The sequence below is a fragment of the Polypterus senegalus genome, chromosome 9 (assembly GCF_016835505.1).
Source record: "Polypterus senegalus isolate Bchr_013 chromosome 9, ASM1683550v1, whole genome shotgun sequence".
NCBI lineage: Eukaryota > Metazoa > Chordata > Cladistia > Polypteriformes > Polypteridae > Polypterus > Polypterus senegalus.
The window spans coordinates 59347035-59419123 of record NC_053162.1 but is presented as its reverse complement, the minus strand read 5'-3'; positions in this window follow the sequence as shown (position 1 = coordinate 59419123).

Below are 72089 nucleotides of genomic sequence, written 5' to 3'. Positions count from 1 at the left end.
GCTATGAGGCGCCTCTTTACTCAAAGACTTGTGGCTATCTGCAACAAACCAACATTATGTAGTTGAAGCAGAAACCTTGACCAGTCTTTAAGAAGTATCAAAATGTTTGTCAATAAGCTCAAATAACCACATCAATGGTCTTAGAAACATTGGTGGACTCTCCTTTACCATTTTTATGTTAAAACAGATGGTTGAAGATGATTTGCCATATAGCCTTTCTTGTATTCTAGTCTATTTGAATGTGTATTAACCAATTCGGTTTTTAAAAGGGTGATCAAAAGCTTTCTGACTTTACGTACAGTTTTTTTTTTTTATCTGTCCCACAACTTAGTCATGATAGGCACATGTCACTCTTCTCTTCCAATCACTACATTGACTCCCAGTAGCAGCATATATTAACTTGACATCCTTGATACTTGCTTACAGAGTAGGTCTGCTGATGAACGGTGTCTGGTTATGCCACCTCTGCATGGTATTAAATCTCAATCCACATTGATTTCGTGTGGAGCTCTAAGCTGGTGAAACAAGTTGCCAACCTCCACTCAGAATTCTGACTCTTTCAATGTGTTTAAGAAGCATTCAAAGACTCTTGTTAGGTGAATTTCTATCTAACTGATATTAACTGTTATGTTTTATTTTTTAGAAATCACATTTTTTTTAGCCTTCCCATTAGGAATGATCACACTTGTTCCAAAACAATCCTACAGACTGGTGTTACTTGATAATAATAACTTCTTTGGTACATCACTTTAGAGAAATGCACCTACTAAGCTATCAAATGTAAAAATTGTATCCACATTTCATATACAATACCCACCACACTGCTAGCCCAAAGCTTGTCTTCTTGAATTCATTCTCTTACTCAATACTGCAACTTTCTTCTGTTTACCTGCATCAGTCTTTGTACACCTTCCAGGTAGACTTTCATGCTTTTGTTTTGTACTGGGTTAGCACTAAATGTTTAGAAGGAATGTTAAAAGGTGCTGTTGGCAACTTTTTTTTTCCTGTTTGGAACAATGTCAATGTAACTGCATGTCTTTTGGGACACTGAAAGAAAATACATTTAAAACAATGCTGTTTGAAGAAAAAAAACGATCATTGTTTTAATGTGTTGCTGTATGAATTAGCAGAAAAGCCTGCAGAAAATTGAAATGGCAAGATTAAAGTAGGGCCTGGAGGCAGACCAGCTCACTGTGCTGTGTCCACATGTTGCCTGGAATGCAGTTAAATATATATTATTTACAGTCAATGCAGTTGCTCGAATGAAAAGTGTTGCATATAAGCACTTTTTCTGCTTCCCATCCCTAATGACACCTTGATTAACACAGTAATCATTGGTAGAGGAGTCAAGCAGGCTCAGCGAGCAGCATGCAGTGACTCAGTGACTTATGGCTTTATATTTTTAAATTGGCCTCTCCTGCACATCTGATAAATCAACACACAGGTCATTAAATGGCTCATTATCCTCATAATATGATTCATTCTTGCCACCAGGAAACACAAGAGATGATGGGCGAGCCAAAAATATTCTGCTTCAGACCACAACTGTCGATCAATGTAATGTATTAACTTCAAGAGGCAGTGCGATTGTATGTAGAGGTCAATGAGATTCTTCAGTTTGTGGTAATTCTTCTTTAAAGGGTCTTGACCTCTTGTTAAGGAGCATTTCACTGGCACATTCTGGCTGTCTGAACCACTTATCTGTTTGGTGCCTAATCTTTGTTAATATTTACACGTGTCCTGACCAGGTTCTTTTATTATTTCTTACCAATCAACATTCTTAAGTTATGATGGTTTTCATTTCATTTTCCACTTCATTCCACTTCACTATTATATTTTTTGTATCATTAGCTAATGGCATTATCTTTTATTTTGTTATTCAAAGAATATGACTAAAACTGAAGAGTTTATTGCCACACAATGGTTATTACAGTAGGATTGAGGACAATTCTGAGATTTAAGCGTTTCTTCAAACATATTTTTGTTAATGAGGGACTTAAATCCTGTGTTAAGCACAAGTAAATATGGCTGATTATGAACACTCAGAGAGAACAGGCTATCTGTTTTGCCAATGTCTGCAGTGACATCTCTGCTTTAAGAGCAAACTGGACACTGTCTCCCCATCTCCAAGTAAATGTAGATGTGACATGGCTTTTGTCTGCTGATTGTGTATATGTTTATGATGCAGTTCATCTAATTAAGATCTGGATATCCTAACTGGTATCATTCTACATAGGTAATTTTTTAGTTATATTTCATAAGAGTAGAATGTGATTTCAGAGTTCAACTGCCACTAGGACACTAATTAGATCTTCTGACTACCGTAAGATATGTCACACACTTAGACAATTGTTACTTAATGGGAAATGAAGAAATATATAGCTGTTTAAAAAATTATATGAAGCTTCTAACCTCTTTAATCAGAAAATGTATTTCTTCCCGAAAATAATATTGCTTCAGGTTGTTTACATTTTGAGTGCAAAAAGGGGTGGCAGAGTGGCACGATAATTAATGCTGTGCCTTAATCACATTCAGCTTTTGGCTTGTTGATAATCTGTTTTAGTCTGTAAATCCTGCTGGTGCCTGCATGAGTTTTTTTCAACATTCTTCCACATACCACTGACATACATGTTAGGTTAATTGGAAACTCAAACATGGCCCTGTAGAAGCAAGTTTGGTTGTGTGTGTGTATGTAATGCTAGGGGGCTGGAGTCCTATGCCAGACCAGTGATATTTGTTGTGTCTTCATCTATACTTTCCAAACATTGAATATTATAGATTTTTCAGTTTCAATTGTTATATTGTGCACAAAATAATAAGGTAATGAATAAAAAAAAAGAAAATCATAAACTCTTTTCTTTTACATGCATAATAGAATACCTAACATTTTTTTAGGCCAACTCTATGCAGCATATTCATTGATTAAAATGTCTTGCAATCACAGACATCTTTCCTGTCTCTGAGAAATTGTTCTCTTTACATTGGCTGCAGGTGTTGGGCAAATCTTGTGAACTGCAGATGGTGTTACATGACCACTGGTCAAATGTCACCTAAAGCTGCTGGTGCATCACTGCAGTGCTGTCAAATGCAGTGGAGATGAACAGTTCTCCAGGGATCACCGCTTTCTACAGAAGTCCATTTGTTTCTGTAGGACATGAGAAATAATACAAGTGCAGCACTCTTAACAGACTTATTAATGCATAGGGGTTTTAAAATAACCATGATTAGTCACGTGCTGCACTTACAATTTAGGTCAAGCCTTAAATGATCCCCCTCCTCTCCTCAGGTCAGAATGAGACCCTGTGAATTATTATAATAATCAAAGATTTGTTACTATTTACAAGATATCTCTATCTTCTTGTTGGAAGAAAAAAGAGCAAAGTATCTGCACACAGAGATTTAAAATAGAAAGATGTTTCAGCTGGACCCAGAGCTGCAACTTCAAAAAATGGATTAAGCCAGTTTCATGCCACTGCTTCTGGTATGGCCAATTTGTGCACCAATATTGGAACTCTGTGAGTGCAATGGTATATGTTTTTTATCCCTTTATTGCTAGTTTGTGGCCATTTGTTGTATTTTATTTGTGGTCTTTGTTCTGTCTGCATATTCTGCTGTTTGTGGCATGATGGCACAGTGGTTAGTACCGCTGCCTCACAGCTCAGATAATATTTTTGGCCACAATAAGTGGTCCACCATCGCTGGCAGCTGTTTCTCTGCCGCACTGAGACACTCAAAAGACCACTACACCATTATAAACCACTCAAAACTAATTTAGTCTCTCCTTCTCCTTTGACTTCAATGCACTTCGCAGGGTTTAGTGAAATTCCAAACATCCCCATGATTTCATCAAATTCACGGCAACGTGAACTCTGCGGGGTTCACTCACTACTAGACAGAAACCATGAGGCCCAAGTCTAATTTTTTAGATATTTTAATGCAACAAGGACAACACATATGGCTCTGTTTTTGCAGTCACTTTTTGTCTGCTGCTTACAGTTAACTGTGTCTTAAGATTAATGTTTTCTTATTTTCAATAGATAGAAAAAATAATGATTTGCAAACATTACATGTGCAGCAACATTTAAGCTGTTTTTTTGCATTGTAAGTTAAAAATGAAATATTTTGAAACAAATGTCATATTTCATTACTTCAGTTCTGTTTGCTGTCCATTTTTGCTCTGAATTTATATATTTGCTAATTACTTTCCCTTCTTTATAACTGCTTATTGCTGCCTGACAGCCAGAATCAGTCTGAATGCTGTCCAGTTCTCTATTTGCATACAGTTAGTTCTGTTGCCATGTGTTTTGAGTGGACTTTCTCTGGGTGCTCTGGTAGCCCAGCCAGTCCCCAGGGATAATTATGTTCTGGTTTAGGTGAAAACTGGCAGGCAACAAGGGCAGTTTAAGAATAAGACCAGGAGATGAAGAACACAACACTTACCAGAACAGTAGTTGAGGTCAAAAATATAAATAGCTTTTAAAGAATCAATACCTTTTAAGTAATGCAATGTTTGTTGTAGAATAAACAAAAGCAAGCATCTCACTCCCGAAGATCAATGTCAGCCATGCAAGCATTTGATGTGTCCTGCAGATGTTTGTCTATCAAGAAATATTGGGAAGGATTTTGAAGCAACACTACCATTAACACAGTTTCCTTTTGTTTTAGAATGGAGGAGAACACACCGGAAGACTGCTGATATCATTTCCTAATAGAACAGCATCAACTCTTCTGCTTCCTCCACTCTATAAACTCTTGCCACAGGATTTCCATACTCTTATTTGACCAGGCTTCAGACAAAAATGGACCTCTCCTGGAAAAAGTCATTTACAACTGCAACAAGCCCTAAAATCATCATTAGTGATGGATACTTTTTCTTTTGGATGACAAATTGGACTGGACTGCCAATACTGATGCTCTGTGTTAGAAAGGTCAGAGCAGACTATTTTTTCTGAGAAGGTTGGCATCCTTCAACATCTGCAGTAAGATGCTGCAGATGTTTTACTAGACGGTTGTGGCGAGTGCCCTCTTCTACGCAGTGGTGTGCTGGGGTGGCAGCATAAAGATGAAAGACACCTCACGCCTGGACAAACTTGTTAAGAAGGCAGGCTCTATTGTAGGATTAAAGTTGGACAGTTTAACATCTGTGGCAGAGCGACGGGCATTAAGCAAACTCCTGTCAATCATGAAGAGTCCACTGCATCCACTTAACAGTGTCATTTCCAGGCAGAGGAGTAGCTTCAGTGACAGACTTTTGTCACTGTCCTGCTCCACTGACAGACTGAGGAGATCGGTCCTCCCCCACACTATGCGACTCTTCAATTCCACCCGGGGGAGTAAATTCTAACATTAATTTTATTTTAATTGTTTTCATTTTTATTACTATTTAATTTAATATTGTTTCTTTGTATCAGTATACTGCTGCTGGATTATGTGAATTTCCCCTTGGGATTAATAAAGTATCTATCTATCTATCTATCTATCTTGTAGTTTTGAGCATTTCATCACTGACATTAAAAAGGTAACCTTTAGTTTCCCCAAACATTTTTTTTTGTTTATCTCCCTTTTTTGACATCAAACTAGCTGTTTGGCAAGAGAAACGTTTAGAGAGGTTCTCCACAAATATAAGCCATAGCAGCCAAAGCTCAAAATTGCAGCACCTACAAAAAAAAAAATAGTGCTCTGGTTTTTCCAAAACATAACAATATGCATTAAATAAAACAACTATCAACATTAAATTGGAAAATCGGTGAAAATGAATTCTGCACTTTTCAAAATTTAAGGAAAGAATAAAATGATAATACTCACAAAAATTCACAAAGATACAAATTTAAGGGTATACGTGTGTTAATGTGAATGTGGCCTCCAGTGGACTGGCACATCATCAACAACTGCTGAAAATAAAAGGAAGTTTATAATTAAATTACTGTATTGTGTAGGATAAAGTGGGCATTATCCATTCTGCTAGGCTTTAGTAGCATACCAGGCCTGTTAAGGTGACAGATTTAACAGTCATCCAGCTGTGAATACACCCACATAAATTCCAAACAAAGTGACTGAACTCCAGCTTGCACCAGGTTCTGTCCATAATTCATCTGATAACAAAGGTGTAAGTCGGAATTCACTGATATCACTTCAGAGGTCTCTCTGCAGAGTTCTTGAGCCAGAAAAAGCAAATGGACTCAAGCCAGAACAAAGACCTATAAATTAATGAGTGATATCTCTAATGGACAAAAGAACTCGTCTATGAAGAGACACTGGTTTTCTAACTGGAAATGAATTAAATCCAATCAGAAGAAGGTATGCATTCCCTTAAAACTCTTAAAATTCTTCTTTCTATTCCAAAATCTTTATATGCTGAATAACCATTGCAGGCATTTTATTAAGCATAATTTGGCAAATGAGAGGAGATCATTCAATCCATCAAGCTTGTTTGTTTAGTGGCCCCAGTTTAGGTTTTTTTAAGGGCTTTTGTATGGTTGAGCTAATAATAAGGGTTTTTTGAGCATTATTAATAGTTTCATAGCAGTAATTTCTGTTTTGCATACAAAATGGCTAGTCAAATGTCTATTCATGTTGTATGTTTTGGTCCTGTTTCCACTGTATACCTGTAATGGGTTTAAACATATAGGCTATAAACTTTATAAACCTACTGTAATATATATATAATTTATTATATAGAAATGCTACAACCTAGAAAAAATGGACTAATAATACATTGTCAAATCTGTGTAGTCTAGTTAATGTTCATGGAAAATCTATTATATCATTACAGGCGCAATCAGTCCTGGATTCAGACACATGCACAAGAACACATGGCTAATTTGGAATTACTTTGAACACCTTTGGAGATTTTAACCAATGAAAACCAACACAGAAAAACAAGAAGAGCATGCAAAAATAAATTAATAAATAAATAAACATTCACACAAAAAATGTCTAGGCACAGAGTTTCAAACCAGGAATACTAGATCTATGAGACAGCAGGAGCAACTTCTATGCCACCATGTCTCCAATGCTATCAATTGCTCCAGATATTGAAATTAAAAAACAAAACATGTTCAATAAGCATAGCAAAAACAAAAATGAAATAAGTAAGATGAAGGACATCTTACTGCCTCACTGGGCTTGACTTTTCACAGGTTTCACTGCATAACATTTAGAGTAGATAGCTTCAAAGTGCCCAGACTTACACTGCAAACTCCTCAGAATCTTTGCCGAATGTCACAAAAGATTTCAAAACATCACAATGTCCTTCTGGTTGCTCCGAGCACTGCATTTAAACAGGAGATTTTGACGTTTGTGCTGTCTAAAAAACTTTTAGTCTGCCTCTCTTTATGTTGGAATCCCTACAACCACTTCTGTCCAAATTACGTTCCCTTTATAGTTGTAATGCTAAACCAACACCCGGTGGCTATATATAAACTCCACAGCAGAGTTTTAAAAAATGGCAAGGAGAGGATTTTGTAATATATGACTTTGGCACCAGTAGGGGCCTGAACTGCCTCGAAAGCTTGCATATTGTAATCTTTTTAGTTAGCCAATATAAGGTGTCATTTTGCTTGACTTCTGATTGCATCCATAACAGCTAACATGGTACAACACCCTAGTACTGCAGACATACAAGACACAGAAATGTACCTTTGCTACATGGAATTGAAGACCTGTTGGAAGAAACTGGACAATGACATCTTCTTAAAGAAATGCAAAAAGTTAAATCTTATCCCGAAAGGCATCTTGATAAGGAATCCAACCATACACACTTATAATATTCAGTTTGCAGAGCAACACTGCATATTGTAATCTTTTCAGTTAGTCAATAAAAAGTGTCATTTTGCTTGACTTCTCATTACTCTCTACCCCAGAAATAATGTACTCAAGCATGATTTATTTTACAATGTTCCATAAGATGTATTAAATTAACAAAACATCAAATCAAACAATACAAGCAATATACAAGTCACACTTAAGACAATCCCAACGAGTCAATTCCAAAATGCTACATTAAATGTTAAAAATGTTCATCCATTTGCCATTGTATGAATTGTTTAATTTAAATAAAAAAGAAAAATGAAACTCAGCAGCAGAGATGCAGATAAACATATGCAAATATATATATGAGACATACAAAATGCCATATCTAATGCATACATAATTTGCTATCACGTGCAGTTTTATTACAAGGTGTCATTAGCTTCTGTGGAGAAATAAACTTTATATTCCCCCATTGTTTCTCTCTTAAGCTATTATCCCTGGATAACTCCCTTTAACATCCTTAGCTTTAATGAGGCTTACTGCATATTGGAGAACCCTGTTTATCCTCACTGTATACACTGTGGCTCTTCAATGACAAATGAGTGTTATATTAACAGTATACTTTTCTAGGACTGAAAATAAACAACTAAAGCATAGTTATTCATTACATCCAACAATAAAAACACATTCTGCCATCTATGTGATAATATGCGCCAGAGCTATACTGACAGTAAAAGTCATCTGAGTGAACCACAGGTAGATCATCTTTGAACTTGTTTCAATAATCTCACAAATTTGTAATATTCCATCGAGTTTGCAAAGCCATTTTCCATCAGCTAGTAAGTTAAACCTCATAACACCCAGTTATATTTTTCATCCCCTAAAGTACACATGTCAGACCGTGCTGAGTAGAAATCATCACTGCAGTTGGTGTTAATTGAAACAATTTTCTTTGGAATAATAGCAGCGGAAATCATGCATCAGCTAAATGTGTTTTTCTGCTGCTTTTCTCCCAAGGAGTAAAATGTCACTAATAAGCCTATTGATAAGAAGTAAATGAATGAAATTAGAAACGGCAACAAATGCTCCTCAATCAAGTGTGCTCTACACTTTTGCTATTTAGTTTCCAGCATCAGCTGCATCTCACGAAAAAAATAACTGGTGCATGTAAAGCAGACTTTAACTATATCTCAGTCAAAATGATGATGCCACTTGAAAGAAATGCTGTAGAATGCCCATTTAATTTGCATAATATATACTTTGATTTACTCTCAACATTGCATTAATACTCCCTGAAATCTATATATATGTATATATATACTGTATATGTATATATATATATAATATATGTGTATATGTGTGTATATGCATATGCATATGTGTGTATATACGTATGTGTATATATATATATATACAGTATATATATATAAAAACATGTGTATATATATATAATGTATATATTTGTAATACATATATAGTTATTTTTATAGTATATGTGTTTGCTGTATAAAGTTGCTTTGAAATGAGATCACAGATAAACCTGAAATGTTTCAGCCAACTTAAAAACATCACTTGAAAATATAAATCTAATGAGTGACTGCCTTTGACAGGCGTATATTTTACATCCCACTAGACTGCAATTTTGCATAAAAATGCAGCCTCTTTATTAGTGAGGTGCATTTTACAAAGCCCATTAATTTGAATTTAATATATAATTTAATATGGCATTTATGAAGTTGGATTGTAAATGTCAGTACAAATTCATTCAGAATCCAAGCTAAAATTATGATTTCTAATTGCTTTGAACAGTCTGCTGAAAGCTTTCCCAGAATAGAATCAAACTGACAGCATCATGTCTGCTTAGAAAGAATCTATATAGAATGGAGTTTTTTGTAAACTGCTGGGATATTTAATTATTGGCTGCTTAATCACAGACTCATTATAGATTTTTTTCATAATAAAAATAGATCTGTCATTTTTATCAAAGCAACCCTGCCATATGGCTTCCTTAATCAGTGGAAAAAGCACAAAAAACAAAATAACTTATTTAATAAAATCTGTATACTCTCCAACAGCCATACTGAGCATCTATTATTTGTGGAAATACATTAAATAGTTATGTTTTTAAAATGTATTGCATTTCCGAAAAGCATTCACTGTGTACATAAAAGGGACATGGTGATATATCACAATATTCATGTGCCGTAGCTAACAATGTGTCAAGCTCCCCATATGTAAAGCAAATTGTAGGGCTCACTTAGTGACAGGCAAGTTCTACACAATGTGCATAATTAGATTCTCTGCATCAGTACAATTTTCCCTGAGGCTTGGATCAAGTGCTTTAATTGCTTAGGCAAAATTAATTTTTCAATGTATACACCAAGAGCAGAACAGGAATGCGTGAGAAAATCTCTAAGGAACACCTGTGGTTCGTAGGATGTGATAGCAACAAAGTGTGTATGCTAACCTCATCCATAGTCATTTATTTTACTGTGCTGATGGCTAAAGCTACATTACTTTTAAGTTTCTCTTTTGCAAATTCAGGTTGCTGCCACACAGTTAAAAAAACAAAATTTGCTATTAAAAATCAATGAACTGTTTAGTGTAAAATGACTTATTCTGATTTTCAGAAAAATTGGCAAAAGTTTGTAAAAACATTTTCTGGAGGCTTTCAGTGAAAGCTGCACTGCTCTTAAAATTAGGGGAACACTTAATCATTACAGTCTTAACAGCAAATGAATTAAGCTTCAGGGATATCAATCTGTTCTGTTAGGAAGCATAAGTAATTGTGAATCAAATTCACCTGCTTTGGTGCAAATGAATGTGGCAACAGGTACATTGGAGAGGCAACAGCAAGACATCCTCCAAAATGGAATTACAGGTGGTGACCACAGACAATTGCTCTCTTCTTATCTGTCCCGACTGATTCTTCTCTAGTTTTGTGTCTGGCTAGTGTCCTTTTCACACACCTTGTAGCATGAGGCGGTACCTGCAGCTGATTCAGGCAGCACAGCTGATCCTGCTCCTCCAGGATGGCACATCCATACGTACCATTGAAAGAGGATATCAAAGAGCATGGAGGAGATACCAGGGGACAGCCCATTATGCGAGGAGAGCTGGACAGGGCCAGCAGCAGGACTGGTATCTGCTCCTTTCTGGTCGGAGGAACAGGAGGAGTACTGCCAGGACCCTAGAAAATGACCTCCAGCAGGCTACTGGTGTGCATGTTTCTGACCAAACTGTCAGAAACAGACTCCATAAGATTCTGATGTCCTCCACTGAGACCTGTGCTCACAGTCCATCGCCGTGCAGCTAAATTGGCATTCACTAGAGTATTCCACAATTGGCAGCTCCACCATTGGTGCCCCATTCTGTTCACAGATGAGAGCAGGTTCACACTGAGCACACATGACAGATGTGATTTTTATTTATTTATTTTTTTGTTTCATTTTTTCATTTTTATTACTATTTAATATTGTTTCTTTGTATCAGTATACTGCTGCTGGATTATGTGAATTTCCCCTTGGGATTAATAAAGTATCTATCTATCTATCTGAAAGAATCTGGAGACACCATGGTAAATGTTATGCATCCTGCAACATCATCCAATATGATCAATTTGACGGTGGGTCAGTGATGGTCTAGGGGAGGGATATCTTTGGAGGGTCACGCAGACCTCCATGTGCCAGTCAAAGGTAACCTGAATTCTGTTAGGTACTGGGATGAAATCCGCAGAGCCATTGTCAGATGTTATACTGGTGCAGTGGGTCCTGGGTTCCTCCCAGTGCAGGACAATGCCCGGCCTCACGTGCAAACTTGACAGATGCTGTTGTGGCCATTAATGATATTGTGTGGCCATTCACAATATTGTTTCATGGGAGGTATCTGATTTCACCAAAATATTAATTGATTTTGTTGTAATAGTGGGAAAGTAATGTGTATATAAGAAATAATCAAGCAGATTAGGCTGCATTTTTATTGAAATAACTGGGGGGCTTACCCCCCTGCTCGCTTAGCTCGCCAAACCCCCTTTCCTGCACTATGTGCCAGCCACTTCGGATCTCTACCACTCGTGTTGTGAAGAGGGGGGCTGAACGCACCCCAAGGAGATGTGTTCGCTCCTTTGAAACCCCCTCTTGAACGGTGATACAATGGGAAACAAATAGTTTTTTTTTTACCTCCTCTTTACTTGATCAGCTTCTGGCTTGCTGCTGCTGCCTTGCCGCGTGATCTGCATCTCACGCAGTGATTCGAACATTTAAAAGCCTGTACAGCAACTGTTTGTCATCTATTCTTTGTCTTTTATTTCCGGCCCCAGGCATGGTTAAATATCTTGGCACAAAGTTTCGTCTCACAGGACGTGAGTTCTTGATATTTTTTAGTTTATAATTAAAAAATGGAATAAGAATGTGAAAATCTAACAACATCACATTAAAGTTCGATAAATTCTGAAAAGAAAGATATCAAATACAGTATATATATATATATATATATAGGTTATAAAATATATAACCTATATAAATATATATATATATATATATAGGTTTTAAAATAAGCTTGATTTAAAGTGTGAAAATAAATGTGACATAAAAAGCCACATAAAATCGTTGCACAAAATTGTTGCACTTTTAGGCTTAGGAATTTATATATAGAGAGAGTAGATTATATATCAATGTGTTCTTATTTTAAATGAATGTTTTTTCATATATCTTGCATAGCTGATACTTTTTTACAACTACACAAAGCAGTGATTTTACCTTTTTATTGCCCATGCACCAATAGTAAGCAGTCAAAGTGGTTGAAGTACTGAATAGGAGAGTACATTTGTGCTGCATACAGGAGACAAAATGGAAATATAAAGGTGTTAAAATGCTTAGTAAGAATTGTAAGAGCCAATCTTAGAAAGTTAAAGTTTTGAGTTAAACTCATATTAATGTTTGCTTAATCTGAATAGAATATACATTTCTTTCATAGTCATAACTTATGGTATAGACTTTTCCTCTTATAAGTTAGTAAGAGATAGAACCTTCTTACTGTAACTGAGAAACACTGTGATAATAAGCTCAGTTGTTGTTTAGAACAGGTCCCAGTAGATAGGGACTTAAAAGATTAATTTTAAACTTAGAAATGGGATAAGCATACAGTTTTCTGACCATTTTGAAATGGTTCAGAAATGTTAAGTAAATAGTAACGATTTGAGAAGTAACAAGATTAAGCTTAGAACCGAACTATTCTTAACATTTATTTTTCCCTTTTTGCTATTTTAATTTTCCTTTTTTTGTGTGAACTGTTTTACTTCAAAACTTAACTAAACTTTCAAAAATGAAGATATTTTGTCTGTGGAATCATTTCTGCACATCGGGCTTTTGTTGAATCCCATTTTTTGAGTTGAAGCTGCTGAACTTTGGTAATTTTGGGAAAACACAGCTACAGGAATAGTGGTAGGCAAAGATTTTTTCTGGCAGGGGAACAGTGAGGGCAATTCTAGAGGTGGTACTTATGTCAAAAGATTGGACAGGCAAAGTGGAGGAGGTGAAGAGGGTGAGTGAATGTGCAGTTCTTAAGATGATTGTTGGTATCATCTTGCCTCACAGATTGGCAGAAGCTATGAAGAAATAGAGGAGCTCTGGGACAAATTGATGTAGGTAATATCTGGGGTGCTTCAGGGGAAGTAACTGTGATGGGTGACAATGTGAATGTTCATGTTGGAGCCAGTGCTTAGGGTTCTGATGAGGTTCACTGAAACTTTACCTTTGATACCAGAAATACTGAGGTTGAGAGGGTTGTCAGAGGGGGACATTTTTGTACACTGGGCCATTCCATTTCTCTCTTAGGAAAAGAAACATGTAAATATTACATTTAAAACCCAGCAGATGAACAGGCAATGGGCACTCATTGTTTGGACTGAGGCGAGAAGTTAAAAGGCAAATTTCCTGGGTTATCCTGTTACTGATTAATGTGATGTGTGTCTGCAGGATGGAGGTATTTGCTCTCTTGCAAAAGAGTCACCGCTTTGGAGTTTTGGCTGGTTGAGTATACAAACAATACAAAGCTGTGATAAGAGACCTGCTCCTTCCTTGGAAGATGTTTGTATTTACCTGACTTGGAAATACATGTCTGAGTATATTGGTTTCTAATCAGCTGTGTACTCATTGATAGTTGGTAACAATACATTTTGTTAACTTGTGTTTTCATTATTTGTTAAACCCAGGAAATTTAGATGTGCCTTTGTTTAATCCGATTGTCCAGAACTGATAATGGCAGGGACTGAAGGAGATTTGAAACTTCTGGGCAGGAGAAGGCAAAGGGAGGGATGGTCCACTGAGAACGCTGCCAAGACACTCGGACAGAGCACAGGGGCTCGCATGCAGACAAAGGTATGTGACTGGCACAACATGAGGCACAAGGACGGTAACACTTCCAGGGAGAGTCCAGCGAGAGAGGGAAGCTGCATGAAAGGACCAAGCAAAGCTGGCAGACGAGAAATGAGGCGTGCCTAGATCACAGCAACAGAAGGAGCCCAGAGTGGAAAAAAGGGAACGATGAAGAGACACTGATGATTTTAGTAAAAATTCTGTTGGGAAACGAGTGTCCGGTGAACAGACTGCATCCATGGGCAGTTGAACGATTAAGTGTTGGGGTAACATAGTGCGCAAACTGGACTCTGCACCACTAAAGGTTGTATTCTCCAATCTTTGTTTTTAATGGACTTTTAGAGGGTGGACTGTATGCTTTCCTTTCTAAAAAAGGAATTTTTGTTCCTGATATTGTTAGATTTTGTTTATGTTTATTTATCTTTTTAATGTATGTATTATTGTATTGTATAATAGAAGTTACTGTTGCTTTTCCTGAAATTACTGTTGTGTCTTTCCTTGTGTGTTTACTCACCACCCAATTTAAAGAACCCTGTGTGCTATTTTCTGTAAATCTCAAGAGTTCCCAGTCTCTTAATAAAACTGGGTGGCGTAGTCGGATATTTTAATAGTGTCTAGGTTAGATTACCTGTAAGTGTGACCAGACACCTGTCACATAAATTTAGAGTTATAGAGTTTAGTTGTGAGTAGGAAATAGACGAGTGCAACATCATGTTTGAAAAGGAGAAATGCAAGTTGGTAACATATGAATCTAATGGTGTAAAAATGAGAAGGTGATCTGTGGAGAAAGTTATGTATTACAACATCACTTGTGTGAAATTTTTTAGTCAGAGCCTGAAATCTTTTAGTCAGAGGCATGAAAAAAGATTCAACAATCTGTATCTCAGTACAGAAAAAAAACAAAAGAGATTGTAGTTAACTTTAGGAAGGCCTATGCTGCCTGCTCCTCACCACACAAATTCATTTCAGGGTTTCCTTATGCCACGATGTGACAATCCTGCTTGAAGCATTTGCGCAAACCATATTCATTCATCCCACACTACTCTGCCTGATTCACAGAGAAGTTTTTGAAGGTTTCTACATTACAAATGCAAAACAACATGCAGAACTTGAGCAAGGATATTCTTCATTATTTATCAAGGTTATAAGACATTTAAACCTTTTTTCTGTGTTGTGTTCCTGGCATATCCAAGGCTGTCAGGCACTTTCTTGATTAACTGCATCATTATTAAGTAGTGATCAAGCATACTATTACTGAATTTAATGCATGCTGCTACATTAACATGCATATAGTTCTCCTTTAAAGTGTCAGGAACCTGACAGTTGTTTTTTTTTATTTATTTTTTTATTCATTAACTATGAATATGACAAGCTTTAAGTACTTTCATGATTGCCGAGGTACTGCTGTATGTAAAGATCTCTGAATATGCCTGCTGAAATACTTTTAATTATCATCTCAATCCCCAAAATAGATTTACATCTATATGATAATATTTTCAGATGCAGGTCATACAGACAGGAGATGCTGCTGGGTACATTTAACTGTTGTTACAGTATAATATGATACTCTTCATGTTGGTCTATAGTTGTTCTCAAATCCTCATGAGTTTGGATGCAGGTGTTTGTTCCAACCAACTACTGTTTTTAACTGATCTATTACCCTAAATAAGTAAGTAAGTTTCTAAGTGTTTGGGTCAATGTATAAATTACAAAACAAAGTATGTTAAATTTTAATTAAAATATACCAAGCATTTATGGTGGTGGCTCTGAGGCTAAGGATCAGCACTGGTATCTGGAAGGTTCCCAGTTCAAGTCCTGTTACTCTCAGAAGAGATCTTACTCTGTTGGGCCCTTAACCTGAAAATTGCTCCAGGGGTGTTGTACAATGGCTGACCTCATGCTCTGTAAGCATTTGTACTTATACAATATTACACTTTTTTTTAAACTGATGCACCTTTATGAATACAGAGTAAAAGAGGAGAAAAGACCAGATAATTAAATGAGATAAATTACATGGAAAATAATTAACCGATTGTTAACCAATTGAAACAAAAAAAAAGCAAAAATGCAAGCTACATGGAGGTCCCCAGGACTGAGTTTCAGACCCATTGCTCTATAGTGTGACGTGTGGGCTCAAGGTCGTTAAAAAGTTGTACTCTCCAAGAATTTCATTTAAAAGTGAAGTCTTCTGCAACAAAATTTATAGACAAGAAATTGAATGAGTAAATAAAAGCATCATAAGCCTTTGCATACTTGCTAAAGAAAAGGGATTAACTCGGAGTAAAAGGTACGCAGAGGTTGTAAGAAGAACTGTAAACCAACTAAAGAACATCTTACCTGGCTGTCTTCATTCTCTAAAGGAGATCAAAAATATGAGCAAAGTTTTATTTTTCGGCTGCCCCACAATATAATCCACTGAATGTTATAGCAAGGGGATTGCCTGTGAGTGTTGGTAAGGGCAAGTGAGGCAAAGGCTTTTGTAACTTCTGTTAACCAACAGGTGATCATAGTGACATGTTTTTGACTCTTTTTCTTATTTTAGGCAGAAGGAATAATTATGTTCCACCGATAATGCTAAACTAAGTCAGATAATGTCAAAAAAACCCAAAGCCATCCATTTCTCAGAAAGTCTGTTTGGATAAGGCATTTTGACAACCTCCTAACCTGACTTTGAGCCACTGACATGGGTAACAAGTCTTCATACCAAATCTGGACATATTTTGTCTGTACTCTAAAAGTAGAGACTGCTTTCGAAGAATAAAATGACACCCTCGGGAGCTGATAAAACAATGCAGATTCCCTTTACCTTTGCAAACAAGAATGCTACTTTGAACGCACAATAATGTAAGCACTCATGAGGCATGGTAAAATGTTCTAATAAACCGGTTTAACAGACACTCAAATTATGGCAGGATTACAAGTCCTTTCATATAACAGGGTGTTAAGCATCTGCTGCACATTAACATGTAAAAGAATGATTAATACAAATGATTTGTGATTGCGTCTTTGTGGGCCCAGATTGAAAACTCCTGTCCTAAAGAGGGCATCATTTCAAGGTAGTTACAGTATATTCTGAAAATAAACTAAAAAAGAAAGGGCTCAAATTAATGAAAACAAGAATTATACTTTATATATTATGCAGAAAATTAAAAGAAGCAAATTCAAGAAGCAATTAAAGTTAAGAAAGACATAGACAAAATCTAGTTTGTTAGAATACAAAAGATAATTTGGGTTAGGGAATAGCAAGTTAAGTACGTGGATATTTAGCCCAAGTTTCATGTTAGAGTAATGCATCGAAGCTCTGTATTTATGGACCTAAATGTTCAAGAAGCAGAGGCTAAATAAAAAGACAAACCTGGGCTAGATAAACTTTTACCAGTTGTGCCGCCAGACATGGAAGACTTCACTTTTAAATACTGAATGAATTTTATAGTCCAACAATCACTTTAGATGGTTAAAAAAATGATGACTGTAATCCAATGTGCAAGATGGGAAACAAAATCAGTTCCAAAAATGATATTCTAATAAGTCTTTTAGAGAATCTTTCACCCCCAGTGCTCAACATTAAGGAAGCACAGGTAGCATTGGCATTTCCAGGTATACATGAGTTTAGTGATTGCTTGGGGTTCAGAGGTTAGTAGGCCACAACCAATCCACATGCAGAGGATAATATTCTGGAATCTCAGCAAAAATAGTGATATTGCTAAGGTTCCAGAAAAGTAAAAATCATAAAATAAAAAATGGGGTTTAGAACGCTGGGGCCTCAAAGTATTGTCGTCTCTCTTTTCTGGAAGAAAACAGAAGAGCAACACCAAGGGAAGGCCATGGAAGGGAGACTGGAAACCCTGGAATTCCAGCAAAGGCAAGAAATGTTAGGTAATAAGACTGAGGAACCACCCATGGGGAATATAATGGTTAGAGGGATTAGAATAAGGACAGTTGATTTGGGGAGATTAATCTATGTAAGGTCACCTCTGCAATGCTCTGCAATTTTATTTGCCATATTTTGATAGAAGAACAACAGAGAAAGTTGGATAAAGCTCTCCATGACCACCTTGTGGGCTACTAGGTAAAAAATAGGAAGACAAAATGGAAAACATTCAGGTCTAAGGATATAATCTAGCAGATACCTCAAAGGATAAAAATTGTAAAGCAAATCGAAAGGCCAATGTGAATGCGCTTTAAAATAAACTTCATAAAGGGCACTGGGTACAAATGGAGGCTTATGAAAAGTAAATCTCTCAAAAGTTTGAAAATATTTCTTGATGCAAAGTACACCAGACATCTAAAAAACTAAAAGTACAATTAAAAGTAACCAATTTCATATCTTCCACTTCTAATAACATCATTTGGGATGAATTAGATGGGTAAGTATTCGTAAACTGGTTTGGCTACTTATGGCATAATATTTTCTTATGTTCTTCTAATAACTGAAAAAGGGAATGGTACACGCACGCTTAAGCTACTCACAAATGAAATTTCTTTCACCAGATTTCACCTTAAACAATGAACCATTTCCATAATCAGTGTATCTTACTGCTTTGCCATAGACATGTCAGAGGCCTCAATAATTTCGAGGAGGCTTTAGGTATGTTTGCCTAAAATGTGAAAAGTATCTGCTGCATTTGTCATGTCCATATGTCTGTCTGTCTGTCTGCATGAAATAACTTGGCTCTCAGTGGACCAAGTTTGTTAAAATTTGACACACTTCCAATAAATTTTTCAGGGGAGTTCAGTTTTCATTGAGAAATCTTAGTAAAGCATTTTGTACAAATTCTGTAATTTCAAGATATGCCATTGAAAGGCACTAGCAAATTTGCAAACTTGTCAGTCTTACAACAGAGAGAAATTCCTTCCAGTTTAAATTACAGATAAGTTAATGGTTTCAAATTTACCTTGAGAGAAGTCACTTCAACCTGTCTACTTTTGTATATTTTCCTCTTTTACTCGACCAGTAGCCATTCTGGATTGTAAAACATATCCTTGATACAGGTTAGTGAAATACCGAGGAAGGCACACACGTGCAAGCAAAAACCATTTGTGTACTAGCCTTCTTAGTTCTGATTGAGATAGGTTAACCGTAAAAAGTAAAAAAAAAAAAAAAGCAAAAGTCCTTTATCTTTAAATGAATGTAAGAGGAAAAAAGAAAAAGAAATATGTAAGCATAATTCTGTAAGAACAAATGTGCAATTAGTATTTCAATACAAAACAACATCACATCTACACTATCTGCAATTAAAAGGATTCAGTATTTCTCTAACACTATAATGTATATGTATAGCTTCATGGTTCAATGCATGAGCAATGATGAGTTGTCAACAGAGATTTTAACTCTCTATCAGATGCTTCCTTCAAAAATGTTATATTTAGGAAAAATGAGCTACAGTTAATCATCAGAGGATCTCCTTATGTGCTCAGTTGAGGTATGTAAGGACGACAGGGAGGACTATCACTAACATTGACTTCTCCTCTACCCACAGTACTGAAAAACCACCCAGAAAGGGCAACTGACTACATTTCTTCCGTTTTAACAACCATAAGAACCCCAGATTGCTAGAATGAGGCATCATTTGCTATAAGGATGAATAGGAAAAAGTGACCTATGATACTTCTGTTAATTTTTGACCTGAAATCCTGGGTATTTCATACCAAAACTGCCATTATTTTAGTTTATTTTTCTTTAAAATTAAATGGGACAATCTGGTTGGTGCCCCAAATTTTGATCCAGCAATCTATTGTTAATGTAGCCGGCCACACCCTATACAGTTGCAGTCCTGATTCTGTTGTGACAGAAAAGAGACGCCTCTTCACTGAATGGACTGGGTTGACAAGCGTGAGCTGCAGAGTACCTCCCACAGGACATTAGATGACAGCCCCCATGGGTTGCACTGGTCCCGCAGTGCTTCATGGGAGCTGGAGTTATCTACAGCCCTGTTAGGATCCGGGGGCATCTGGGGGGTGCTGTAACAGCTGCTGTGCCCTCTTGGGCAGGTTTTCTGACACACCCAGAAGTGCTGCCGGAAGTAGGTCAATGAGCACCTGGGTGTTATAAAAGGAGCCAGCAGTCCCCACTCCGGGAGCCAGAGTTGGGAGGAGGAAGACAAAGCTTGCCAGAGGGAGAGTGGAAGAGAAAAGAGAGTAAGAAGAAAAAGATTGGTTTTGTGCGTGTGGGACTGTGTTGTACCTGTGGGGAACGGGGAAGGCGTTGCCCACAGGCGAAGATGAAGATATAAAACAATGCATTTATTTGTTTAATCAATGTGCCTCCTGCATCTGTCTGTGTCACGTTGAGCGCTGGTATAGCGTTATTGTCACACTGTGCTTATCTTTTAATTTTTACTTTGCCATGTCTGTGTCTTCTATGCTATGGCAGCTTGAGGATTAATATTTATGATGCGTTGGCTCCCATGCATATCGCATTGTATAGGGTGGTCCAGATCTAATTATGCAACTCTTAATGCAATGTAGTAAAACAATACAATTTCGGGTGATTGGCACTACCAGTCCAGTCAAACATTTCTTTGATCTGGGAGATCGTGTTCCTATGCACTGCAGGTGGTCCAAATTCCTCCAACATCCTGTGTTGCACGTTGTTATAGCGTAATGAAAATTGCATAATTAGATCTGGACCACCCTATATATGTACGGATTATGTGATTTTGCAAACATTTGTTAATGTCTGTTAAAAGTTTGCACCAGGTGTGTTTAACATAGATAGATAGATAGATAGATAGATAGATAGATAGATAGATAGATAGATAGATAGATAGATAGATAGATAGATAGATACTTTATTAATCCCAAGGGGAAATTCGCATACTCCAGCAGCAACATACTGATAAAGAACAATATTTAATTAAAGAGTGACAACAATGATGGTATAACAGACAGACAATAACTTTGTATAATGTTAGCGTTTACCCACCCTTGCCCCAAGGGTGGAATTGAAGAGTCGCATATTGTAGGGGAGGAATACTCCTCCTCCTGCCCACTCATGATACAGCCCACGATAGCAGTGTCATCAGCAAACTTTTGCACGTGGCAGAACTCCAAGTTGTATTGGAAGTCCGATGTATTTAGGCTGAACAGGACCGGAGAAAGTACAGTCCCCTGCGGCGCTCCTGTGTTGCTGACCACCATGTCAGACCTGCAGTTCCCGAGATGCACATACTGAGTTCTGTCTGTAAGATATTCCATGATCCATGCTACCAGGTATGAATCTACTCCCATCTCAGTCAGCTTGTCCCTAAGGAGCAGAGGTTGGATGGTGTTGAAAGTACTAGAGAAGTCTAGAAACATAATACTTACAGCACCACTGCCTCTGTCCAAGTGGGAGGGGGATCGGTGTAGCATATAGCCTACAGTAGATGATGGCCTTCTCCTGGTATGCGAACTGCAGAGGGTCGAGGGCTTGGCGGACCTGTGGCCTCAGGTGGTGAAGCAGCAGCTGCTCCATGGTCTTCATCACATGTGATGTCAGAGCGACAGGCCGGAAGTTGTTCAGCTCACTAGGATGTGATACCTTTGGGACTGGGGTGATGCAAGATGTTTTCCAACGCCTCGGGACTCTCCCCTGTTCCAGGCTCTGGTTGAAGATGTACTGTAGTAAAGTCACCAGCTCCAACGCACAGGCCTTCAGCAGTCGTGGCGATACTCCATCTGGACCCGCTGCTTTGCTGGCACAAAGTCTCCTCAGCTCTCTGCTTACCTGGGCTGCTGTAATTGTGGGTTGGAAGAAACTCTCCTATGCAGAAGAATGGATGGAGGGTGCAGTACTCCGAGGTGAGAGTGGGTTAGGGTGATCAAACCTATTAAAGAAGTTGTTCATTTGGTTTGCTCTCTCCACGTCTGTCTCGATGGCGGCACCCCGCTTCAAGCTGCAGCCAGTGATGATCTTCATCCCATCCCACAGTTAAAAGGGCAGGCACCTTTTAGCTTACAGGGCAAAGTCTAAAACAGCCAAGAAGCGTGCTGGAGGAGCAATACTGAGCTTACTGCCAATACTGAGTTTTATTTCACATTCAGTTTCATATTGTACATTTATATTGTTATATAAATGACTATTTTTTGTCTTATTGTTTTAAAGCTAATATTTTGTTTCATATTTTTCCTAAAATTACTGCATTTTTAATTCTTTGATGCTTTAGAGAATGCACTATATTGTAAAGCCTATATAGCAATACATACTGTATTTGAATTATTTCATCTTATGCCTAGAAAGGATATTTGGGGAGCTGGCAAAAATGTACCTTGCCTCAGGCAGCATTATTTTACATGCTGACTCTCATACTATGGACACATTTTCTAACTTGTTAAGCTTTTTCTTTCCATCCATTTTTTGTCAGCTTTTGTGATGTTTTAAGTTTTTGCTTATGGATCTTGTGTTTCTTGGATATGCACCTTTTGACTTTTGTTTCCCTTCAAAAACATACCTTGCCTCAAGTGGTGTTATTTCACATGCTGACCATAATACTATGTGTATATTTTATAACTTCTTAAGCTCTTTTTCTTTTCATCCATTCTTTTCTTAACGTTTGTGCTGTTTTGATCCACTACATGGATAACTAACAGGTGAGCCCAGTGGCCAAGAGTATGGCTGCTGAGGATAATTGTCTTATAGACAGGTTTTTACCGTATGGTTAATAAATAGATTGAAGGAAATTGTAATAATTAATAACACTTCATAATAGAAACCCCTAATTATATAGTATGGAACTACTTGCAATTGCTGTGCAAAGTTCAGTTAGAACTGAAATATAATTTCAGTCAGTCATTTTCCAACCTGCTATATCCAAACACAGGGTCATGGGGGTCTACTGGAGCCAATCCCAGCCAACACATGGAGCAAGAATAAATCCCAGGCAGGACACACACACTAGGGACAATTTAGGATCACAAATGCACCTAACCTGCATGTCTTTAGGAGGAAACTGGGGTACCTGGAGGAAATCCACATGATCATGGGGAGAACATGCAAGCTCCACGCAGGGAGGACCTGGGAAGTGAACCCAGGTCTCCTTACTGCAAGGCAAAAGCGCTACCACTGCACCACCGTGCTGCCCTTGAAATATAATTTATTAACTGCATTACAAATAATGCTTATTCTTAGTCATAGGGTTTAATTCATAGAAGGCTTGTAGTTTTTTTTCCCTAAACAACACAGATAGTGATGAATTTCAACCATTTAATAAAGTATTGGGGTAATAATTGCATTTATGCACCAGCATCAAGAATGAAAACAGAGGTACAAAAAACCTCTTTTATATGCTGAAACTGAAGAGCTTTTGACTTGGATTTTAAAACATTTTTAAATGTTTTATTACACACCCCATTCTTTCAGAGTTATATTCAAATGAATAAAGCTGCAAAGGATTGTTCAAAAGTGAAAAACACTATATCCTAGGTAGAACTGCACATCCCAGAAACACTGAGTGGAACATCACAGCCAACCCAGAGAAAGTATGACAGGCCATATGGACACCTGCTTACTCCCACTCTCACATTTCTTCAATGCAAAGTCATTTCAATTTACTGTGTGACAAAGCAGGATTTCCCAGCAGCACCGTGCACCTTTTGGTTTAAGTAAAGGTTGGAATTTTTTTTTTTTTTTAAGATGTAAGATTTAATTCTGCCTTTGCTGACCGTTCGTTTATAATGACTGAAGCGGCACACTCATCGGTGCCTAAGTTGTGGTAATGGTGATGTCTGCATTTGCCTAGCTTGACACTGGACTCTCTGGGGTTCTTAATGTACATTTATCTGATCTGTTAGAGGGGTCTTAATACAGTCTCTGTTGACTTGAATCAATCAGGAAATAATTCCATTAATTTATATATTCAGAAATTGAATTGAATTTGGCATTGTGGTTCAAAGATTAGCTCTGCTGCTTGTAAAAACCACACACACTATCTAAAGACTGCACTTTCTTTTCACACACACACACAAGAGAGAGACACACACAGGAGAGAGACACACACACACAGGAGAGAGACACACACACACAGGAGAGAGAGACACACACGAGAGAGACACACACATGAGAGAGACACACACACACGAGAGAGAGAGGGAGAGAGAGAGAGAAAGGGCTTGTTTTTAAAGAGACAGATCTGAACATTGTTTTAACCTCATTGTATTTAATGAAGACTTTTTTCTATTGGATTTTAACCTCCACTTCACTTCTGTTTACAGCAATCGGTTTGTAGCGGGCATTGTTGCAATGTTACTTTTCTTGGTGGTTTATTAAATTACGGATTTTTTTCCCTGTGCGCAAAACTCATTAAAAAAAGTGTTTTTAGCGAGTGATTCATAGCAATGTTAGTTTTCTCTGTTGTTCAAGGTTTTCTCAGTGTTATTTAATGTTTTAACATTTAGTTTACTATTACGCTGTGCATTCTATGGTATTATTAACTATACTTGTGCTTAAAAATCTTTAAAAAAATATATTTGCATACAGTTTGTACGGTCTGGAATGGATTAATTGTATTTACATACAATCCTATGGGGGAAATTACTTCGGGTCATGACCAAATCAGGTTACGACCAGAGTTTTGGAACGAATTACGGTCGTGACCCGAGGTTCCACTGTATTTAATGAATGAAATGCAGCTCTGAGTGACTAGTGAAGACCTGACAAGCTTAAAACTTTAGTGTAATAAAAAAAACTTTGAAAAAGGAAAAGAATGTGATTCCTTGAAATATTCCATTTTTAGTAATCCAATGAAATCTTTTCCACATCTAGAATATTTTTCAAATTCATCATTTTCTTAATATTATTAAATTTGTTTTTCATAAACAAAATGAATGTAACATTTTCAGATTTTTTTGCAATTTATTCGTTATTGTATGTTGCCAATGGAATTAATACATGTATATTTAATTTAAGTTTTATTTATAGCACTGCAAATTTGGTCTGGCTGGTGGGAATATGTTTGGAATTGACATTTTTGACCTAATTTTCAATAATCAAATGTGCATGCATGTTTGAAATTCCCACATTGTAGGAGTCTTTGTTTCTCCAGTTATTCCACTTTCCTATTACTTCTCAAAGACATGACTAAATGGATGGATTATTGGATTATTGGATTATTGGATATGTACATCCTCTACCCTGGAGGTTTTATAATGGGTGGAAGCAAATATTTTAAAGATAGGTTAGGTTGTGACCATCATGATAACAAGCACGGGGTGTAACCAGGCAGACACAGGACATTAAATGGTTCTGATGAATGGCAGAGGTAGACAACTAACAGTCGGAGGTTAATTGTGCCCTGAAGGGGGCACCCAGATCCAAAACATCAGACACAACTCAGTTGCACACCAGTTCAAGTTAAAGTAAAAGTGTTATTGTGTAACAGCACCTTATCATAATCTGTCCAGTACCATGCCAATAACCAATAAAGCACCTCCGTCTCCCTTTGTGTCTCCTCTGTGACCATTGTCCAGCTTCCTCCAGACTATGACTCCCTGCATGAGGTGAGATGCCTACTTTTATGTTGGACTTTTATGTATTTCATGGTCATTTAGAAGCTCCCAAATAGGAGGTTTGTTCTTCACAATGCCCACCTCCCCCTCTGTACCCAGGAATGCTCAACAGGGTGATCCTCCATACCACAATTCCTTGGCAATCCTGCACATGTCCAGGCTGAGCTCCAGGTTTGGGAGTACTGCCACCTCTCATTCTGGGGGATGAACTGTTCAAAATATCACCTTGTCCCTCATCCATCCATTATCTGGGCATCCCTACTGAAACATAAACCTAGGACATATCACATCCAGGTTACACCTCCATTCTTGTATTCTATCGATTACTGCCTCCCAGCCAGGTAGGAAATCATCCTCAACCCAAATAGAATGCCCATCCACCCAGTCTAGCACTTACTATACTGTATATGTGTGTATATATATATATATATATATATATATATATATATATATATATATATATATATATATATAAGCAAAAATGTTGGGTAATGGGAGGTGTTAAGAAAAAGCCTATTAAACGTCAAACTATGTTATAATTTTACACATTACGAACCTCGGTTCACGAACGCCTCTGGACACGTACAAATCGGGTTATGACCAAAAAGTTTGCCAAACTTTTGCATCTGTTCACGACAGCAAGAGAGAGCGCGAGAGAGAGAGAGAGAGAGACACACAGGTGCACGTACACACACACGTGAGTGAGAAACACACAGGTGCACGCACACACACACACACACACATGCACGAGAGAAACAGAGGCGCATGCACACACGCACGAGAGAAACACACACAGGCGCGCGTGCGCACACACACGAGTGTGAGAGAGACACAGGCGCACACACAGGCGCGCACACACACGTACGTGAGAGAGACACAGGCGCGCGCACACACGCCAGAGAGGGCTGGCCACATAATCCACTGTAATCATGTTTTACAACAAAACAGAAAAATTTAACTTAAAAAATGAACTTAGCAACTAAAAATAGACTACACTCATGCTCGCAATTTGCAGTTCTTGTTGCCGATTGATGCATTTTTTTTTTTTGCAGTGGGACGTCGGATAATCCAGAATGTTGGATAAGCGAAGGTTGGATAAGCGAGACTCTACTGTATATATATATATATATATATATATATATATATATTGTGGGCACAGACATGTTGTTTTTCACCACCACATGCTTATTATTTACACTATTTACAATATTTACATGCACCACAAACCCCAACACAGTCCTGGCCACTCAATGCCTTCTCTTCGGGCCGCCTCCACACTCTTTGCTCCTGCCTCGTCCTGCTTCCACCCGACTCCAGCCTTGTCCCTCTTCTTCTTCCCCCCAGCATTTCCTGGTGTGGCGGAAGTGCTGAGGTCCAGGGTCCCCAAGGCATTGGGGCCCCCTGGTGGTGACCACGGGTCCCTACAGGGTTGGGCTTCTAATCCCTCTACCCGTGGCCCTCAAAGCAACCAGGATGGCGGCCCCCACGTGATCCCAGATGGGCGCACGCCCACTTCCGTTCCTTCAAGGCGTCCCGGCTGGGTCGTTGCCCCTGGCATCCCTGACAATATATATATCGATCGATCAACCCTTGATATATGACCAGCCTGAAATGCGAACAACTTGGTTTACGACCAAAACTTTTGTTTTGAAAATGATCAGCTGAATGAATTCTACAACCACATCAACACAATATTCCCTGCAATCCAATTCACAATGGAAAAAGAAATTAACCGACATATCAGCTTCCTGGACATCTACATCGAAAGAAATAATGACGCCACCCTGACCACTAGTGTTTACCCTAAACAATGCTACGCAGACAAGATATTACACTTCACCAGCAACCAGCCGGTATCTCATAAATGGAGCTGTGTTAAAACTCTATTCAGAAGAGTCCACACCCATTGTAATACGAAGGAAACAAAAATGAATAAGAGACGCTATCTCTTCCTTCTTTTCACTTCAAATGGATACTCAAAAACATTCATTAATCGAAGCCTACACAGAAGACACCAAAAAACTTGACTTGAATCAAAACATACCTTATCATCACAAGGTGTCTGTAGGTGCAGTGCGCATCCTGGCCAAGTCAGGCGTCAGAATAGTACACAAACCCACAAACAATCTGCGCACGTTCCTCTTTAATGCTAAAAACAAGAAATCGACAGCAGAAACACGAAATGCAGTGTAAAGCATTCCATGCAATTCATGCTCAACGGTATACATTGGACAAATTTCAAAAAGAATCGCAACACGTATACAGGAACACCGCAACGCCGTCAGAAGAAAGGACCCACTATCATTGATCTATACGCACACTAAATCAACAGGACATACATTTAACTGTGACAATGTACAAGTAAAATTCAAGGCCAGTATGAAAAGTGCCAGAGAGCTGACTGAATCCTGGTTATCAAATGAGAATGCCATCAACAGACACTTGGACATAAATCCAGCATATGCAAACTTAAGAAGAATACATTCATAATAAACAAGACTTCACACTCAATACCCCGCCCGTCCTGACCACACTGACTTAGCCACCTCCCCTCCCCCCACATAATAATTTTTTTGCTATGTATTGCCTTTGATTCTTGTAAGTCTAAGCATTATCCTCTAAATAAGAACCCTAGCAGGGGTTGAAAGCTCAGGAATAAAGAACTACTTTTGATACGTGATTAATTTTCTCCCTTTGTGGATCTCCCACTGCAAATATGACCTTCTCTTACATATACAGTGCATCCGGAAAGTATTCACAGCGCATCACTTTTTCCACATTTTGTTATGTTACAGCCTTATTCCAAAATGGATTAAATTAATTTTTTTAATTCATAATTCTACACACAACACCCCATAATGACAACATGAAAAACGTTTACTTAAGGTTTTTTTTTGCAAATTTATTAAAAATAAAAAAATTGAGAAATCACATGTACATAAGTATTCACAGCCTTTGCCATGAAGCTCAAAATTGAACTCAGGTGCATCCTGTTTCCCCTGATCATCCTTGAGATGTTTCTGCAGCTTAATTGGAGTCCACCTGTGGTAAATTCAGTTGATTGGACATGATTTAGAAAGGCACACACCTGTCTATATAAGGTCCCACAGTTGACAGTTCATGTCAGAGCACAAACCAAGCATGAAATCAAAGGAATTGTCTGTAGACCTTGAGACAGGATTGTCTCGAGGTACAAATCTGGAGAAGGTTACAGAAAAATTTCTGCTGCTTTGAAGGTCCCAATGAGCACAGCGGCCTCCATCATCCGTAAGTGGAAGAAGTTCGAAACCACCAGGACTCTTCCTAGAGCTGGCCGGCCTTCTAAACTGAGCGATCGGGGGAAAAGGGCTTTAGTCAGGGAGGTGACCAAGAACCCGATGGTCAGTCTGTCAGAGCTCCAGAGGTCCTCTGTGTAGAGAGGAGAACCTTCCAGAAGGACAACCATCTCTGCAGCAATCCACTAATCAGGCCTGTATGGTAGAGTGGCCAGACAGAAGCCACTCCTTAGTAAAAGGCACATTGCAGCCCGTCTGGAGTTTGCCAAAAGGCGCCCTGAAGGACTCTCAGACAATGAGAAACAAAATTCTCTGGTCTGATGAGACAAAGATTTAACTCTTTGGTGTGAATGCCAGGCATCACGTTTGGAGGGAACCAGGCACCGCTTATCACCAGGCCAATACCATCCCTACAGTGAAGCATGGTGGTGGCAGCATCATGCTGTGGGGATGTTTTTCAGCAGCAGGAACTGGGAGACGTCAGGATAAAGGGAAAGATGACTGCAGCAATGTACAGAGACATCCTGGATGAAAAACTGCTGCAGAGCACTCTTGACCTAAGACTCGGGCGACGGTTCATCTTTCAGCTGGACAACGACCCTAAGTACACAGCCAAGATATCAAAGAAGTGGCTTCAGGACAACTCTGTGAATGTCCTTGAGTGGCCCAGCCAGAGCCCAGACTTGAATCTGATTGAACATCTCTGAAGAGATCTTAAAATGGCTGTGCACCAACGCTTCCCATCCAACCTGATGGAGCTTGAGAGGTGCTGCAAAGAGGAATGGGCGAAACTGGCCAAGGATAGGTGTGCCAACCTTGTGGCATCATATTCAAAAAGACTTGAGGCTGTAATTGCTGCCAAAGGTGCATCGGCAACGTATTGAGCAAAGGCTGTGAATACTTATGTACATGCGAATTCTCAGTTTTTTTATTTTTAATAAATTTGCAAAAACCTCAAGTAAACTTTTTTCATGTTGTCATTATGGGGTGTTGTGTGTAGAATTCTGAGAAAAAAAATTAATTTAATCCATTTTGGAATAACGCTGTAACATAACAAAATGTGGAAAAAGTGAATCACTGTAAATACTTTCCGGATGCACTGTATATATATATATATATATATATATATATATATATATATATATATATATATATATATATATACTCTCTAAGTATAGACATGAAACAGTATATTTGTGAGTATATACACAGGATAAGAATTTCTTTGTCTTTCAATTATTTTACTTCAATTAAAGCTTAGTTTTGTGTTTATATTTTAGAATGAAAGATCAAAAGGATAAACAATAAAGACATATTTAAGACATTTTTACAGACCAGTTTGCTTTAATTTAGCAAAGGTGCCAATGTTATCGGAGGGCACTTGTATACTTATAGTATATATACACAGTACATTCATGTGAGAGTGCCTACCCATTTATGTCCTGTATATAAGCAGCCAGAAAGGACAGAAAATATTTAACACCCCTCATCTGATTTAATTAGCTTTTTGAAACTCAAAAGATAGTAAAATGTCTGAAATTACTATTTCTTATTAGCACTGGGTCTAAGGTCAGCCTTTTTATCTGTTTTGACTGAAAACAGCTGCATATCCTTTGTGCTATTTCAAAACAGTACACAGGTGACAGAGTAAAATTATAACTGTTTCACAATCATCCAATCAATAAAAATGGATCCTTTTTATTGATGCACTCCATTATACAAGTAACTGCAATGGTATTTGTGTATATTTAAAAAGAATCCATACAAAACAGTTAGATGCAAACAGTGTTAACATAGAAAACAGTGCTATCTAACAAAACAACTGCGTATAGATAACATAATGATTGATATTTTTATTTTTTTATTCTGCTACTCAAGCGAGAGGAATAAAGTGAAGAATATAAAACATACAGTATAGGAGTAAATTTGAATGAATACGCCTCATATAAATTTACTGTGTTTTGGTAGCTGTAGCATGTATATTTTTTGTATATATTAAATGATCTGCATATACTGTATATGCACACATTTTACACATTAAAGATTATTCACTTACAAGATTTGTCTGTAAATAAGAACTGTAACCACATGGTGAACTGCCTACAAAATACTTTTATTTCTCTAAATGTTGTACATGTTTTCATTACAAATAACTGTCACATAGTTATTTAAGTTACTGATAACAAGTGCATGCTATATGTGGGGTGTGATAGAGGATTAGAATCCCTAGGTCACAAATCCAGTGCAGAGAATACTCTAGTCACGTAACTCTGAAAATCGACAGTGATGGTGCTGCTATAGGTTCCATTGTTAAGAGGCAAGCCAACCTCTCTTGAACAATCTCTGCATTTATATCTGTACCACTACGGGGATTTGATCGATATGTGCAATTTAATGAAACCCGGTGCATCATAGCAAGATAGAAATCTGGCCAATCTAAATTAGATGTTGGAAAGCACACATGGAAAATCCAATTATATTTAACAAAATGAAAATTCTTGTTGGGAAAAGAATAATCTGTTTAAAAGCAACTGAGTTCTAGTGTAGTTCACACAAAGTGAAAAGCTGGGCAAAGAAGAGAAAGGTACAGTGTAATATAAAAAGCTTGGAAATTATGGTATTAGTTAATATTCCAGCTAGCCCAGTTTTAAAGTGATTGTTTATTTATAATTTTTTGATTCAAAGCACAAATATTAAATTAGATGGTATGCTTTGAAACACCCTTTCAGTTTCTTAAACTGAGTGACTAACTACATTATGTTAGAAATCCAAAATAAAAAGCAACTAAATAAAATTGTCTTATAAAATGCATAAGAGATGATTTTACCTATAAACAACAAAAAATATTACATTGTATAGGGTATGATGCACACTATACGACATACAGTTTATGTGAACTGGATGAGAAAAGAATCACAACACTCATTGTTAGGCTGAAGGTGGCATATAGAGGGTCACATCTCTCGATTCTCTGATCTGGGGCATCACAAAGGTGCTCTGTGGGTTTCATATCAGTTAAGGAGGGAGGCAGAAGTACACAAGATATAATTATAATTTTGGTATTGAAGGAAATATTTTTTTTCCATCAGAATTTATATCTGAGACATAATAGGATAGAGTGAATACAGAGGGCAGTATGGTGCTTGTGATATCCTGATAGCTGGAATGTCACACCAGACTACACTTTGGATATCTTGCAGTTCATGGTTTGGAGAGATGAGATATAGACAAAAAAGCTGGGCGAAAAAATGTGCACTGGTTACACAGTTCTTCTGTACTAACACATAAACAAGAAGACAAAATTGGGGAATATTCACAATATATACAGTGTATTCAAAAAATCAACTATAATGAAAAACTACACACATAAAATTAAGGTACCTTTTACACACAGTTCAGGTGGCTCCTTAGAGAGAAATGAAGAAAAATATTTATATAAATAAATAAAGTGTGTGTATATGCAGAAACAATTACATGAACACTGATATGAAAACCAACACAAAATATATGTATACCTCCACCAAAACTCAGTCATATGTGCTTGGGAGGCAACTTGGGTAATTACACTCCAAACCAATGTCTTATCTCTTTGTCCCTCTAAAGAAGCACTGATTGACACTTTCATCTATAATGATATCACTGCTGGTTCCCAACATCCTGAACCTGCTTCCTGTCCTCCATATTGAAAAATGCCTCCACTGCCATCTTGGAGTCATTCAACCGAAGACCCGCCTCTGGGAAAGGCCATTCTTTTTTTTTTTTTTATATTTTAAAGGTCCAGTTATACGGGGATCACTATGGTGCCCCCAACTCATTATGTGCTTTTTTGTCTTTATTACAATATATATACCGGTATATATTGTGGAGCCAACCCGGACACAGACAGGCGGACATGTTGTTACTCACCACCACACGTTTATTATGTTCAATTATTTACAATAGTTATGGTCAATCAGACCGAGTCCAAACCCCAACACACAGTCCTGGCCACATAAATGCCTCTCTTCGGGCTGCCTCCACACTCCTCACGTGCCTTGTCCTTCTTCCACCCGACTCCAGCCTTGAATGAAGGGAGACGGCCCCTTTTATACACCCAGACGAGCTCCAGGTGGTTCCCGGCATTCCCCTCTTGGCCACTCCCCAGCGTGGCGGAAGTGCCGGCTGTTCTCCCGGCAGCTCTCCGGGTGTCCGTCTAATCCCCCCAGCACTTCATGGTGTGGCGGAAGTGCTGAGGTCATAAGTCCCCAAGGCATTGGGGCGCCTCCTGGCGGTGACCATGGGCCCCTACAGGGTGGGGCTTCCATGCCCTGAACCCGTGGCCCCCAAAGCAACCAGGAAGATGGCCCCCACGTGATCCCAGATGGGTACACGCCCACTTCCGGTCCTTCAAGGTGTCCCGGCCAGGTCGTGGCCCCTGGCATCCTCGACACTATATATATATATATATATATATATATATATATATATATATATTGGGTAATATACATACTGTATACTGTAATTGTGAGTCAAAATTATGCTAACATTTGAATAGCGGAACAATTTATTCGCAAAACATAATTTATATGTGCAAGATAATTTACAGGAACATCTTAACCTGTTCGCCAATATGTTCAACACATGTACCATATGTGGCACATAAACCGTCCACAAAAATTGTACATAAGTATATACATAGCAAAGCCTACTTGCTACACCAGTGATGATTTAGGTGTGTGTGATATTAATATTGTAATACTCAAGTAAATCATTGTAAATACTCATGCAATCAGTTAGTTTGTATTTTATATTTGTAATTGATTTAAATCACTTTGCAGAGATCTTTGTGATGGATTGGCTCCCGGTCCAGGGTTTGCACCTGCTTTGCACTATACTGTATGCTAAGTGGGATGGGCTCTAGCCTCTCTGTGACCCTGATCTGGACTAAGTGGGTTAGAAAATTACATGACTTTGCAGAGATTTGTTTTCACTTTGACATTAAAGAGTCTTTACTCTGTTAATATCTGTCAAAAGAAAGAACAAATCCACTGTGATTCAATATGTGTTATATTAAAATCTGAAAACTTCCAAGAGGGTGAATAATTTACATTACTGTTGAATATTTATTTATATATATGCTTCAGGTGACTTTCTTTAAAAAATCATCAATGATTAATGAATTGCTTGTTTCAGTTATTGTAGATCAACACAACACAAAGTAATTAGCCTTTAAGTAAGACTCAAGTAATACATTCAAGAACGAAATTTGCGTTTGTTGGGGACAGTATATAAAAATGTCCTATGGAAGGGGAAACCCAAGCCAAAGAAAAATCTTCAATAGTAGCAACTACAGTATGGAGGACATAGCAGTGCTCGAAAAAGTCCAGAAAAGAGCGACTCTACTGATTCCAGGGCTAGAGGGGATTAATTATGAGGAAAGATTAAAAGAGCTGAGCCTTTTTAGTTAAAGCAAAACTGGTATAGTGGATCAAGCCTCTTATTTTAAAATGAGTTCATCAAGAAGACGGGGATACAGTTGGAAACTTGTTAAGGGTAAATTTCACACAAACATTACTTTTCACAGAGAACCATACACACATGGAATAAGCTACCAAGTAGTGTGGTAGACAGTAGAACTTTAGGAACCATTAAAACTGGACTTCATGTTATTTTAGAAGGATTAATTGGATATGATTGGTGAGCTTTGTTGGGGTGAATGGCCTTTTTTCATCCAAATTGTCCTAATGTTCCAAGTAATAGTAATGCCCTGCATTGAACTGACACCCCTTTTTAAAGCTGATTCCTGCTTTGCACCAGTGATGCTGCTCCATGCAACTTCCACTGGAATAAGAAGGTTTAGAAAATGGGTGGAGGGAAAGATAGAGGGATAAATAATAATAGATTAAAAGTCACATATATAGTAGCAAGCACCATCTGATATTTTGCATGTGATGCAATGTAAGAAACATTTTCATATATTCATGAGGTTCCATATATAATATTTTTGTAAGTGAAGTGGTTCTCAATAGACATATTGTTTCATCATTTCTATCAGCAAGTTTGATTTGTTTGCACATGGAGACCATAATGTATGCTGTAAGAAAATCAGATGTGCATCAAGAAAATGGACAATCTGAAAGAGGCATTGTCAGCACAGTGCTGTTTTCAGAAATTAAAAGTATTTGTTGCATGAAAAGGATTTACATTTGTATGCTGGTGACTGAAATAATTATTCAAATGTAATACAGTTGCTTTCTAAGCAAAAATGCAATTTATCATTTTATATACACAAGTTTATGTCAAAACATATATGAAACTGTTATTTAGTCAAGAATGGAGCGGCCCAATAGTACAGTGGTTAGTTAGCCTAGCTGCCTCAGCCGTCCAGTGTCCTCGGTTGTAATTCTGTACCCCAGCACTGTTTGGGCATACGCTTCATATTCCAACCAGTTTTGTTGTCCTCCAACATTCGAAAATCATGCCTGAAATTGATTAATAATTCTAAACTGGCCCTGTGTTAGTGTACACGTAAGTAGGCTCTGTTACTGACTGGTGCGCCATCAAGTGCTGTTTTACTGCTTTGTGCATTAACTAGCTGAGATAGACTCCACTCCTTTGTGTTCACATTTTATTAAACAGGTAATAAAAACAATGAATGGATTAGGGCCATGGGTTAAACAATATGCCAAAAGGGCAGTTCAGTGATACTAGCCCAGATCAATTCCAATACAATCCATCATTGTTACAGATTTAGTTAGTTGGAAATTTCCACTCATCTCACAGAAGCTTGTTTATATTGAGATCTAGTAAATAGGGATGTCACTCTTTTAAGATTAATTCACTGTAATTTTCCAAGGATTATTCAAGACTCATTCTCATATAGGTCTACTACTAAGCTGAACAGCAATGACATTCAGATATTCTGTACTATTCACTATACTTTCATGTATTAATGGATCTAAAGTATGCTGGGCAAATATACATTTGTAAGTACCATGGAGGACAGATGGGCATACTGGCTGGACGAATGAACAACTTCTTGCCCAGCTGGTGGCATTAAATTGGTGGACCAGAGGAGGTCAGAGGCCAGGTGCAGTTCCATTCCCCCTACAACAGTTGACTGTGGGCCTCCTGAGGCATCCCAGTTTGGACACCCACAAAGGTACATGGGAATTGGAGTCCAGAAGTGCAGCCCTGTCGGAGTCCCTGGGTGCCATTAGAGGGTGCTGTTTAGGGGGTGATCTCCCTGGTTTCCATAAGACCCGGAAGTGCTTCCAAGGGGACACACTGTAGCACTGGAAGCATTCCCAGGTCCAGCTTAAAAGGAGCCCACTGCCTCATCTGGAATAGTTGGGAGGCACCAGGTGACATTAAATAAGCAGAGAAGAAGGAGAGAAAGAGACACTTTGATTGGAATTGTGGTTGGTGGGTTCTGCACATTTACTGATTTTTTTGTAATACAATATTTCTTTAAACCTGGGACTGTGATGGGTACTATTGTGTCTGAGGTTTGGAGTTCAGTGTTGCCCCCTTGTGGTCACACCCTTCATAATTATATCACCTAACCAACCTGCATTTTGCACACTTATTGACTTTTTTTTCCTGCTACATACTAGTCCTCACATTGCCATTTTAGTAGGAGCATGGTTTTATCAGACCAGTTGATGCTTTCTTCAGTCATATATGATCTCCTTAGTCCACTGCAGCCACACCTTCTTGTTATTCATCTGAGAGAATTTGCAATTTGAAAAGGTCCAGATAAGGTTATAAGTTAACTAGACGTGATCCATCTTTTACTCAGCACAATGATCTGTTTTGTTATTGATCAGTTTCTCACGTTTGAATTGCTTGGCTAAATGTTCTTTGGACAAGTAGTCCATTGTTGAAACACTCTCGTGTGTGAAATGCCCAGTAGGTTGGATGTTACTGATACTCTCAGTGAGTCTGGTGACCTCTAATTTTCTGTTTCTAAAATCTACTTACATAGTTAGCTCTGAATATTCTCTTTCTGAATTGTGTGCACACGCACGCCTATGATCCATTGGTGTCAGCTTTAAATATTTTTAATATTTTTAAGTGCCCTGGTATATGAGGTTGGAATTGACTGTGCCAGTTAATTCCATTAAAATACTATATGAACTTAACAAAATGGCTGCACTATTTACATTGTATCTGTATGCTTTCAAGTACAATGATGACGTAAACCATACCCAAGACAGTTGCTGCCATTGTGAATTACAATATTTTTTCAAGCTTATGCTTTTCAATTTTACCATTTTAACTTGACTTTGATTTTGTGTGGCATGTGCACTTTATTTTTAGTATCTTTTACGACAATTTATTTTTAACATTACTCTTACAGTATGTGTCAAATTTCATATAAAATGTTAGAAATTAAGTCAGTAAACATTTCTGGAAACAAACAACAATTTTTACAATTTGCTTCACTCACCTTTGTCATGTTGTAGTTTTCCTAGGCAATAGATTTGTAGGAGATAAAAGAAAGCAAAAGGTCATATTCACCTTATAAAAGGAGGACACATTTTTAGTTTGTCCCTAACTAAGTCTATTCCAGGGATTCTTAAACTTTTTTATCTGAGGAGCCAAATAGGAAAATGGGTGTCATACTGGGATACAAGAAGAGGATTATTATTATAGTGAAAGCAGAGCCATATCTAGACAAAGAACAGTGATCACAAATTAAAAACAGTAAATGTAGTTGCTTCCTTTCAAGCGTTTCTTTTACATGAATATTACTAAAAGTGGAAAGCAAACGTATTGTTAAGCAAACAGTAATTATCATTCAAAACAGGGAATAAATTCCTGAGCTATACTGTATCACGGAGTGCAACTGTAAAGATGGAGAAATGAATTCTTCTCTATAAAGGGAGCGGTGCGAGGGTATGGGAATTTTAAAAGAATAGCATGAATGGTCCCTAAATTTAGTTACTTGACTCATGGCATCGGTTAAAGAATAAAGCAGTCCATGCAGTTTATTTATATTGTCTTAATTAACATTATTTAAAAAATATTTAATTTTTCAAATGAGCTCCACCATTACTATAACAACGTATTTTTTCTAAATGAGTTCACTGGTAATTCATCATATCCCAGTTTTCATTTAAGAGTTCGATAAACAACATCAAAATTAGCTAAATAATTCCTAAAAATGCATTCACTAGTTCATTATACGCGAATAGGATAAATCTTGATCAATAACTCAGTGAACAGTCCACTTTACACTGTTTAATACTATCAGCATGCTAAATATCTCCAGCTTTTCTTAAGCTTTTGATATTTTTTGGTGTTCTAACGGTTCTTAATGGTCTAAACACATCCTTCACACTACCAGGCGATTGAAATCTATCAAACGACTTTAAAATAGTGTTAAGAGAAGGAATTCATCATCATCGAAGCTTGTTAAACTTAATGCAGCATTTCCTTTGCACCTCTGTTACATATTTATATTCAGTGAAAGGTGAAAACAGCGAACGCACAATGAAAAACTGATCAGTTGTCCATGGTCACTGATACTCCTTTTAGTATACAATATATACCTACTACCTATTGACTTGCCTTTAATAACACCCCAAAAATTGTCACATTCTTCTGCCACAGCCATTATTTTCATTTGATATTAGGAGACCCGGGTTCACTTCCTGGGTCCTCCCTGCGTGGAGTTTGCATGTTCTCCTCGTGTCTGCGTGGGTTAGGGGCTCCGGTTTCCTCCAGCAGTGCAAAGACATGCAGGTTAGGTGCATTGCTGATCCTAAATTGTCCCTAGTGTGTGCGTGGTGTGTGGGTGTGTGTGCCCTGCGTTGGGCTGGCGCCCTGCCTGGGGTTTGTTTGCTGGCTTGTGCCCAATATTGGCTGGGAGCAGACCCCCGTGACCCTGTAGTTAGGATATAGTGAGTTGGATAATGGATGGATGGATGGATGGATTTAAATCTGGCACCATGGTCCCTTGAACTCACAAGCTTGTCTGTGTCATTCCCTTATCTCTCCCCATCTCAGTTTGATTGTTTCACTGACTGTGAGAGGGGATGTCAATGACGTTGTTTTGCATGCTACTGTAGTGCATTGTATGCCACATAGAGATCAGTATATTACTTGCCACAGAATTTGCGATTGGACAAATTCAGTTTACTTGCTACACTGGCATGTGGCAACTGTTAAGGATTTTCTCTGTACTAAATAATGAACTGAAGCTCTGGATTATTGGGAGCGTCCTTCATTTATATCAAGGTACCAAGAGAGCCCAACATAGTTATCTTAAGCATGTTTCAAGCTGAACTGAGACAATACTGAAATGTATGATTGTTTATAATATTTGGACATCCTATAGCACTCAGGTTAATCAGTATGAAAGTCATAAATGTTAAATGTGCTTCTTTTGTTATATCAGTCTGTCTCGGGCAAATAATTCTGCTAATCTTGCCGAATTCCAGAGTATGATGTTTGTACTAGAGCAGTATTTCTGAACCTGTGGGCTGTGGTGTTATTGTAGGAGAGCCATGGCTGAACCTGGACAAAAGCTAGCCCACCCCAATCCGCACCACTCTGATAATCGCACTTGATTCACAGTAGTGGCATCACAGGGGCATATTAGCCAATCCTGTGAGACCTCACCAACCCCTGCACTGAAGATCAAACTTGAGTCACAGAGGGCTTCCCCACTGGTGGGTCGTGAAAACACTGGCATGTGAAAAACTGGTACGTGACATCACATATATTGGGAAACACTGTACTGGGGAGTATATACTTTAGCTTAAAGTAAAACTTTGCTAATGTAACCCAGCATGCCCTGGGTCCCAACCAGTAGTTTAAGAAACACAGATCTAGTTCATAACCACCGGAACTATGGTGAATTCTGCACCTTGTGAACAGCTGTAACAAACTCACAACCCATGCAATTTGTAAAATGTTTTAACAGTTAAATTGTGACATATGCCATATAAAATTCACTCAATTGCCTATCTATCTATCTATCTATCTATCTATCTATCTATCTATCTATCTATCTATCTATCTATCTATCTATCTATCATAGTATCCGACAGCACAGAAATATTGACATGGACTTAAAGAAATAGTTCAGCCAAACTCAAGTGTTACTGACCAAATGAAATTAATCTTTGAAAGTATATGGGTCATGTCTTTAATATTTATTTCCATATTCTGTTCCTCCTTTTCATCTGCTTGTGCAGTCTCATTGAGGGTCATAGGATGCAATAGAGCATTTTCCTCCAGCATGTGGTACAAGGTAGAGATAATCTGTGGACAATGATCTATACTGTATGAAGGCAGCTAATGGTGTTCATCTTTTAAGGGTGAAACAGAAGAGTAGTCAGGCAAATTGCCATTGAGAAATACAAAGGGCAGTTCAAGTTCGTAATTAAAAAACAAGCAAAAAAAATTTTTAATCAAATCCAAAAACAAAAATAAAATACTTTAAAGAAGGGCCCCTTCCTCATTGATGGCTCTTTTAATTACCTGGTGTCACATAAACACATGCAGGCCAAGCCCCATAACAATAAGTGACATCAGTGAAGCTCATTCCAAAATGGCAAAGCATGATGATGTCACAAACAACTGAATAAAGAAATAGTGAAAAATAAAATTAACAAGAATGAAAACCCAGAAGAACGAAAGTTTTTTGTTTTTTTTTACTGAATTATGGTCTTTACTTGGTGCATATTTCATGAAATTACAAAACAATAGTCTAAAGTTTCTTCTTTCACAGATTTTTGCATTTACAGTTTTCTCTGTGATATACCGTTTCTAAGAAACAGCATGGAATAAATGAGCCCACCATCAGTAATTATGTGTAAATGAATAGAGAGAAGGTGACACTGCGACACAATAGTTAGAGAAGCTGGCCCACAGTTCCTCGCGTAATCACTGTCTGTGTGGCTTTTGCACATTTTCTCTCTTTTTGCTTTTATATTCTCTGAATATTCCAGTTTTCCTCAAATATCTCAGGTTAATGTGTGGTTCTAAACTGGCCCAGTACTAGTGAGCGTGTGTGCCAGTGTACCTTGTGATAGACTGTCTGACTGTTCAGGAGATGTTTCTATGCTGCCATAATAGGCTTTGGCTGTAGGGTTCAAAATAGCATGGATAGAAAAGGAACGGCAGTTTAAAAGAAAGTACATGAGATAAAGAGAACGAGAGAGAGAGAGAAAGCAATAACCTGACACATAGAGTGTATAATTGTTCAGATGTGTAAATGTAGCAATCCTGTTTTAAAGATATTCAATGGCAAAAAGGTTAAAATAAGAGCCACTACATCTACAGACTATTACCTTTGTATACAACTCCCCTGAAAAACAGCAAGAAAATGCAATATAAACAAGAGATAAATTTCAGCATTGGCCAGGGCTAATCCACTAAAACACACCAAAGGTGCAGACTTCAAAGGCAGCAGTCTGAATGTGTGTGTTCCGATTTGAAGTGCCCTTCATGTGCTTTCCAGTTATCTTTCAACTGGGTGTTCCTGATATGTGCATTAGACATATGTATATAATGTACAGAGAAGGTTATATGTTTACTATTAGTATGCATTTTATTAATTCTTGCAGCACTCCACTGAAGACATAAGTAACGTAGGACACAGCATACATTTACGAATGCAATTAGTCACCTTCTCTAAATGGTTATTACTCTTTTTTGCAGCTGGTTAGCAATGTATTTGGAACATTTTACAAATTATTGCAAGCCTTTTCGCTGCAGTATTATAATACTGACTGTCCTTGACAATTGTAATTGCACATTTGGCAGATGCCTTTATCTAGGGTGACTTACAAGATCAAGAGACAGCACAATTGTCTCTCTTGTCATTTTTATAATCGTAGGACAAGCAGGTGAAGTTGTCTTCCTCTGGGTCAGTCAGTGAGATGGGGTTGGGAATGAAACCAGCAGTCCAACACCATAGCCACTACAGCACACCTCCTACCAAGAGACTCAAAAGTGTGTCCCAGATATTCACATGTGCTCTCCCAGAAGCCCTCTTCCACTGGTATATGCAGCTACTCTGTTTTTGTGTTAGTTGTATTTTGACTTGTAATTTATAAAAGGCCATTAGAAAATTTTTTTTACATTTTCCCACTTTATGAAAATGAGTCTCCTCACTCTTATTCGGCATAGCAAGCTGCAGAGACCTCACTAGATTTGATGACTTGTTTTATTAAAGAAGAACGATTGCCCATTAAGGACATACTGAGAGAGTGAAACAGATAGAGGTGTTTTATTTTATTTTCTTACACGATTTGTATTTCTCATTTTCTTGTGTTATCAATACTTATAAATTTGCACATTAAACCATATGACATTGCCTATCCAAAAGTAAATAGTATTATCAAAAAATTAGAAAAAATTAAGAGATTTCTATATTTATTACATAAATCATCATCATTATCATCACAAATACACTATTCAACACTAAAACTAGGAAAAATGTTCTGTTTTAAATTAAGACACACAGAATGGTCCTACTGAGTGTCTGATTGATGCTTCCATCCTACTAAAGGATTTTCTAAATAGAAGAGGGGTTTACTTTTTAAGATGGCTCTGTCTGAAAATAAAGTAGAAAGTGTGCTTTTTTCCCCACACAATAAATAAACATGTTTTACTGAACTAATGCTTTGGAGTAAGCAAATATTTGTTAAAACAATTTATCATGCCATACTAATATTTCTGGAAGAGATGTTTTTCATGCTATACCACACTGACTCCCAGTGGTTTATTCTTAGAGAACACCAATATATTCTACCAATATATTCTGGGAAACCATGATACAAGCAGTATATTTAGTAAGGAAAAAATAATATGTATGAACAGTTTGGCTTGTGAAATGCAGCATCTAGTTTTTGGTGCTTTATCAAAATGATGTGTTTTAATAAAGAGTAATCAATAAATATTGGTGTATGTTTAACATTTTTTAGTATTATTAAACAACAGCAGCAACTCAATATAGTCAAAGCTCTTTAAATTCTGTTAAATATAACACAACATAATAAGTTATGACTCATAATATATTTTCAAACCTACTTAATCCAGGCAGCATAGAGTTCAAGTCAGGGCCTAGCCATGTCCAGGAGGCCGTCTATTATAGAGCCCATACATACAAACATGCACAGAGGGCAAATTTTGATTTTCCAGTGTCACATACGTGTACTTGGGAGTCAACCTCAGGGCTCACCTAATGGTAGTTCACACCCCGAGTTAAGTGTTGGCGCTGTTGCCTAATACCTCTCCTCTCCTTTCTTCTGCAGACCCGATGACTGAAGACAAGTGACATCACTTCCATGTTCCAGTCCCCCTTGAGCCTACAGTTGGTATTACTAGGATGCTTTCCTGGGGTGGGTGTTTGGATTTGTAGAGAAGGTAACTAAATGCCAGAATAAGCTAAAGCTTTATTTCTAATGAGTTTGTCATTAGGTAGGTAGCAGATATACCCTTCGTTTTGTCCAGTACTCTCCAGGGTATTATATGTCTGCTACTCTACCATTTATAATACTGGTTAAGTAATTTAGCCTCCTGGGATTTTCTTACATTTCATTAGGACACAATATGGACTTTTAAGGTGTATAATTGTTGTTTTTTACTATTGATCAAATATCAACAAGCAATATCAACTCATAAAAAAAAAATCGTTGCACGACTGAAAACATTAAAATAGAAATTAGGAACACCAAATAGAATTTTGAGAAGAATGCAGGTAGTCATGCAAAAGTCAATTCTAAAATATCTTTCCTGTGGCAGAGATTGAAAACTCATTGAACAATCGTAAAGGAACTGAAATGTATCAAGAAAAAGCAGGTAAAATATAATACATTGAAAAGGAAGTAGCAACTACTTTGACTTTACATTTCTGTGGTGTTTTCACCCGAGAAGAGGTCACTAAAATGCCAGCAGCGACAGAGAAAATGAAGGAACTACTGAATAATTTGAAGATTATCCAGGGAGAACTGCTACTGGGATTAAAAAGACTAAAAATACATAAAACTCTAAGAACAGACACCATTTAACCAATAGAGTTCAAAGAAGCTAGTTAATGCATACATAAATCATTAACATATATTTTTCAGAAACCATGCCATACCAGGAATATTTCCAGGGACTGAAAACTAGCAAATGTTGTTTGTCCAGTTGTAGAAAAAGGATGACCAGGCCAGTTACCTTAATGTGCATTTCAGGCAAATTGGGCAGAGAACCAGCTCTCCATTATGGTCAGGTGAGTTACCAAAGAGACAACATGAGTTTAGACAGTGGACTTTATGTTTTACCAATGTACTACAGTTTTATCAGGAAGCAGCATTATAGTCAAATGATATTCTTTACCTTGTGTGAAATGGTGACCAACTGGCAAAAGGTTACCCAAAGCAAGACAGTACACGATAGCCCTGCGCACACTCCAGAAAGAGTCACTCTGAAAGCTGGACTAAGCCTGTATACTTTGTGTTGACATGTAGGCTCAAGGGCTGATAGGGTGTCGGTATACACTGCTTGCTGGCTGCCCTAGAAGAGTGAGGTGGCATGAGTGGAATGCTCACCCTGAACTTTAGAGACCAGGTTGAAGAGAGGATAAAATCTTGGCGGTTACATCACCTCCTGGCCACTAGAGGGAGGCCAGGATTAGAAAGGAATGAATGGAAGTAGCCTGTCACTTTAGGGAACTGGGGCCTCATCAATAATGCCTTTTGTAGAATTCACACTAAAACATGACATACAGCAAAACTACAAATATGCATACACACAAAATAATTCAGACGCACAAAACTGTGTATAAGCAAATTTCTACACACTTTGCCTTTATGAAGCCCACTCAATGTTAATTTTAACGCACATGCACATGCCTACAGCCCCACTCTGACTCCTCCCAGAGTTTCACCTAGACAAGACAATGGCAAAAGCACATGTAAAAAAGAAGAAATTCAGCAAATGTGAAATGGAGGTCCTGCTCAGTGAAGTGGCAAGGAAGAATGTACTATTTGATGGCTTAAACAGTGGTAAAATTGAATCCTTCCAATATCTTAATGATTTTTAATGCTTGGCAATTATAAACTTTTTCAACAATTTTAATTTGATTGCAATTTGAAATCATTAATATAATTAGACAATGATTTCTCAATGCTGACAGTATTCAGGACTTCCATGTGAAGAGGTCTCATTTAACAGTTCACAGCATATCAAAAACTACACTAATAATGTGACATTCCAATTAATTTGCACATGACTGGTAAGTGCAGGAGAAGAAGTGCCCATTTCAACAAAACATTGCAATTAACAAGTTGCAGATAAACTAAACATTTGACACAGCTAATTAAAGTAAACGAAATGCATTCAGGTTGACTGGACCAGTCTACCCAGCAGGAGAGACGCTAGCATTATCTGTCTGAGATTATTTATTCAAGCTCTCCGTATTTTACAAGGATTTTAAATAAAATATTTGTAATTATAGTTGTGGCAGACAATAAATTAAGACAGCAACGGAAAACAATGAAAAGCAATTGTCTAAAATAAGGAAGGAGGGTAAAAAATGGCCCATGAGTAAGGAGTGACAAGGGAGCAGGAAGATAGATTCCAGTGTTAAAATTCAGAAATGCTTGATTGCAATGAGGGCATTTAAAAGTGCATTTTCTTTTCATTGCGGCAGTACTGGGCTGACAGGTTGTTTACTATGATTGAGGATTATTAAACAACGCATTAAGTTTTAAACAGTATCTTCTTGGGCTCTCTAGCTGTCAGAAGGCAGTGTTTCATCTCTGTCTTCAAACTAAAATCTCATTGTAGAAAGTAATCTCTAGTGGCAAGCATATTTCCAGACCTTGTAGCATACAAGAGTATCGTCTGTTTAATATATTGGTGACAGCAGTACAGCGGAGTGGTTTCCTCTAGGTCTCTTGTATTTTTAGCACAATATAACAACTGCTCATACATCTGAATAGGGCAGTGGGGGAAAAGAACATCTAGGAAAAACAAGGACAGAGTAGAGCAATTTGTTTCCAAATGTATACTTAGACTGTTTTGGAAGCAATTTTCAGTTTGTGAGTGCCCTCACTTCAATAAAATGAATACTGAAATGTTGATGTGGCTTCTTGAAGTCAACAGGGAAGAACAAATTTTCATACTTAAAAAAGAACATTAAACGAGGCAAAGATGAATATTGTGACATTTGCTTTTTTTGCAGAAAAAGCAGACTTTTTAGGCAAGAGGAGAAGATGGCTAGAATCCCCATTACCACTGACTAAAACAATTAATTTTTTGTGTGATGACAAGTTATATTGTGTGCTGCTGAAATCATGATTTAGCTTTGTAAACAGAATTTATGCACTGAATGATCACCTCTCTTCACCTCTCCATTTTCTAATCTGATCTCCTTCATTGCAGGGACCAGGAGTCTATCCTGGCATCAGGTGGAAGGCAAGAACCTGCACGGCGTGAGATGTTAGACCATCTTCTTACACACACACTAATCTGGGGTCACACATAAATCTAGCCTGCATGTATGAAAAGAAAACCTACAGTACCTGGAAGTATGGAGAATGTGCAAGCTACATACAAAAAGTGACCAGGGACCTCGTGTGTAAATGGTGCTTACACACAAAAATGTAGTGTATGGCCATTTCCACGCTTACATCGCGATGTATAAAAACTAAACTTGGCATAAAGCCACGCACATTTTCACACTAGCTCAATCCCTTAAGTACGCAAGTTCTCCGCCTGGTTTTGCAAACTGGCGGCACCCAATGTCAAAGCAGTGCTACTGTTCATGTGTAGTTTCCCTTTAGTTTTTAGATTCACATCCCTGACGCTGCTTTATCAAATGCACTGAAATTAACCACATATCATTTATTAGTTTAAGGCATCTCATTGTAATCAACCCATAATCATATAATGGTGCACCGAATGGCCAAACTATTCTAAATACCATCACTGCTTTAGTGTTGTTATTCCCAGTGCACCACTGAGTATTTAACCAACTGTATCTGAATGTGGAATCACAGCTGTACAGCAGCTGATCAGATTATCGGTACACAGCATCAAGCACACGATGTCTCAGCCATGTGCAGAATTTATTTGAGCTGTTCCCATATAGCATTCAGAGCTTTTCCTGTAGGGACCTCGCATTTCAGAAACAGTTTCATCCCAAGAGCTCTAAACGCACTCAATCAGTCCATCAAGTATTCCTGTTAGAACTGTTTGTACTTATAAGTACAATCACCTCACTGTTATCTTGCACTACAGTTATAATATTGCCCAACCTGAGTCACTTTATAAAGTATGTATTTACATATGATGGCGACTGGCTTCTAAGTCGATTCAGATTTCCAAGTGCTATCTTCTTGGAGCTCTTGATAAGATGAAATGCAGTAAAGAATGTTTATTACATTATACAGATAAATTTTAAACTTCATTAAAATAATGTATATTGTTAATAATTAAACATGTGAGAACACGGTGGCGCAGTGCTAGTGACAAGCAGGCGCTCCGTTAAGGGATTGTTCCTGCCTCGCGCTGTAAGGTTTCTGGGACTGGCATGACCCTGGATGGATAGATGGATAAATTAATTAAACATGTACCACGAAGATATTTCAATGTTACATAAAGGTTTCATGAAGGTTTCATAAAGGTTTTGAAGAATCGGCATTCTAAGCTTACAGATGATTGTGTGGCGATTGGTTACTTGGAAAAAGAAAAGGAAGGACAGGAATTGGGTTAGTACTGCTGCAGTAAATTATTTCATCGAAGGTTGCGCAACAAGCATCTTGTGGAAGGTAGGAACAATCTCTAGACAGGGTGCCAGCTCATCGCTAATACTGCGCCACCGTGTCCCCATGTTTAATACATGCTTTAATTCCTATCATTATGAAAATTATATCAAGTATACATCTTAATATTTAAATTTTTCAGAGATCTGTAATATCATGAATGTAATGTATTCTGTGTCCTGTCGGCGGAAGAGAAAGCTCATTTAAGAAAGCACGTAGTGATTCACAAACAAAGAGCACATAAAAGAACACATAGAAAGAAGCATTTAACGTGCTACTTTAGTTACGATGGGATCTGAGAAACTAGTAAATTAAACGATATTAAGATTGAATTTATGACGTTCTACTTTGATGACAAAATAAAGTACATGTTTAAAGTGGAATTTTCGAGATTAAAGTTGACATTTGGACATTTTTTTCAGCAGTGTCCCTAATTTTTTTCTTTTCTCTAAGCCTAATACTCTTCCATATGACACTCAGATGGTGGGCTACGACTCGCCTTTTCACGGCAATTTTGATATCTGACCACTTCTTATTTATTTCGGACACTTTGTGACTTTCAGAAATTGAACTTTCGAGTTTCTCCGACATTTTATGTTGCGTGATCAACTTCCTTTTGTTGTTTATATCACTGTTTTTAAACGAGCAAATAGTATGTTTTTCTTTGCCTCCACTTGGTATTCACTGAAATCCTTCTATTTCCCCCATGCTTTTGCCATAGTCTTTTCACAGAATGCTGAGCTTAAGGGCTATTTATATTGATTTGCATATTCAAAGAGGCGTAATTCTGGGAGGAGTCGGGGAGTGGCAGCAGGCACATGTACATGCGTTACTTTTCATACTGACCGGGATTTATGTACGGAATAACGTAAGTTGGCGTACGCCCAGATTTATGCATCTGGATTTCTTTTGTGGATACTCACATTTCCGCTTTTGTCCGTACACCATGTTTTAGTGTGAATTCTACGCATGCCGTTATGCGTGAGGCCCAAGGTCAGGATTTTAATTTAGGACACTCTAATGGCGCTTTTCCACTGCATAGTACGGCACAGCACGGTTCAGTACAGCTCACCTTGGTTCGGCTCAGTTGGGCTCGGTTTGCGTTTCGATTGCAGTTTAGTACCGCTTTAGAGTGGGCGGGATTATTCACGTGTCGTTATAGTTGCGCCGCCTCTACTGCCGTGACACCGTGGAACTTTTACAACAACACGTAGACAACGACAACACTTTAGCTCAACGACGCGCAAGGGTAAGCATCTAAAAAAGCACATCACTAGCTAACTTTTATCACTGTTGCAAAGCATAAAATGAACTTAACTGTCAGTGTAACATTAAAATGCTGATTCTGTATATTACAGATCTTCCACATTTTGCAAAAACGTCGCCACAACAGACCATCTGTTTGGACATTTAACCGTGTTTCAGAGTAGTGGGATGTGATTGTTCCCGGTTTTACAAACACTCAGTGGCTGGAGAACTTTCGAATGTCTGAAGAAACATTCATCCACTTATGCAACAAACTGCGTCCAGCGATGGAGAGACGGGACACAAACTTCCGCGTGTGTACCTTTAAAGAAAAGAATAGCCAGTGACGCAGTAATGATGATTTTCTCCGGCCAATCAGTGACCAGCAGAGTTTACACATTACGTTTTGGTAATGGTTCGGCGCGCTTGGAACCTCGGCTGAGGTGGTACTAAAAAAGGACCAGGTACCAGGTACTGTTCCCAGTTGAAAACCCTCCAAAAGTGAGCTGAACTGAACCGTGTCGTGCCGTACTATGCAGTGGAAAAGCGCCATAATTGTGAGACATTAGAACTTATGCCTTCCATAAGAGTCAGATTATCTACTTTTCAGTTGTAGTTGGTTGCTGCTTTCTGCTTGATGTTGCAGAAATAGACCCTGGATCCCTTTCAAAGTTAATTGAAATAAGAAGGTTTAAAAAAAATATCAGAAACTATTCAATCACACAAATTTTGTAACATCAAATATTCCTCTAATTTATTGATGGATCTTGGGTGGTTTGTACAGTTTGGCTGGAATGTCACTGTGATTAAAGAGGCGAACACAGTCTTACGGTTCCACATCAACCCTAGATTGTCCAGTTTCAAAAGTAAGTTCAAGTTGCAGGAACTGTAACCTATCCAGGTAGCACTGGGTGTAAGGTAGGACCTGATCCTTCACTTTGTAATAACTGACTTAGACTCCATGCTTAATTTATTCTTTTTTCCACACTCCTCTAAGAGGAGTCCACTTGTCACTTTAACAGTTTGGTTAAAGCTGAGGACAGTTCCCACTTCTTGTGCTTATTTCTTTGTAAATTGACATCACCTCTAAATAGGTTTTACACCTTGCTGTCTATTCTTATATGATTTCTTCACACTATCTTCACTTTCATTGTGGTGGATTGCAGCCCCATCTATAGCTAGTTCCTGTCTTGTACCTGATGCTGCCAAGATAAGCTCCACCCCCTTGTAAACCAGACTTTGTCTGAGAGAGTTTATAAATAGTGTTTTGCCAAAATGTTATTTGTAGCAAATTTTTTGGTTTAGTTACTGACCTTGTTCTTTGAACTTTTTTCTATGCTGCTGACTTAGATAAACTTTTTTTCCAGCTCCCCATGATGTTTTGCAAGGCCAGTGTGACATCACAGTGCTGCTTCAGCCATTTTGGATGGGGATGTAACAACCTTGTTTGTGCTACCAGAATGATTTGTGTCATACACGCGCTAAACCATTGATACACACATTCATTAAATGGACTCCACCCCTCACATTTAGTGGTGCCACCCAACCTGCTTTGTGTTTTGTTGAACCATTTATCATGTAGGTGCAATGGAGAAAGGACAGGCATCCTCCTTGCTGGGATGGAGGATGAAGAGGGGGTTCTTGTCTTTCTTCACTATGGTAGATGTATCTATGGAACAGGAGACATCCCTGCCCCATATACTGTAAGACATTTTTCATCTGTTCATCTTTCTAACAATTTTCATCAAGTCAAGGAAGGACAAACAGGCATTTATGTGTGCTTGGGAGAGAAATTCAGGACTCATCAAATAGTAATTCCACTCTGAGCCAAGGGTTGGCACTGTCATTTAATACCTTTTATCCTCTTCATTTTTACAGAATGGATGATTGACATATAGAACACTGATGATGTCTCTTCTAATTTCTTGCCTCCTGAAGCCACCTCTTTCACCTTTCCAATCTGAAAACCAGCTCCACCACTATCTTAAGATCAGTTCATAGAGGATCTGCATCTGAAGAAGACACTGCTACATTGATTTCATATTTTTTCTTGCTTTCAGTTATACAGGGATCACCTTTGGATGCCCCAAGCCATTATAATCTCCCAACTCTATTCCTTTTACAATACATAAAAACACACCTGCTTCTGACACTGCTGGAATGGAGATGAGGTGCATTTCCTGCTATGGTTTATCTTATAGATGGCATTGAACCAGAATCTCTGCATTTTCAGACACATATGGGCTAGACTTACAAACATGCCAAGGTTATTATTGCACTATAATGAGACACTGCTAAACAGTATTTTATTTTCCATTTGCTTTTAAACATTTCCTTATGTTTCATCATCTTATTATATATATTTTATAGTGGTAGGCAGTGAGGCCTAATGGCTGTAATAATGCAGTTGCTGGTTCAGTACTAGACTACATATTCAATGTCAGACCCTCAGTAGGTCACTTAACCCAAAATGAGCACCAAATGTAAAATAAAATTCAAAGAATCTTTATATTGTAAGTCATGTTGGTTATGGTTTGGTGGCAACTGGGTGACAGTCAACTCAGCGAAAGGACAACTTGGCTTGTCTTTTCGCCGAGTTGTCTGTTGCCCAGTTGCCCCTGAACGGTTGGTTATATCTTCTATATTATAATAAAATATCACATAATACTTAGATTGAAAATGGATTAACCAAGTTATTGCTTCACTAAATAGAAATTTGAAATGTAGGTAATAATTTTCTACAGATATTACAACAGAAAACAGAAAATGCAAGCATGACGGGTGGTCTAAAATATAGGACACAAGCTTCATAATTATGCCATATAACAATGTAGGAGCTCAATAAAGCTGGCACTTTTAGAAATTGATTTGTTTTTTTTATTTTTACATACAGATATCAGGTAACATGAACTATCAGTGTAATAACTGTAATTCCTTAGAACAATGACAAGCTGAAACAGCACATTATTTGTAATATTAAAATCCATAAACTGTTTTATGTTACTTGTAAGCATGGCTATAATTAACTTCAACAGGAATTTAAGCTAATACAGTACATCATCCTGCCAGATTGGTTACTGTATTGTTAAAATATGAAGCTTATGTTGAAATGTTGTATTCCATTATGATTTCTAGTGATATGTGCAATTACGTGTGTAAACCATGTCTATGGGATGAATAACAACACTGCTCTTCACTAAATAATGTCGAGCAGTCTGCCATCCTCATAATAATACAGCAGGGTGCTCTAAGCAATGCATATACCACCTGAAATTGCTTCCTCAGGTAGAGAAATGAAACCCAGCATTACAGCAAAGCAAACATGCTGCTCAGTGCTCAGCCCCACTGATGGCTTCACAGCCATTTCTTGGAAGTGAGAAAACCCCTAGTGACTTTCCCATTCATGTCGGCCACCTACTGGGGCCAGTTTTATTGTCAGACAAGCATCTCAATTTAATTTAGAGCTTTTGTACTCTAGGCCAGCTTTCTCGTTGGAGAGACAGGTTTACTAAGTGTCTGTGTCAGGAAGCATTTCAGTCATGTTGTGAATCTTGGAGAAATGTTTACATGGAGACATCTGATTTGTCAGGCTCCTCATTTGTTTATCAATCTTCACCTTAGTAAAATACAAAACAGCCTATGAATCCTTTTCAGATATCCATTGACGCGCATTTGTTTTTATTCTCACAAGTTAATGCATGTTACATATAACTAAGCAGTTTTTGATGAAATCAAAATATGTCTTACCTGGTTAAGTTCATAATTAGCATTGCATATGTAGATATTATAACAGAATGTTAACACGTTCTCTTAGTTTGAGCATAATGTTATTTACATAATTTTCATATCTACACAGGAACAAATGAATGTGCACAGTAATGTAAGGATGTAGTTCCTTCAGGAGGCTTTTTAACTCATTCACCGAATGACGGGCTGCTCAGGCTCCCCGGCATATCTCTGTATTCATCAATATCGGTGTACTGCAATATTCATTTTCATAACAGCTCTTCTGTATGCAAATTTTTATTGAGTCTCAGTTGTTGTCCTTTAGCAGTGTGTTGAGCTATCAAAGTAGATCCTGGCAATCTGTTACAACCACAAAATCAGGAGAAATTCCACCATTCTGTCACTCCCTACACATAAAGCAAGCAAAATACAGCTTATAGTGTTTCTGTCTTGCGCCTTAGCCATGCCATTACATTTTACCTTGGCCTGTATAATTACCACAACTACAACTACTGGCTGGGATTGGCTCCAGCAGACCCTCGTGACCCTGTAGTTAGGATATAGCGGGTTGGATAATGGATGGATGTTCTGTCATTCTGTGGATTTGCATTTCAATTATAACTGATAAGATACCACTCCGCTAAGTTGCTCTCGAGTGCCCTTAGTGTATGCATCTGTCAGCTGTAGTGCACAACATGTCTACCCAAGCTAAATTCTCCTCAGGTGCTCCTCAGTCAGACAGTAGAAAAACAAGAGACATCTTTATACTGTGGATCGCTTAAGCAGAAATTCAGTAAAAGGTAATCATGGTGAATGTATGTGTTGTGGTTAGTGTTCAGAGATATGCTGAAATGTACCAATGTGGTATTCTGATGTCAACGTGGATCAATATGCTAGTTTTGGCAAGTCAATCTTGTTTAATTTAATTAAGTATTTGGCAATGATTGTTACAGTGTTGCTTATGACTATTAACATTTCTACCTCGACCATGATACACATATAAAGTGATGTAATAGCTTTAGCCTAATGTTACTCGATTATGTTTACCTCTTTTGTAAGTCACTTTGGATAAAAGCATCTGCCAAGAAAATAAACGTAAATGTAATGATAACACATGATTTGTACAACTATTTCCTTATATATTGTAAGCATGCTGTTTTCCTGCACTCTCTCTCAGCATTCTTGACCATGGATTTGGACAGCCCATGATCTTGTCTGTCCATGAACCCTCCATCATCATGGATGCTGTGCCTGCTAGTTGATATGCTGCTCCATAGTGTTTTCAGTCACTAAACCACTAACTACCAAGCACTTGTTGTAGGCAGCTTGCACTAGTTATGCACCTTAGGATAACTATAACGCTTTAAACGTAGTACTGTATCTAAAGTGAATTTTGTTGTCTGCTTGGAAAAATAGTTTCATAATCTATACATATAAAGGAGAGTTGGGATCCGAGGGACTGTGTTTGTTTGTTTGTAGAGGGATGGAGAGTTAAGGCAGGTGGGGGAGTCACATGATCATCTCCCCTCCCATTCACGTCATTTCATTCACTTCATTTCACTCCGCTGAGCTCCGCAGCTGACGCGGTCTTGCCGTTCTTTTTCCTTAGTGTTTAGTCCTCTTTCCTTTACTTATTTATATAAAGGAGAGTTGGGATCTGAGAGACTGTGTTTGTGGAGGGATTGAGAGTTAAGGCGGGTGGGGGAGTCACGTGATCATCTCCCCTCCCATTCACTTCATTTCGCTCTGAGCTGAACTCCGCAGCTGACGTGGGCTTGCCGTTCTTTTTCCTTAGTGTTTAGTCCTCTCTCCTTTACTGATTTACTGTTCACTAGATGCAGTACTTACTGAATAGTATTTTTTCCTTTAGTGTTTCTACTTAGTGTTTAGTAGCCGCGGTGTGCCGGTGTCCCGACGGTGTTGCCGTTTTTCCTGCTTCTATTTTTTGTGTAGCATGTTCACAAATTAGTCATAGAGAAAATTTATATATTTTGGCTCCAGGAGGAAAAACCAAAAATGTATATAAAGAAGCTCTATAAGTCGCATGTAGATACATAATTATTCCAAAAACAGCGACTGCAGCAAAGCGCATGAGGTCTGCTAGTATTTGATATATCTGACACTAGGCCATGTTTGCTGATGTTGATATGGATTGACACTTTTTAATCAAAATCTGTTGTAACCAGTTTTGGCAGAAAAGACTGCACTAAATACAGAACATAATAACTTGAATTAGAAAAATTAAGAAATTAGATTTTTAAGGTGTTTTATTGTTATATAAGCAATAATTTCATACTGCATATAACCAAAACTTTCCTTGTAAATATGACGCACCAGTTACTAGTACATAGGGAGCTATAATACAGCATATTCCTCTTTGATATACACAATGCAGTAACAACTTAGTAGTCACTTTAATGTAGAATAATGTAGTATACACGTTAATTAAAACATTCTATTAAACAGAGAGTAATAAAACAGGAAGCAAAACATCTATTAATTTACAACTGCAATTCTGCACAAAAAACAAACATATCAACTAGAATATTGTATACGTAGTTTTTTCTTTTCTCAGTTTTGCTCAGTGAAGAAATGTCCTATTCATCAAAAGTATACTAAGGCACAAAAACAGTAGGCTTTCCTATGAAATACAAAGTCGTCTCTTAAAAATGCGCCCACATCTCGTCTTTACAAATATGAAGACATGTATACCATATGCAAATTAGCCTGGAGAGCCTCATCTTTATTCATGTGAGACAGACTTCCCAGCTCTGATTTAAAAGCTCCGCAGCAAGCTCAGTGGTATGGACTCTAATATGCCTGTGACGCAGGAAATCCTTCTTCTCTAAGTATATGTTGCCTGTTGGGCTAGATAATGGGCTGAGTGCCTGCTTCTCCACATGTTTCACTTATTTTGCTTTCATTGAGGATCCTTTAGAAATATCAATGCTACAAAAGTGTAAACCTTTTTAAAATGCACAAAACCTTTAACCATTTGTAATAGAGCATGATCTAATGCAGCTGTTTAAGCCTGAAGCTCATTACGTATTGCTTAACTGACAGAAATATAGATAACAAAGATAACTATAATATTAGATATATTAGGATGAGTATTATTAGTATGTAGTAGATGCTGTATATTAATAATATTAGCAGTGGCAGAGGAAACACACACATACACCTTTATTAAGATATTTTGACAGGACTAGGACCCTTGGATGATGCATTCCTCCCTGTGCGCTTTGTCCTTGCCCATGCCCCTCTACTCTCACATGCAAAAAGCAGACAAGTCACCTGAATGGGAATTAGTCAGAATAAAACTTTGCATGAGTTTTACTGCAGTATTTTTTCTAGATCTTTCTTAATCTATGTGGAAGTTTAATTGCTATAGAAGTTCCCAGTGTATAGTTCCAATATATCAAACTGTGCAAACAGACAAGTTATCCGTCACTTGCAATACATTACTAATACCTGCTAAATGCACCTTTAGTGAGATCCACATTTGCACAGCTGTATATTTTTGGATATCATCAGAATAAGCACATCTCTGCAGTGGCAGGGAACTGATAGGTGTACAGTATAAATATCAAAATTAGTTAAACAACTTATCCAGAACTCTGCGTGGGTAAATTGAATGTCTTATTCTATTTAAAACATCAGTTGAAATAGCTCAGATATGTATTTATGAGTATGATGACTGATCATATGATACTGTACATAAAGTTAAAATAATATCAGCATTACACATGTTTAAAACTCAAAAATAAAATCTAATTAAGGTACTTCCAACTTATTTTGACATTTTTAATAATTTAAAGCAAAATTGTCTTGGGTTTCAAAGTATGCTTTTTTTTTCTGGTATCTGTATGTGCTTGGCTTTATTTTTTATTTATGTGCTGAGAATGTTTTTCAGGAACTGTGGTCTGTTTCCAGGAGATGGCATTTTAATTGACCTTGGGTTATATTTAAGCATGCAAGATGTGTTTGAAAAATTAAGCTTTCCATGTCTTCAAAGAACCAAAGGTGTTTTTTCCTTTAGTACACCCAGAATAGAGTATACCAGAAGTTTGTGCCAAAGACAAAAAGAAAAATATTGTTTGAATTTTTTTGTTGCTCATATTTTTGGCTAGAAAGGACCACTTTCTCACTGCTTTTTTGATAAATGTATCATTGACTCTTTGTTTAAGACGAATTAATGATGAAACAAAATTCCAACAATCTGACAGATTTTTTGGGTGTGTAACTGTTAGCAGGTGTCCATTGAACCAAGGATTCTGATATAAACTGGTAAAAATACACGTACAGATTATAATTATTAACAGTTTCAGGTATCATTCTAAATCAGGGGTTCTTAACATTTTTAGTCATGACCCAATCTTGTCCTTTTTAGTGTCATCGAGACCTATTCCGGGCAGCACGGTGACGCAGTGGGTAGCGCTGCTGCCTCGCAGTTAGGGGAACCGGGTTTGTATCCCAGGTCCTCCCTGCGTGGAGTTTGCATGTTCTTCTTGTGTCTGCTTGGGTTTCCTCTGGGTGCTCTGGTTTCATCCCACTGTCCAAAGACGTGCATGTTAGATGCATTGGCGATTCTAAATTGTCCCTAATATGTGTGCTTGGTGTGTGGGTGTGCTCCCTGCAGTGGGCTGGCGCCCTGCCCGGGGTTTGTTTCCTGCCTTGCACCCTGTGTTGGCTGGGATTGGCTCCAGCAGACCCCCGTGACCCTGTAGTTAGGATATAGCGGGCTGGATAACGGATGGATGGATGGATGGAAGACCTATTCCTTGTTGAATTCCCAGATGATTGTCAGTATAGGGGTCCCTTGGAGAATCATGGACAGTCATAGGAGGATTTAATTGAGAACCATTGACCAATAGACTATTGGAGCAATGTTGATTGCTTAATCAATACACTGCCACCCACCATGACCCAACTCGCATTTCTGTTAAATACTATAAGAACTCACACCCATAGTTTAATAAACTCTGTTCTAAATAAAAGTCTTTAATTTGTCTGTCTTCATCCATCTAGGAAGTTTGATTTTTTACGGCAAACTCTTTTTCTGACCTTTTGCTTTTATATGAGTAAGAAGGGCATTACATCTTGAGTATTATAACGTTTAAAAAGAGAATGACACTATTACAATATTCAAAAGGAAAAACTGTCAGAACCAAACCATTGAGATAACTTAACAAATACACAAGCATACTAAGCATCCCAGTTGACCTAATTTTTAACTTACAGTACATTACATTTTCTTTCATCTTATTGAAAATATATGAAACAACTGTTTATTTCATGACTAACTACATGACTAACTAACATTTTCACTTCCTATATGTAATACTTTACATTCATCTGCCACAAATCTGTCCAAGGCTGTATGCTATCCAAGTCCTTCTGTAATGATATAAAGGATTTCAAATTATTTGATAATCTTCCTATCCTGGAATCATCTACAGACTTAATCAGCTTGTTACTTATATTCCTATCTAAATCATTTATATATTAAACATAGCAGCAACCCTAGCACTGACCCCTGTGAAACACCACGCTTAAAATCGGCCAGTTCTGATGAGGTTCCTCGCACCATCACCCTCTGCTTCCTGTGTCTGAGCCAATTCTGCACCCATCTAAAAACCACCCTGAACTCCCACTTCTTTTATTTTGATTCTCAGCCTCTCGTGTGGCACCTTATCAAATGCTTTCTGAAAGTCAAGATAAATAATATCATAAGCTCCACTTTGATCATATCCTTTTGTTGCCTCCTCATAGAATTCCAGCATGTTAGTTAAACACGACCTCCCTTTTCTGAACCTGTGCTGTCTGTTCGGAATAACTCCTGTCCTTGCCAGGTGTTGCTCAATCTTATCCTTAATAGTTCCTTCCATTAATATTCGTCCTGTGATGCATGTTAAGCTTACTGGCCTATAGTTGCTTGGATGTGCCCTGTCGCCCTTTTTATATAAGACTTGAGATGATTCTCAGTGTAGAATTTGGGAGTTCTGGTGTATGCTTTGCAGTAAGCGCCACATTGTGTTTCAAAATGAAAGTGCAATTGATAACCCATAATTCACTGCTGGAGGTTCTTTTGTTGTAGAATTTGGAGAGTTGTGCTATGTCCGCCAAAACATTTACATAGTTTTCTGAATAGTAGTTGAACCCCAACAGGACTTCAGTGTTTGCTTAATAATTTATATGAAACTCTTGCTTTGGCCATTAGTAGCAGGGTGGTGGAAGCTGAGTGAATATGTCTAACATGGTTTGCTTCCAGAAATGTAGCAAATATGTGTGCTGCGATTTGTTATCCATTATTACTACCAAGTCTAGTCATCCCTTAATGACTAAAGAGATTTTTAATGGTCTAATATTAGCCTACCAAATCTATATTTAGTTGTTTCCATAGTTTAATTAACCAAAAGAACAGGTGGAGTGGTGCTTGGCACACCATGTTCTGAACTTATTGTTAGGACTGGACACCCTGTACCTGTCACTTAATGTCATTCCAGGCCACCATACCTAACTACAAGCAATGGTCTTCATCCTTTCAACACAAGGAAGACAAGTGTGTAACTCAGTAATCTCTCTTTGGTAAAGCTGGAAAGTGGAACAATAGCTCCCAAGCCCTGCATTTAAGCAGTCTTGTACAGTCAGTTCACAGCACCTCAAAGGAAGATTTCCTCTTGGTGGCTAATAGTATTTAAACTCTGTTTCGTTTAACTTTATCTTGTCCAATCATTTTCTGCCAAATGCTGTGGTTGATTATTTTCTATTAGTAGTTTGCAAAGTACTGTACATTGCTTGCAAGCACAGAGTAAATCCAGTGTATGTTCTTAAACTTATTTCTGAAGTACTCAAGGGTAAATGGTTTAGCACTGACCCATATGCTTCTTCCTTTATCATATCTATAGCACCCTAGGCAATTTGAGTCCAGCATCTTAATCATCACTGGATGTTTCACCTTTCTTCACATAGCACACACACTTCTGTTTTTTAACATTGCTTTTTTTGCTAGTGTCTTTTGGCTTCTGTCCTATTTTACTGTCTCACACAATGGTGTTTTTGGCTTTGCAAAAATGCCCCATGTACCCCTTCTTACAACATGTATTATACTTCCCGTCTTTCTTCTGGCAGTCATCATCATTATTATTTACTTAACTACAGTCTCTGCATTCATTTTTGGCTTTACTTGATGGCAATGGAATACCATTTACTTTAAGAAATTCAGAGTTCCAGAGACTCTCTTGTTGTTGTCTCCATCTTCAAGTTCTTTGGTACATGAGTGTAGCCTCTATTAACAGTTGCTTTTGTGTGGCTTTACTCTTCTATCCATATACACATTTATCCTCCAGATATTCAGTATTCAGTAAATCTAAATCACAGCCAGTTACTGGGCCACTATTTGCCCTTCTGCCTGAGCTTTTCCTTGACAGTTAAGCAGCTCTTTATTGATGAGGGGTTTTGGAGAAGGGCGCTGTGGAACACTCCTGTAATGTCAGCATAACTTTTCTTGCTAGACTCCCCTGACACAATTAGGGTACAGAATAATCTAGATAGATAGATAGATAGATAGATAGATAGATAGATAGATAGATAGATAGATAGATAGATAATTTTGTTTGTGGCACTCATTTTGGCCTCTTTGCTATTTACAGTATAAGATTGCCTGAACTGTAACATATCAGATATTTCTCACTAATGTCCTTCTGAAACAAGCAACAGAAACAATATTTTACTCTCTTGATTGAAATAATAATAACAATAGATATACATAAACTGGTGAGAAAATAATTTGTTGGTATATAATGCCATAATCCAAAACACTCTGACATGAATGAAAAGACAATACAAGATAAATAAACAGGGAATGATTGATAAAGCCATGTACATGACAATATTTAAGGACATAAAATGCATATAACTCAAATTACAATAAATCTACTATGAAAGCAAAAAAAAAAATACATATTGATCTCAGAGTCTTTGAAAAGCAAAAAGCTTCCTTTTCAGAACTACACAATATAATTTTACAGCTCAGATTAATTGATACAAACAAGTTTCAAAAAGACCTGAGTCTTAGATACATTATCTGAAACTGTTTTGTGAACTCACAGCTTCAGAGTAATAAATAAACATTGGAACATACATTACTGTTACATGAACATCGCTTACCTACTGAGAATAGCAACTGTTGAATAATTCAAAAGGATCCAAGTCAAGTATTCAGAATCTGCTAAGCAAATATGTCCTATAAAACAAAGACCAAGGCATAGAAACTAAGCACAAGCAGTTTCCCCTTTGACAGAATGTGTTTAATAATAATGTCTTTGAAAAGCTTACTAAAGAACTGAGGGAAAAGAAAGCTGAGGGACAATTACTGCTCTCAGTTCATTCCAGAGGGGCTGTTATACTCAGAAGGTAAAAATATCAAATGATATTTATATATGCTTGAAATATATGGTACTTTTATTCCATTACATTGAAGTCTGTTTTAATTTTAAAATCATGGCAGTGCTCTTAACCTATGAACTGAAATGCACACTATAAAAAGGTAGCATTATTTTATAAAAAATAAATGTCATTGATATGAACAGAATAAGTTCTTACTTGTACCTATTAAAGCTTAGGGCTGTATTGATTTTTTTCAGTTGTAAATTATGTGAAGAGGATTTAACACAGGGTGACAAACTCAGTTTTACTGAGGGCCAAAAATAACACTTTATATATCCAGTGAGGGCCAGGATCGACCATAAACTCCTGCCGCATTTTCTTTACAACGAAGACAAACGGGTATCTCTTTGCTCTTTCCAATCAGGCACTCTGACTTGCATCTCTCTTGAAACAGTCCTCTGTTTTTATCAGCTTTTCTTGGACATTACGGTGCGTCAGGAAAGCTACCAGCGGTCACGAGATTGAAATCAGCATCAAGTAGAAAAAACGGCATCGGTACATAAAGTCAAGTGAGAGCGGCAGTCTAGATGCATGCAAGTATTTTTAGCTCCAAAGTACATCCATTTACACTTTCACTAACGTGTCACGATTGGATGGCAATTGACTGCATTACAAAAACTGGTGAGTCACACAGACTGCATTCAGTGCTGGCTAGAAATGGATAGCCATTATTTTTAACGCAAGAGGAAATGGAAATGTGTTGTCTATTTGTGTATGACAATCAAGTCAGCAGAAAGGACACAAGAATTGTGTATGTAGGGTGATGGCAGCAGTAAGGTAAACTGTGAAAGGGTGGCTAGCTCTGACACCTTTGCAGTTTTAAAAAATGAGTGAAGTGGAAGTAGTGGTGTGTGTGTATTTGAGCTACCATCTCTTTCATGAGACTATCACGTCTTTGGCATCATGCTAAAACACTAAAGTTTTTTCTGGTTGTGTGGCATGACATCTTTCTTGCCCGAGTGTTACAAGCAGTCAGTTTACATTCTACAGGTTAAGTGCTAGTATTTAATGCAAGGTGTAAATATACTCCAGCTACGAATATGACCTATGAAACGCCCGTTAATGAGGAGGAATGGGGGATCTTTATGAAAACTCATAGCCATTGCTGGCCATATGTAGCATGTTTTGAATATTGATGAAGAGAGATGCTTTAAAAAGGTCCAAGGGTTTTCAATTTAATAGCACTTATTTAACAGATCTATCACATGGAATGGCACACTGCTTGTTACAGTATATCGCAGTAAAAGATCTGAAACAGAGAATCATTGCTTCTGTTTGGGGTATGCATATGTGGCCCAACCATCACTGCCAAATAAAACAGACACTTTCTGGTAAGAATACTGAGCATTAGGACTCAGTTCCTTAAGTAGTGTTATTTATTTTATTATTTTTGTTTTTTCTCTGGTTCCACGCAATGAACCTACGGTCCTCTCACAATTAAAAAAAAATAGTAAGTAAAAAATATAAAATATATATATAGAACTGGCAGAATGGGTGGCACAGTGGCACAGTGGCAGCGCTGCTGCCTCACAGTAAGGAGACCTGGGTTCGCTTCCCGGGTCCTCCCTGTGTGGAGTTTGCATGTTCTCCCCATATCTGCATGGGTTTCCTCCGTTTCCTCCCACAGTCCAAACATGCAGGTTAGGTGCATTGGCAATCCTAAATTCTCCCTGGTGTATGTGTGTGTGTACCCTGTGATAGGCTGGCGCCCTGCCCTTTTTTTTTCCTGCCTTGTGCGCTGGGATTGGCTCTAGGAGACCCCCGTGACCCTGTGTTGGGATATACCGGGTTGGAAAATGACTGACTGACTGACAGGCAGAATTGTCCAACAACTTCCAAGTCAGAAGTTGATCTGTCTGTTCCTGTTGTTTCCTGGTTGCCACTGGACAAGACCCATCTGCAAAGGAGTGAAAAAAAGCCACCGCACCAAACAAATGCTACACCACTTCCCATGGTCAGGTTCCCACTTTACAGGTACATGTACCTTAATGTGGAAACTTCAAACCTTGTCTCACTCCAGTTCTCTCCATGACCTTCCTATTTGACATCGCATTCAGACACCAAGCCTCTTATATCACAAATGTCCAGCTCAGGCACTTCACTGTGCAAGCCAGTATTATTTTCTCAGTTACCTTAAACAGATATTCAATTTATAATACCACAGTCGTGCTATTTACAGGTTCAAAACAAAGTATAAAATCTTAACAATAAAAAAAAAAAACATGAAAATTAGAAAACTACAGAGAAACATTACAAAAGGTCTTAAGCTACCTGTCAGCACTCCATTTTCTATGGACTCCCTATCTGCGCAGCCTTGTCTTCTGTTTTCTTGCATTCCATTTTCCCTACTGCTCAGCTCTTATTTATCCCCTAATCTAACTTCATTTGGGAGGAATCAAGAACTATCATCCCACAAAAAAAAAAAACACTTAAGAAAAAATTTAACAATTCAAATATATCATAATTACCTTAGTGTGTAAAAAGAAATGTAATTCAAACTAAAGAGAGAAGTAACCTTAAAACAAAGTAAACAATTCAAGTTATAATTAACAAACATGAATAATTATAACCTAACACAAGTATCTACAATATGTATTCAAACAAACGGATGACAGATACATATGACACGAGCCTCTGCTCTCCACTAGAGAGAAGTGAAGAGAATGGGATTTGATCAACTAAAACCTATGAAATGCACTTAGATATCCATTGAGATGCACAGTCACAAACTGGAAGAAAACTGTGGGATTCAAAAAGAACATCAAGCAAAAAAAAAACCCACAACACCACAAAACTGCCCTTTAGTTGAACTGACCTATAGTGTTATTGAGAAACAACATAAAGACTTGTTGAGTACTTCCATTATGGCCACCTCAGCTGACATCAAAATTGACATTCAAGGCTGCACTAAATCAAAGTCTGCAGCACCCACCTTAGTATTAAATGAGTCACCTCTTTCTGTAAGTGCATCAGTCATAGCAGCATGTGATGCTCCAAGAAAGTCCCAAATATAAAGGTTTTTTTTAAGATTCAGTATTTTGATGAGATGATCAGTTTTATCTTAACATGTAAGTCATTCATTGTTCAGCACTGCTTAAGTCTCCCAGCTCGAGAGTCTTGGTCACCATCTGAAGTTTGTACATACTCCTAATGTCCATGTTTGCGCTCTACAGGTACTCCCATTTTTTGCATGTTGCAATATTGTGCAGATTCGGTTTACAGGACACTCTGAATAGGCCTTGATTCAGCAAGTGTGGGTTTGTGTGTGAATGTGCAATGCAATGAATTCTTACAGGAGTAAATGCAGTGGTAATGGATCAGACAAACCACATTCATTGTTCTTCAGAAACAGACGGTGATCACACTTAACAAGAGTGGAAATGGAAATTAAATTTCTATTTAGATACGACAATCAAGTTGGTGGAAAAGACAGAGGAATTGTGTTAAATGGCCAACCCTGGAACCTGTGCAGCTGCCTCGGTGTGTGAAGTTGAGCTACCTTGTTCTTCATGAGAATGTCACATCTTTGGTATTGTACTAAAACACTAAAGAAACTCTAAATAGGCCTTGACTCAGTAAAAGTGAATCTGTGCGTGAATGAGCACTGCAATGGATTGGACCTTTATTAAATAAGTGAGTTCAGTAAATGAATGAATGAAACAATAGATTTACAAAAGACTAGAAATGTTGCACATAAGCTGTTACAGCTCTGCGGTACTGATGGAATTCTTTCAGTTTTTAGAGAGGACAACACTCAGCTGTTTATATCATTAATTTTATCTGATAATCATTCATGCACTTTCCAAACTGTACCCTAATGCATCTAAAACATTGAACATTTTCAAATCATATTTCTGAAATTGTTCACTGAAATATTATCATTGGCTACAAGGTATTATTAAAAGAGAAAGAAGGTATAATTTCAACAAGTGTTTGGATGTCTACTTCTTGTTTTTGTGCTTTCTCTATTTATATTTGAATCAGCATAATTTTAGAAGCTAAGCCTCATACACTGTAAGTCAAAGTTCTTTGTTTAAAGACATCTGTTTAGGTGTTGCCGGCGGGCATAATGCTGATCTATTTGTCTGACTTGAATGCCATGAATTAGAATTGTATATATTTTCTTTATTCTATCATCTCTTTTTTACCTTTTGCAAGCTTTAAATTAACATTTTGGCCTGTGGCAGTATTTTTCTATATACCATACTTTAGCAATTTGCAATTTACTTTAGGAAAAACTGACATCTGTGTTTGAATTTTGTTTTTTTATCTTCCGAAAATAACTAGCTCTCTGAGCTGAAGCTCCTAAGTAAGAGTGAAGACACACCTCAGGTCACTTGTCCATTATAATGAGTCGTAGGGGGTCACGTAGTGTTACCTAATACCACCTAGTAGCCTGGAAAGACAGATTCAAGCTTACAGTACTTTCCACGATCATTTTTCATGGGCCTCGCCATTTAGGGTGTTAGTGTGTTCCCTTTTCAATCTTTTAAATGTATGACTAATCACATACAGTAGCCTGTCTTTTGTTTTTCTCTTCTTATCCTTTTTTGGAGTCTTATATGATGTCCAGTGGCGCCTGGGTGGGATTTTGGTTGTGGAATGCTAGAGTGTTTTTTTTCTATTGGAGTGTTTCTCCTCGCCGCACTGATGATCTGACCCTTAGTATCAATAAGTTGATTTGAATATTGTTTTTCTTTGTTTCCACTTGTGACCATCTGTAAAGCACCTTAAATTGCAGGACACTTTATAAATAAATGGTGCTGTTGTTTTCATGAATGCTTCCATTTTGTTTGTCTGATTACTGTGATAATTTGTGGTTGCTAGTTATGTAATGTTCACCCCCGGTTATCCGTGATATCATTGTGCATGGATGAAGTAATGAAATTTTTAGAAATTTTGAGCACTGTTCTTCTTAGACAAATTTTGGTTTTGTCTTAAAATCAAGAATGATCCCTTTTACTTGACAACCCAACCTCATGACTATGTATTTTTTGATCTTGGTTACTACTGACCCTCTGAATATCCTCAGATGTCACTCAGATTGATAACAAGTGGTCCATCTCAACAGTCAAAACATGGAGATGCAAATTATAGTACCCCACAATTCCATTAATTAATTATTTCCAAAGTGGTTATGTCCAGAAATCCTTCCTTGGCTAAATGAAATGTGCCCACAAATGATGAAGGCCTAGTTCTTTATGCATTATTATTAAACCAGTAACAGCACACTTTACAATAACTTCCTGAGCAGCTCTTCTTTTCGCTTCTTCTCTTCTTTCGTCAGCATCTTTTCGCTTTAAAAATTATTATGTCAGTGTTTGTGTTGCAATTGCTTAGTACGTTTTCTTCAACTTTTCACTTAAGCTGGCACTTAAGTCTTCAATCTGCCTCAAGAATAATTTAAGATATGAAGAGGTAGGCAAGTGACCACGAAGGTGGTAGGTAGTGAAAAAGGCGCCTGTATGCATGCGCCGTATGGCTGCCCTGCTGGTCGCTGCCGAGAGTTGATTCTACAATGAAACAAAATAAAAATAAAAAGAGGAATAACCTTGGAGGTCAATCATCACCCCTAAAGCGGATAGTAGACATCATGTAGTATATGTGTACCAAATTTCAGGTCGATAGGTCAAAAGGTTTGTAAAGGTATAGGTGATTTAAAATTCTGGACAGACAAATGAACAGCCACATATTATATATAAAGAGAGTATGTATTCTTCATGATTTTGTCATATGGCCCACATCCTCCCCATAATACACAGAATTGTCTACACACCCAATTCCAAGCAAATCCTTCTTCAAGTCATCAGTCTAAGGCACATTAAAAGGCTTATAGATGGAATGAGACATTAATGTTTACGACTGCGGTTGCTGATCTAGTCAACAGAGAATGACCAGTTTGCAAAACGCCTAACAAATTACATGACTCCATACAGACTTTATAGCACAGTTTCACATTTCCTAAGTATTGCCACCTTGTCTTTTTTCTGACAGCCAATAACATGCTGCCTGACAGAGTCAGTGCTGTATAAATGCTTTATGGGTATGGAGAGATCAGCCGCAATCTTTGGCTTTTTTTGTTTTTTTTATTCTGTCATGATACTTCAAACAAAAAACATTAGACACATGAATCTCTATTGTTTTTGTGGCCCAAAACAGCTGCATTATATACATTATAGTTCTGGGTGAATGCTCACTGTTTGTCATTTCTTACACACTCTACAAACAGATTTGATTTTCTGAGGGCGAGTCATAGACTGGTTGGATGGAGTGGCCTGAGATGTCAGACTACACGACTGCTCACTGTGTTGTAAATTAATTCTGTGAATTATGTAAATGAAGACTGTAATTGAAAATCACTGGAAACTTTGTCTAATGTGACAGAGCCTTAACCCATCCAAGACCAAGCACACTGCACATTTTAAATTATTGGTCAATGATATATTCTGTACTTTATAAGTCATTGAACAATAGAGCGAATCAGAGAATACAGAATCATGACACTTTGGAAAGATACAAATTCATTTTAATTGTTAGAAAGGGCAGCATGTTGGCGCAGTGGTAGCGCCTCACAGTAAGGAGACCCGGGTTCACTTCCTGGGTCCTCCCTGCGTGGAGTTTGCATGTTCTCCCCGTGTCTGCGTGGGTTTCCTCCCACAGTCCAAAGACATGCAGGTTAGGTGCATTGGCGATCCTAAATTATCCCTAGTGTGTGCTTGGTGTGTGTGCCTTGTGGTGGGCAGGCGCCCTGCCCGGGAATTTTTCCAGCCTTGCACCCTGTGTTGTCTGGGATTGGCTCCAGCAGACACCCGTGACCCTGTGTTAGGCTATAGTGGGTTGGAAAATGACTGACTGAATGTTAAAAGAAAGCAAAGCAATAGAGGTAAATTATTATCATTGAAATTGTACACAAGAATGTCCATTTTTTTTAGAAGAATTATAAGAATATTTTTCTGAAATTACAAAACTAATGTCCTGGTGCTATGAATGTGGGAAGTGATGACCATAGAATACATTTAACAAAAGTTGGTAAAAAAAAGCAAAGTAAACAGCAATGTTTTTCCATTTACATTAAGACAGTTGCGAGGCAATGATTTTTCCAACAAGATGACAGGCCACTTAACATTCATCTTGGTCAAACAAGGTTCATTAAAAATAAATGAGCCACATTTCTGCCAGTCTAGGGAAACTGGGCCATCTGAGAGCAAAAAGACAGTAATGTCTTGAATGTGAAAGGAATGGTGTGAGTGCCTCTGGTGCCAGTTAATCTGACACCCGCAGAAGTGGCATCACAAACACTTCACAAAGATATACTGGGAGAAACTCATCAATGGCCATCTGACTTGGGCATATTATTTACTTATACACTCAGGTATTGGAATGAGTAGGATAGAAAAATGAGTTAATATTATTTACTGATTACAGCAAGAACTGAAAGACATGATGGACTGCAAAATTTGGGAATTCCTCAAGTAACATAAATATAGAAATGGCTATAGAGCACAATAGTTAGCACACTATGCTGTTAAAATATCAGTATCTGGTAAGTTCAAGATCAAGTTTTTTTTTTTTAATTATTTATTACTCTTATTTTGGGGCTGATATAACAGTCATTTAAAAAAAATAATACGGTGAGATACAGTCATTTTTACAGATATAATAAAATTAAACAATATCCCTGGAGTATTTCATGATCTGCTTATTTCAAATAACATTAGGGTGCTGTGAATCAGTCAAAGTATCTGACCAATTAAGAATAAACATACAATAAAAACAAATGAAAGAAAATCTGAGCCAGAAATGTGAAATTACGGATTGTGGACTCATTGCAGACTCAGTCACAAATACAGTCATAGATCTTCAGTAGGCGCACAAACCACAACATATTTTTCTCTGTTAACTGGTAAACCTATTATGAACCCGGTTTTATTGATCCCTGCAAATTAACATTTGAGTCGGTACATTAGTATGCAGGCCTCGTGTTGAGATGTCAGGATGCATGTTGACTGGGACCGCCTACTCTGAAGCTCAATAACTTAATTTTAATGAATTGGGATTGATGCAACTCACAAACAAAAATAACGATTTGCATCCTTAATTTGTAAACAGACAGAAAGACACTTGGGTTGCCCTGAGCAGCATCAGTTCTAGGCTTTTCATGTTCATAAATCCTAATAACATATGTGGGCATATGTGAAGTCACAAGGTGCTTACCAATGTAGTGGTTCTTTAAATCTTTAAAGGAATAAAAAACTTTATGCTCTTCAGTGTCTGCTGTCTTTTCCTTTCTCAGTCATTCAGTATAAATCAGAAAAGTAAACACCACTCATTCTTTTCACAATAAAATAGTGGCATGGCAGTGCCTTCTTCAGCTTAGTTAATATTCATACTGATCAAGGAAGGTTCATCAAAAACAAATACACCATACTTCCACTACTGTAGAGAAAGTGAGTGCAAAATGCAATTCCCATGATGCAGTGCCATCTGAGATTTAGCCTTACTGTAGTTCACCTTAGAGTTTTTATGGTGTCCGTAGCTCTGCTGATGGTATAAGGAAAAGAAACATACTCAATGCACTAAAGAAGGCACAGATAGCTAGAAGGCTTCAGTTAGAACAATGTAAAGTGCAATAAATAAAAACATGGAGTGCTGATTCTAGTATCCTATAAAAATTACAGCATACACGTTTGTCAATATTATATGTAGTACTTTTCATTACCTATCTGATTATAGAGTTTCTTGTGATTAATCACTAATTGCACTTCATAATTTATTGAAATAAAGCAAATAGGTAAAGAGATTGTTGTAAAAAATGTACATGTTTTTAATGATGAGGGAAAAACAACAAACCTTATTGAATTTTCGTCTCTTTAAGTAATTTGAATTGACAAAAAATCTGCAGCCTATGTGCAGTTCTTGAAATGAGTGTGAGACCATTGGTGGGCTTCTCACAATACAGAGGTAATGCAGTGTACAAATTTTATAGTCATCAATCTAACTTATGACACTGACTAGATTATGTTCAGAAAGAAAGATATTTAGTCAGCAAGCTAATGCAATTGTTTTTCTTCATTTTTCATATAACTGTATGCTTAGCTGTGAGAAATCAAACAGAAGGAAAATTAGATTACCTTTTAAAATGTAATAATAAAGTTAATAATATGAAACAATGGCACATACAATACCATGTCAAACTTTATTTCAGTTGTTTTCTACTTATTGCAGTCCCCTGGTCTTTTGCCTTGCCAATGTCTTGTGCATATTTACCACAAATCCAGCATGTTAACAATGACATGCTTCAATAATAAATAAAGATAACTTTGTTTTTTTCCTCAAAACAAAAATCATACCTCCCAGTGACAACTCTGCATTAAGGGAAGATGGGGCACTGCTCCCCATCTATCAGCAGATGGCAATGTTGTGCAAATAAAATTCTTCTTTGGGCTTCTCCCATTAAGGCTTGCCACAGCAGATCACCTTTTCCTATATTTTCCATATCCTCCTGTCCTCTGCATCTTGCTCCATTACACCCACCACCTACATGTCCTCTCTTACCACGTCCATAAATCTCTTAGGCCTTCCTTTTTTTGTCTTACTTGGCAGCTCCATCCTTAATGTCCTTCCTCCAATATACCCAACATCTCTCCTCTGCACATGTCCAAACCAACACAATCTCGCCTCTCTGACTTTGTCTCCCAATCACCCAACCTGAGCTGACCCAAAAATGTCCTTCCTCATTTCTAATCCTGTCCATCCTCGTCACACCCAGTGCAAATCTTAGCATCTTTAAGTCTGCCTCCTCCAGCTCTTTCTCCTGCTTTCTGGTCATTGCCACCGTCTCCAACCCATATAACATAGCTGGTCTCACTACTGTCCTGTAGGCCTGCCCTTTCACTCTTGCTGATACCCGTCTGTCACAAATCATTCCTGACACTCTTCTCCACTCTGCCTGCTCTCTCTTCTTCACCTCTTTTTCACAATCCCCATTACTCTGTACTGTTTATCCCAAGTATTTAAACTCATCTACCTTCACCATCTCTACTCCCTGCATCCTCACCATTCCACTGACCTCAATCTCATTTACACACATATATTCTGTCTTGTTCCTACTGACCTTCATTCCTCTCCTCTCTAGAGCATATCTCCACCTCTCCAGGGTCTCCTCAACCTGCTCCCTACACTTGCTACAGATCACAATGTCATCCGCAAACATCATAGTCCACTCCTGACTAATCTCATCTGTCAACCTGGCCATCACCGTTGAAAATAAGAAAGAACTGAGAGCCAATCCCTGATGTAATCCCACCTCTACCTTGAATGCATCTGTCATTCCTGCAGGAAAATTAACAGAAACATGATGGTAAATTTTAAATACTACAATACAATATTGGTAAAATAATGGAGAACATGTGTGCCTGGGGGCTCGCCTGAAAAGCTCGAAAAGGTAAGCATTACCACTCCTGGGCAAGTAGGGAAGCTGTTGCTAATGGTACCCTCTCCCTTTTCCACAGCCCAGAGAAGATGCCCAGTGAGAGCACACACAGCTGGATGTACCATCTTGAATTATGTCCCAGCCTTTCTGGTCTTTTCACCATAAAAAGCCATGATCAAGAAAGGTAGAAAATGTAGCTGCGTTTTCCCAAAATTAACAAGGTTCAGCAGCTTCAACTCAAAAAATGGGATTCAACAAAAGCCTGATGCGCAGAAATGATTCCACAGACAAAATATCTTCGTTTTTAAAAGTTTAGTTAAGTTTCAAAGTAAAACAGTTCACACAAAAGAGAAAATTAAAATAGCAAAAAAAAAAAAAAAAAAGAAAAATTAATGTAAAAAAAAGTTCAGTTTCAGGTTCAGCTTAAAACTTGTTACATCTCAAATCGTTACTATTTACTTAACATTTCTGAACCATTTCAAAATGGTCTGTTTTCTATGCTTAGCCCTCTAGAAGCTTGATCATCCAGATTAAGGGCAGATGTGACATACCTCCACTGTGAAGGTTGTGAATGATCTCTGATTACGGAGATTCTATTGGA